Source organism: Urtica dioica, chromosome 11 (genome assembly GCF_054948205.1).
Source record: "Urtica dioica subsp. dioica isolate 48M chromosome 11, U.dioica_male_clone48M_v1_H2, whole genome shotgun sequence".
NCBI lineage: Eukaryota > Viridiplantae > Streptophyta > Magnoliopsida > Rosales > Urticaceae > Urtica > Urtica dioica.
Genome location: NC_142766.1, coordinates 3,529,997 through 3,602,085, shown reverse-complemented (window position 1 = coordinate 3,602,085; position 72,089 = coordinate 3,529,997). Strand labels below are relative to the sequence as shown.

Genomic DNA, 72,089 nt, shown 5'->3' with positions numbered 1-72,089 from the left:
ACACTACGACTTAAGAACGAGTCTTGAAGTCGCAGAGCTAAAGTCTAGGTCAAATGAGGACCTAGGTGCCAAAACAATAAAACGAAATTGACTAGAGAGAGAGAGGAGAGGGGCGGCCAAGTCTAGAGAGATAAGCTCTCAATCTCTAAAACTTTGGATGAATGAAAAGTGTGGAATGAGGCTCCTATTTATAGGAGAGGTCTCACCTTCAATAAGCCAATTCCCTTTTTCCTTCATGAGGTGCACGGCCAAGACATATCAAGTAAGTCCTTGGATTTGTTTCCTCTTTTGTTTGCTTCTCCCTTGACTCATTTGGGCGCCCACCTTGTTTCCTCTTAGGGGAAATTTGTTTCCTTTTTTTCTTTTGGCAAGTATCTTTATACATTCATACACAAAATATTATCTCTTTCTTTGGGTATGTTGGGCGCTTATTTCATCTAGAAAAGGCTTCTAGAAGCTTTTCCATTTATTCATGACAACATGAAAAAGGCCCATCAAGAATTTTCAATAAAATTATTATGAAATGAAATTAATCCACAAGGCCCAATAAGACTAATATTGGCCGAGTGAGACATGTCATTAAATGACATTGTCAAAAGATTTATTGACATTCATTTCATACTATGTCTCAAAAGACAAAAATACCCTTTTGACAATTTTCGTTCTTGTTTTGACTTAGCTTCCAGTTTAACTATTCCTACTCGATGTGATTCGTGACAGTGACCTCATGGATCCAAATGAACAAAGCTTGAGCTAAATACTTGGACTCAAAAGTTCACAAACCTTTTCCAAGTTTAGCTTAATGTAACCTGACTCCACTAAAGAGTTGACACTGAAAAACTCTCGGTTCAAATGAATTTATTTTTACTCAAGAATTCAACCTAATTGTAATGAGCGAATCCACAGAATATTATCAGTGTTTACCCTTCATGAATATCATCAGCTAGTCGGGATTTACAAAATTACCATTTTACCCTTATAGCTGTTATGTCCTCAACTCCTTTGTCGCTTGTGAATAAGTTAGAAACAATGTATTGACGAGGAGCTAACAAGTCACATTGTTTCATCCAAAAGAGTCAAGACTCAATTTGGACACTGGCTAGTTCATTTATTCACACTCCAAGGAACAAAGCATGAGGTGATATACATTGCATTTCAGCAATCTTGTACATGAATTCCATATGTATGAGAACTTCACAAAGTTACTCATGACATTCTCACAACTTAGTACTTCACCAATAGGCCTTGTTCGGAATCACATAGTGAGTCTGAACTCTGACTTTCTCAAATGAGAATACGTAAGGTGTGAAATGGCATGTCTCATTTCAGGATTAAGGTAAGCACGATGTAATTCATACGTAGTGACTTCGAGACATAAGAGGTTAAATGGTTTGTTCTCATCTTGTCTCTAGAAGTGCACTGGTCAATTCAGTACCTTCGGAAGATACCTAGAAGAACTATAGAGTCTCCAACTCTCAATGCCTCATAACCAGACATCATAGATTCTTCTAGAAATCATATTGAGGTCAATAGTCCTTTGACCCTTAGATTGCGAATATATTGTTTTAAGCAAACTACGAAGAGTTTGTTCATGCAAATCTACATTTGTCTCTTCGTAAGTTGTTTAGTTTGTTTATGGACTAAAGACTAATGTTTTATCATATAGCTTCAAACAGACAAGGAAGAATGAATGAATGTTTTCAACTTTTTTATTAATGAATAAGCAATTACAAGCAAGAGTCTTCATGAGACTTTATTACATCAAATGTACAATATAAGGATTACAACTCTTCTTGTGGGCACCATTGACTACAAACTCCCACTTGACTCAAAGAAGATGTGTGTAGTCCTTCATGCCTAATCCCTCTCGATGTTGGTCGAAGACCTTGTTCGCTAGGGCCTTTGTGAATGGATCTGCTAGGTTGTCCACCGTTGAGATCTTCTTCACTTCCACGTCTCCGCGCTGCACGATCTCTCGAATCAAATGGTATTTCCTCTCAATATGCTTAGAGCGCTTATGGCTTCGAGGTTCCTTTGAGTTAGCGACAGCCCCACTATTATCACAATAAAGGGTCATGGGCTCGTCGACGTTTGGAACAACTTCCAAATACTTAAGGAATTTTCTAAGCCATACAGCCTCTTTGGATGCTTCACAAGCAGCCACATATTCCGCTTCCATTGTGGAGTCAGCAATGCAAGATTGCTTAATACTCCTTCACACGACAGCTCCACCATTAAGGATGAACACAGATCCCGAAGTGGATTTCCTGGAATCCTTGTCCGCTTTAAAATCGGAGTCGGTATATCCCATCATAGTCAGGCCAGTACCTGAGTATGTAAGCATCAAGTTCCTAGTTCTTCGAAGATAATTAAGAACATGCTTAACAGCAATCCAGTGCTCGGGTCCAAGGTTGGATTGGAAACGGCTAACTACGCCAACGGCGAAACATATGTCAGGTCTAGTGCAAAGCATAGCATACATGAGGCTTCCAACGGCAGAGGCGTAAGGAATCTTCCTCATATCTTCAATCTCTTGTGCAGTCTTGGGAGACTGGTCCTTAGAGAGTGAGACTCCATGCCTAAAGGGTGTTTGGCCCTTCTTAGAGTCTTGCATCGAGAAGCGATCCATCACCTTATCAATATAAGATGCTTGAGAGAGTGACAGGGTCCGGTTTTTCCTATCTCCAAATATTTGGATTCCCAGAATGTATGCGGCTTCTCCTAGATCCTTCATATCGAATTGCTTTGCAAGCCAAACCTTAACCTCAGATAACTTACCCACGTCATTACCAATGAGTAGTATATCATCGACATATAGTACCAGAAACACAACCTTGCCTTCGTGTATTAACTTGTAAACACAAGACTCATCTATTGACTGTTCAAAGCCGAAGCTTTTAACAGTTTCATCGAATCTGATATTCCATGACCTAGATGCTTGCTTTAGTCCATAAATGGACTTAAGTAACTCACAAACCTTGGTCTCTTGACCTTCTTCCACGAAACCGTCTAGTTGAGCCATGTAAATACGCTCATCAAGATTGTCATTCAGGAAGGCTGTCTTGACATCCATTTGCCAGATCTCATAGTCGAGAGCTGCAACTATGGATAGGAGTATGCGGATGGATTTAAGCATCGCGACTGGCGAGAAGGTTTCTTCCTAGTCAATCCCTTCTTGTTGGGTATAACCCTTCGCCACAAGTCGTGCTTTGAACGTCTCGACGTTCCCATCAGGATCCATTTTCTTCTTGTATATCCACTTACACCCTACGGGTTTAATCCCTTCAGGAAGGTCCACAAGTTTCTAGACTTTGTTGACATACATCGAGTGCATTTCAACTTTCATGGCGTCAACCCAAAGGTTTGACTCAGAACAAGCCATCGCTTGGCTATAGAAAACAGGATCATCCATGTCGGAGACGGCTACGAGAGAGTCTCCATAAGACATGTACCTGTCAAGCTTTTGAGTAGCCCTCCCACTACGTCGAAGAACCACTTGACGAGATTCTGATGAGTTAGGTTGTGTTTCAGTTGGGGTAAGAACAGTTCTTATAGATGAGGTAGAAGCTTCCTCACCCAACTTTTCTTCAAGCATAATTTTGCTTCTAGGTTTTGCATCCTTCATAAAGTCCTCCTCAAGGAAACGAGCATTCATGCTAACGAAAGTCTTATCGTCCTCGGGACTATAGAAAGTAAAACCCTTGGTTTCCTTTGGATATCCAACGAACAGACACAATTCTGACCTACTAGCCAACTTGCTAGTCTTTTGCCTTAGCACGTGTGCGGGGCAACCCCAAATTTTGATGCGGCCAAGATTCACTTTACGGCCAGTCCATCGTTCATAAGGAGGACCAGGAACCGTTTTGGACGGAACTTGGTTCAGAATATAGGCGGTTGTTTCGAGGGCATATCCCCAAAAGGAAAGAGGGAGTGATGAGTAACTCATCATTGATCTAACCATCTCCATAAGAGTTCGGTTTCTTGTACATGACACTCCATTTTGTTGAGGTGTGCCAGGTGCGGTAAGCTGAGAAGCGATACCTTCTTCTTTAAGAAAGTCATTGAACTCTCCAGACATATACTCACCACCTCGATCAGATCGAAGGGTTTTGATCACTTTGCCAGTTTGCTTTTCCACTAAAGCCCTAAAGACCTTAAATACGTTAAAGGTCTCGGATTTGTGTTTGAGCAAATAGACAAAACCATATCGCGAGTAATCATCGGTGAAGGTAACAAAGTATTCGTATCCTCCACGTGCCAGTTGGCTGAGCGGACCACATACATCAGAATGTACTAGTTCCAGCAACTCAGTGGCTCTTCGACCCTTATCGAAGAAAGGTCGCTTAGTCATTTTTCCTTCTATGTAGGATTCACAAGTAGGTAGTGAACCTATTGCAGAGGCTTGGAGTGGACCGTCTCTCACAAGTCTCTTAATCCTATCTAGACTGATATGACCAAGTCTTAAGTGCCATAGGTGTGTTGATTTTGTTAGATCGGAGGATTCAGAAAGTTTGATCCTCTTTGGCTCCCTAATTAGATCATTATCTATTTCGGTGTCTAAAAGAGAAGGTTGAGTGGGATAGATGTAGAAAAGAGCATTCTTCATACATGCATCAGTGACAAAAGAATTATCAGGAAACGAAATACGAATTCCATTCTTAATGAACTTTAAACAATAATCTTGCTCAAGAAGACGAGCAACGGATATTAAGTTCTTCCCAAAGGTAGGAACAAAATAAACATTATTCAAGTTTAAAGTGCGGTCTTCAAAAGACAGCGTCACGGATCCCACAGCCTTCGCGGACACCAGGCTCCCATCACCCCATTTGAAACAGAACTCGCCTTCCTCTAAGCTTTTGGTTTTCTTGAAACCATTCAAGGAACAACAAATATGGTTAGTAGCAGCGGAGTCAAGAATCCACGTTGATACATTATCAGCTACTAAACATGCTTCGGTAACTAGTACAATACTATGTTCCTTTGCTTTGAGATAGGTAGGACAGTTCTTTTTATCGGCCTTGTGAGGTCTCTTCTTAGTTCCAGAGGCGGAGGCTTTTTGCTCAGTAGCATGTGCCTCTCCTTGATTCCTCTTTCTCTTAGTGAGACCTACAACAGTGTGAAGTTCCTTCATAAGCTTGGTAACAGTGTACTCTAGCTTGTTTATGGAGTAGTTCATCTTGGAGGTATCAAGAGATGCGGGGAGAGTTTCTAAGATCATATCTATGACATTCTTCCCATCAATCTCAGATCCGAGGATTTCCGTTTTATTTAGATAACTAATGATCAATATCATAAAGTCTCCAACAGGAGTCCTAGCCTTCATGTGACATTTCATAAATTGTCGGACTGCTTTTTGCCTTGCTTGACGCCTTTGCCCTCCAAACATCTCAAGGAGATTGTAGAGCATGTCGGTGGCAGTTTCGATGTCACAATGTTGCTCTTTCAGCATATTGTTCATAGATGCTAAGATATAGCACCTCACAACCTCATCGGATCGAAGCCATGCCGCTAAGGCGTCATTGTCCTCTTGAGTCGAATCATCATTCGTCAGAGGATGACAAGATGTGGTGAGTACCCATTTGTGCTTGTTAACGGTAAGGATGATATCGAGGTTACGTTTCGAATCTACGTAGTTTTTGTTTTCGAGTTTGTTAGAGGAAAGGATGCTTGAGAGATGGTTGAGAGACATGTTGCCTATATAAGTTGAAACAAGTTTATGATTAGTCTTTGGTTTAGGATTTAAGTTTTATTTAAGACTTGATAAAATCCAAAGGTGTTATAAACCAAACGATAATTTACTCCCTCAAGAGAAGGCCGCAAAAACTCTTCATTTACAAGTAAATGACACATCATTAATGCTTAGCCAAGATGTCAATACACCAATTTTGACTAGCCACCTTTTAAATTGGTTTGATCACTCACATCTTTTCGCAGAGCCTCAAGGGAGGATTACTAGGGATTGAGCCTAAGTGTGCAACCAACCACTTAGTCCAAAAGGTCAACTTTGAAAAACAATCCCCCAAGGGGAGGCCTTGTCATCATCGTCTCACTCTCGGACGTAGCTCATTGAGCAATGATCGAAGCAAAAACGCCTTGGAGTACTCCCATTTAAGAGAGGGTCGTAAGAGCGGCTCTTAGTCCAACGTTAATTGCTTATTTCATTAGTGTTGGGGATCGTGGGTTACAAACAACAAGTATAACCCTCCCACTTAGTTTTTGGAGTTGGTTCATCGACTCTTATAAGTTCGGAAACGGATTTCCTAGTTAGAGAGCGACAGAGCGGACAACTAGAAGAGAATCCTAGATCTTCATGTTCAGAGCAGTGTTAGTGCATAAAAGCACAAAGGACATACTCGGATCTTTTCCTATTTTCTATTTCGGGAAAGTGCATGAGGGAAGTGTGAACTTCAACTCACTCGAACACTTGAAAGTTTGAGATTACACATCTTTTTATTTTTCGGCTTTTCTACAAAGAGACCTCCCACTCAAAATTTCAAGAGCATATAGATTTTGAACATATGTGATATAGATATAGTTTTGAAAACATTTTGAAAACTTATTTGATTTGGATGACAAAATATTTTCAAGTTTGAAAACGAAAACGGTTTTTCAAAATTCAAACTAGTTTTGTAAAAATTCAATTTCAATTAAACTTTCAAAAATCAAAAGATTTTAATCTTTCAAATCATGTTTATAATCTTATGAAAAATATTTTTTCTCAAGAAATTTTTCTCATTAGAGTTCTATAACTCATGGTAGTGGGGCTGAAAATCCGGAATTCTAAAAAACTGGACTTTCGGAACAGCCGCGCACCTCGGAGTAAAATCACAATAACTGGCGGGTCCGATGTTCTTTTGACCTGAAACCGGTGGCATTGGACAGAGGACAGACAGAGATTTAATTTGATTCAAGAATCATTAAATTTTGATTTCTAAGCAGAGAGTTATGCCACTTTTACTGCAGGTTTTACTCCAGCTCAAAGAAAAAGAAATAATTAAAGCTTTGTCATTTTTAGGTGCGAAAAAGAATCGTGTGTAACGGAACGTTTTAGGAGGTTGTTAAAGATTTTATTTGTGTTTTATTAGCAAGGTAATAACATGGTATAAAAGAAATAACAACATGCATAAAACGATTCAAGTAAATAAAAGAAACTAGTAAGACAAGAAAACTAGTCACAAAATTTACTCGAAAATTCTCAAACCTTTAAAACACGTTTTTCAATATAAAAAATTAAAATATTTTAGAACGGATTCTAATATGTTTTAATATCATCCCAAACTCATAGAAAAACAACATGATTTTTAATTTAAAGGCAAGAGCAATAAATTAAAAAAAAATCTAAGAAAACAATTCTAACTTGTCACAAAATTAGTAAGCTTTCGAAAACGATTTTCAAGCTCATATTTTTAAATACATGTACATGCATATCTTGGACCATAGCTCTGATACCATTTGTTGGAATTGATCTAGGGTTTAAGAAAAAGTTTAACGCTTCGTTAAGCGGCGGAATTTTAAAAATTTTCTTTTTCAAGTAAAACAGTTTTTACTAACCTAGACAAAGTGCAAGCACATGTAAATAAAACTAATATGAGCATAATAAATTTACTAAGCTCTTTAGAAGTTTGAACGTTGATGAGCCTTCGGAAGGTTGAAAACGTTCGTCTCCCTCGCAGCACGTCTCTCTTTATTTCCTCGGCAACTCGAGCAACCACGAAAGTTTCTATCACTAAATCACTCGAGAGAAAAGGAATTAGTGAGTGGGCACTTTTAAACACTACGACTTAAGAACGAGTCTTGAAGTCGCAGAGCTAAACTCTAGGTCAAATGAGGACCTAGGTGCCAAAACAATAAAACGAAATTGACTAGAGAGAGAGAGGAGAGGGGCGGCCAAGTCTAGAGAGAGAAGCTCTCAATCTCTAAAACTTTGGATGAATGAAAACTGTGGAATGAGGCTCCTATTTATAGGAGAGGTCTCACCTTCAATAAGGTAGTTTCCTCTTCTGTAGAATATCACATATTCATGAGCCAATTTCCCTTTTTTCCTTCATGATGTCCACGGCCAAGACATATCAAGTAAGTCCTTGGATTTGTTTCCTCTTTTGCTTGCTTCTCCATTGACTCATTTGGGCGCCCACCTTGTTTCCTCTTAGGGGAAATTTGTTTCCTCTTTTTCTTTTGGCAAGTATCTTCATACATTCATGCACAAAATATTCTCTCTTTCTTTGGGTATGTTGGGTGCCTATTTCATCTAGAAAAGGCTTCTAGAAGCTTTTCCATTTGTTCATGACAACATGAAAATGCCCATTAAGAATTTTCAATAAAATTCTTATGAAATGAAATTAATCCACAAGGCCCAATAAGACTAATATTGGCCGAGTGAAACATATCATTAAATGACCTTGTCAAAAGATTTATTGACATTCATTTCATCCTATGTCTCAAAAGACAAAAATACCCTTTTGACAATTTTCGTTCTTGTTTTGACTTAGCTTCCAGTTTAACTATTCCTACTCGATGTGATTTGTGACAGTGACCTCATGGATCCAAATGAACAAAGCTTGAGCTAAATACTTGGACTCAAAAGTTCACAAACCTTTTCCAAGTTTAGCTTAATGTCAACTGACTCCACTAAAGAGTTGACACTGAAAAACTCTCGGTTCAAATGAATTTATTTTCTACTCAAGAATTCAACCTAATTGTAATGAGCGGATATCAGTGTTTACCCTTCATGAATATCATCAGCTAGTCGGGATTTACAAAATTACCATTTTACCCTTATAGCTGTTATTTCCTCAACTCCTTTGTCGCTTGTGAATAAGTTAGAAACAATGTATTGACGAGGAGCTAACAAGTCACATTGTTTCATCCAAAAGAGTCAAGACTCAATTTGGACACTGGCCAGTTCATTTATTCACACTCCAAGGAACAAAGCATGAGGTGATATACATTGCATTTCAGCAATCTTGTACATGAATTCCATATCTATGAGAACTTCACAAAGTTACTCATGACATTCTCACAACTTAGTACTTCACCAATAGGCCTTGTTCGGAATCACATAGTGAGTCCGAACTCTGACTTTCTCAAATGAGAATACGTAAGGTGTGAAATGGCATGTCTCATTTCAGGATTAAGGTAAGCACGATGCAATTCATACGTAGTGACTTCGAGACATAAGAGGTTAAATGGTTTGTTCTCATCTTGTCTCTAGAAGTGCACTGGTCAATTCAGTACCTTCGGAAGATACCTAGAAGAACTATAGAGTCTCCAACTCTCAATGCCTCATAACCAGACATCATAGATTCTTCTAACAATCATACTGAGGTCAATAGTCTTTTGACCCTTAGATTGCGAATATATCGTCTTAAGCAAACTACGAAGAGTTTGTTCATGCAAATCTACATTTGTCTCTTCGTAAGTTGTTGTGTTTGGTAGTTAACTCAAAAAGTTTTTGTTTTTTGTTTTCTAATTTTTGTAGTTGTATTGAAAAACTGTTTTGTAGTTGTTTTCAAAATGTTGTTTGGTACAGTTTTCATTTTTGTTTTTGAGAAAGTGAAAAAACTGAAAAAAGTGTTTGGTATAGTTTTCATTTTTTGTTTTTGAAAGAATGAAAAGAGAAGATGAGGAGAAAGAGGAGAGAAGAGAAGAAATTTTTTTTCAAAAACACCTTTTATTTGTTTTCAGTTTTCTTTACTTTTTTCCAAAACAACTTCAAAAATTTTTGAAAATTTTTTCCGAAAACACTTTACCAAACATGTTTTCAATTTTTGTTTTCAATTTTTTCAACTCAAAAACTAAAAAAAGTTTTTGAGTTGCTTACCAAACATGCCAGTTTGTTTATGGATTAAAGACTAATGTTTTATCATAAAGCTTCAAATAGACAAGGAAGAATGAATGAATGTTTTCAACTTTTTATTAATGAATAAGCAATTACAAGCAAGAGTCTTCATGAGACTTTATTACATCAAATGTACAATATAAGGATTAAAACTCTTCTTGTGGGCATCATTGACAACATATATGTCATTAAAACTCAACAAGTTTCGTTTGGATCTCGGTGAAAATAAAGCATTATTTATGTTGAATTCTATTCCATTTGGCAGTGTGAAATTTACCTTACCAATACCTTCAATCAGATCTACAAGACTTGATATTGTATTCACAAAATTTTTCGTTGGCTTTATCATTGAGAAAAACTTTTTATCATTCAAAATAGTATGCGTTGTTCTACTATCCAGTATGCAAATTTCTCCAGTACCAACCATTTGGTTCGCCTCACAACTTGCTTTTTCCATATGATAACTTCAGATTAAAACAAAAATATAGTTAATGAGAAAGACGTACTTATATTATATAATACTTTATATAGATTGCACAAATGTTGAGGAACACGACAAAGTCTAGACCAGTGCCCTTTTGTGCCACATCTATGACAAACATCTTCACTACCCTTCGAAGTACTTGGGTATTTTCCTTTTTTGTGGGGATAATCGTGATTCTTTTCATCTTGCTGCTTCTTATGATAATCTTTCGTGGTATTGTAAGAATGGTGATGATTATAACCACTTCAACCACGTCCGTATCCACGTCCGCGACCATGACCACGACCACGACCATGACCTCGACCTCGTCCTCGACCCGGAATATAGTTCCGTTGTTTAGGTTCTTCAGAGTTGACAACGTTTACTTCGGGTAATGCTTTTGAACCTGTCGGACGGGATTGGTGATTCTTTATCAGCAATTCATTATTCTTCTGTGCGATTAGAAGAAAAGTGATTAGTTCAGAATATTTCGTAAATCCTCGAACATGATATTGTTGTTGCAAGGTTACGTTCGATGCATGGAAAGTGGTGAATGTCTTTTCCAGCATGTCATGATCTGTCACTTGGTCTCCACAAAATCTCCGATGAGATACTATTCGGAACATCGCAGATTTTTATTCGCTGACTTTTTTGAAATCTTGGAATCGTAAAGCGTTCCATTGATCACGATATACTAGAAGCATGATCTCCTTTTGGTGAAAATATCTATCCCTCAACTCCTTCCAGAGTAAACTTGGATCTCTGGTGGTGAGGTATTCACTTTTAAGTCCCTCGTTAAGATGTCGACGAAGGAAAATTAAAGATTTTGCCTTGTCTATATTTGACGAGGTGTTTTCCTCAGAAATTGTTTCCAGTAAACCCAAAGATTCCATATCATTTCTACATCCACCTTCCAAGGCATGTAGTTTTGGCCTGTGATGTCTAGAGGACTGAAATCGAGCTTGACGAGATTTGTCATTATGATAACTATTATAAAATATAAATTTCTTAGATTAATAATTAAAGACATATAAGTCTACAAGAATTGTAAGGAATAAAAAGAAATACATGAATCCAAACATTACTACAACGAAATAAAATTCATTCGGTAGAATTTCTATGGTAAAAGTATAAGCATTAAACATAACAATAAATATGGTAATAAAGACTAGTAGTAAGCGAGACATTTTGAGCTTGTACCGAAAAATAGTAGGAGAAGAGAAAAATATGTATGAGGTAGAAAATTTGAGATTTTTGTGTGGTTAAAAATGAGTTGAATAGATATGTATTTATAAGATAAAATATAACCGTTTATAGCCGTTATATTACCGTTGGGTATTTATTAATTTTGTGAGAAAAATAATTGTATTTAAGTATAACATTGTGTATTAAACAATGTGTAGATGTACGAGTATTGAAATGGTATAGCTAATCAAAGTGAAAATATTAATTAGAGCAGTTAAAATAAATTTGCAATTAATAGCATTTTTCTATAAGGTGACAGAGCCTCCTGTATATAGAAAATTGATATTAATTACAAGTGAGATGTAGTTCACATCACTTTACTATAAGGAGGCAGAGCCTTCCATGTATATAGTATTATGTTGTTATACATTAACGAAGTTAAAATATTGTAAATCATATCATATTACCATAAGGTGGCAGAGCCTTCTGTGTATAGTAATCTGGTGTTATACAATAAATAATAGTTATACGAGTTTTAGTGTTTAGAGTATTATACCTCCGAATTGACCTTGACGAGAGTGATCGTGCTAATAATGTGTTGTAAAACCTAAGAAATAACTTGAATTGAATACTCTTTAAACACTAATAAGATGAGAATTTAGAGGAGAAGAGTATGGAGAGTAAAATGAAAGAGTAAATTGTGGGAACTTGGGGGATGGATTTTTCCTTCATCATCCTCATGTATTTATAGTGAAAATTTATGTACATTAGTAAAAAATTAGGTGTAGGGTAATTAATAATTTACCCCATATATTTTACTTTAAATTACCCCATATTTTTTACCTTTGAGCATACCAATTTATTTACAACAACCTCATCTATAATAGATTTTTTTTTTACTGCGTCTACCCTTTTTTTTTTAAACCGTCATTGTTTCTTTTTATTAGCAATTTTGACAAAAATATTAATAAATTTATATCACTTTATTAAATAAATCATAACTCAAAATTCTACAATTCTACTATAAAAATTAGGACAGAGAATTCATTTCTTACAGAAATACTCTTTTGTGATTGTTTTTTATTTTATAACCGATTTGTCACAAAATTTTCCGAAATATGATCTACCACGAAATGATGTATTTTGTGACCGATATGTTACAAAATTATGAATGGTATTATAGTCTATTATCCGTCCGTCCTGAGCCTCCTAAGAAACAAAACAGATGATTAAAAATAGACTTTGAACATGCCTGATGGGCTTACGCGATACGAAAGGACATTCAGCCACTAGGCTTCCAGCATGCTCGGTCGTCCGGCCACCCGGCCACTCGGTCACATGGCCACCAGACCGCTCAGTCGTCCGGCCACTTGACCACCAGACCACCCGGCCACTCGGCCAACAGGCCGCTCAGCCATCCGGATGTCCGGCTGCTCGGCCACTCGACCACCAAGACATCCGTGAGGGTTCCTTAAAGCCCTAAAAGCATGTCTATGGGTTCTATAAATAGGGACCTCGACCCATAACTCAGGTAATCTATTTTTGAGCTTTGAAACACTGCCAAACATCTGAGACGCTTGTTTAACTCTTCTTTGACCTCTAAACCCACAAACACCTCATCTTCCTCCTCAATCCTCTAAATGTTGAGAGTCGGAGAGGTAAAAAGAGGCAACTCCTCTGTTTTTTCTTTGTAGTTCACCTTTTTTTCTCTCATTCATGATATCTCGGAGGATGCGGAAGACCGTTGACAACTACGAAAGAACTCGGGATACTGAGTCTGGGACACTCAGGCTCGAATGTGATCACTTGGCCCGGCCTTTGGTCAAACCGCGCAAGTCTCTGTTGTCAATGATGCCCACAAGAAGAGTTGTAGTGTGTATTTATGTACATTTGATGTCATATAGTATTACGAAGACTCTTGCTTGTTACTGCTTATTTATTAATAAAAGTTGAAACGTTCATTCATTCCTCTTGTCTGTTTGAAGCTTTATGATAAAACACTAGTCTTTAGTCCATAAACAAACTAAACAACTTACGAAGAGACAAATGTAGATTTGCATGAACAAACTCTTCATAGTTTGCTTAAAACGATATATTCGCAATCTAAGGGTCAAAGGACTATTGACCTCAGTATGATTGTTAGGAGAATCTATGATGTCTGGTTATGAGGCATTGAGAGTTGGAGACTCTATAGTTCTTCTAGGTATCTTCCGAAGGTACTGAATTGACCAGTGCACTTCTAGAGACAAAATTAGAACAAACCATTTAACCTCTTATGTCTCGAAGTCACTACGTATGAATTGCATCGCGCTTACCTTAATCCTGAAATGAGACATGCCATTTCACAACTTACGTATTCTCATTTGAGAAAGTCATAGTTCGGACTCACTATGTGATTCCGAATAGGGCCTATTGGTGAAGTACTAAGTTGTGAGAATGTCATGAGTAACTTTGTGAAGTTCTCATAGATATGGAATTCATGTACAAGATTGCTGAAATGCAATGTATATCACCTCATGCTTTGTTCCTTGGAGTGTGAATAAATGAACTGGCCAGTGTCCAAATTGAGTCTTGACTCTTTTGGATGAAACAATGTGACTTGTTAGCTCCTCGTCAATACATTGTTTCTAACTTATTCACAAGCGACAAAGGAGTTGAGGAAATAACAGCTAGAAGGGTAAAATGGTAATTTAGTAAATCCCGACTAGCTGATGATATTCATGAAGGGTAAACATAAATAATATTCAGTGGATCCGCTCATCATAATTTGGTTGAATTCTTGAGTAGAAAATAAATTCATTTGAACCGAGAGGTTTTCAGTGTCAACTCTTTAGTGGAGTCAATTGACATTAAACTAAAATTGGAAAAGGTTTGTGAACTTTTGAATCCAAGTGTTTAGCTCAAGCTTTGTTCATTTGGAGCCATGAGGTCATTGTCACAAATCATATCGAGTAGGAATAGTTAAACTAGCAGGTAAGTCAAAACAAGAACGAGACAAGTTTTGTGAAAATTATCTAAAGGGTATTTTTGTCTTTTTAGACATATGACGAAATGAATGTCAATAAATTTTTTGTCATTGTCATATGATGACAAATGAAATTTAAATCACACGACCAACTTCAAGGATTTGGGCCTTGAGGATTAATTTCATTTCATAGAATTTTACTTGAAAATTCTTGATGGGTTTTTCTTATGTTGTCATGAACAAATGAAGAAACATCTAGAAGCTCATTCTAGAAGCTCAAATTTCGTCCAACCCAAGGAAAATAAAGCTGAATTTCGTTCATGCCATAGTGGGGAAGAGAGTTTATTTTGTGCATTAATGTATGAAGATACTTGCCAAAAGAAAAAGAGGAAACAAATTTCCTCTAGAAGGAAAGTGCATTTTCGGCCAACTAAGAGAGAACGAATGAGGAAACAAATCCAAGGACTTGCATGACATGTCATGAACGTCTAACATGGGTAGAAAAGAGGAAATAAGATTTGCTCATGCCTCCCCTATAAATAGAGACCTCATTCCTCTCATTCCACATATGTTAGAGATTGAGAGACTCTATCTCTAGACCTTGTGGCCGATTTCTCCTCTCTCTATCTCTCTAGTTATTTTTCGTTTTGTTTTGGCACCTAGGTCCTCATTTTACCTAGTGGTTTTAGCTCTTCGACTTTGAGACTTGTTCTCGAGTCGTCGTGTTTAAAAGTGCCCACTCACTAATTCCTTTTTTCTCGAGTGATTCTTGTGATAGAAACCATCGTGGTTGCTCGTGTTGCCGATGAAGGAAGAGAGACGTGCTGCGAGGGGAGATGAACGTTGCAACCTTTTCCAAAAGCTTCTCAACGTTCAAGCTTCTAAGAAGGTTAGTTAATCTTTAATGCTCATATTAGTTTTTATTTACATGTGCTTGCTCTTTGTCTAGGTTAGTAAAAACGTTTTACTTGAAAAAGAAAATTTTTAAAATTCCGCCGCTTACCGAAGCGTTAAACTTTTTCTTAAGCCCTAGATCAATTCCAACAGTCTCTACATCATTGTCCGAAAACGAGCAACAACATTTTGGCGCTAGAAAGAGGGGACTTCCTAACTTGGAAGCTCGATCGTTCCCTCTACCACACCTTCCACTACTTCTTTATTCGGCATTCATTGTCGAGAGATGAGTCAAATACCCGTAGCCTCCACGGCAGACCGAGAGACTAGCTCGAGGCACGACCAAGCCCCATAAGTGACTAGCTCGAGGTATGAACTCCCTTGCCAGGCCCACCGGGAAGGTGAACCGCTGCCTCGTGATAACAAGGATAAATCTGGTGAACAAGTCTGATTGGACCTCTCTGGCTTCATGGCCAAATGAATCTCAACCACATGACTCTCGATCTCTGCACCTCTTGGCCTCGCGGCCACCGGACCTCTCGGCCTCACGGCCACCAGACCTCTCGGCCTCCAGCCCGTCTAGCCTTTCGGCCTCCAGCCCGTCTAGCCTCTCGGCCTTGAGTTTGCGTATAGGAGTAGATTCCTCGAGCCAAATCTCAACTCCTCGATTCGAATCCCAAGACCACAAGTTGATTCTAGAGTCTTGGTGTCTGTTGGAATTGATCTAGGGTAAAGAAAAATTTAACGCTTCTAGTAAGCGGCGGAAAAATAAAATGTTTTCTTTAAACAAGTAAAAACGATTTTTACTAACCTAGACAAAGAGCAAGCACATGTTATTTTTAAATTAAAACTATCTACGAGCAATTACACGTTTACTAACATTTATGTAGCTTGATCGTTGAGAAGCATGTGGAGGTTGAATTGCTCGTTTCCCCACCCAGCTCGTCTTTCTTCGTTCTTCGGGAATTCAAGTAACCACGAAAGTTTCTATCGCATGAATCACTCGAGGTAAGAAGGATTTAGTGTGTGGGCACTTTTAAACACGTCGACTCAAGAACAAGTCTTGGAGTCGAAGAGCTAAAACAAAATGCTAGGTCAAATGTGGACCTAGGTGCCAAAACAAAAACGAAAAGAGTTAGAGAGAGAGAGAGGGGCGGCCACTATCTAGAGAGAGAAGCTCTCAATCTCTAAAATTGTGGGATGAGAAACAATGAGAATGAGGGCTCTATTTATAGGAGAATGATTACCTTCAAAATGTAGTTTCCTATTCTCTATAGAATATGACATATTCATGAGCAAATATTTGCTCTCCTTCCTCGTTCCACACGTCCAAGGCAAGCTTCTAGAAGCCCTTGGATTTGTTTCCTCTTTTGCTCTCTCTTTGGTTGGCCGTCCATGTTAATTCTTTGTAGAGGAATTTGTTTCCTCTTTTTCTTTTGGCAAGTATCTTCATACATCAATGCACAAAATAATTCCTCTTTCTCTCTATGGTATGGATGAAATAGGTCTTCTAGAAGGAGCTTCTAGAAGGTTCTTCATTTGTTCATCACAACATAAGAAAAACTCATTAAGAATTTTCAAGTAAAATTCCATGAAATGAAATTAATCCTCAAGGCTCAATCAAGACATTATGGCCGAGGGATCCAATCTCATTGTCATCATATGACAATGTCAAAAACTTATTTATTGACATTTATACCATCCCATGTCAAAAAGGAAAAAAAATACCATTTAGACAATTTTCGTAAAACTTGTCTAGTTCTTGTTTTGACTTAACTACTAGTTTAACTAATCTTACTCGAAATGACTTGTGACAATGACCTCATGGATCCAAATTAACAAAGCTTGAGCTAACATACTTGGACTCAAAAGTTCACAAACTTTTTTCAAGTTTAGCTTAATGTCAACTGACTTCACTAAAAGAGTTGACACTGAGAATCTCTCGGTTCAAATGAATTTATTTTCTACTCAAGAATTCAACTTAATTGTGATGAGCGGATCCACTGAATATTATTTATGTTTACCCTTCATGAATATCATCAGCTAGTCGGGATTTACAAAATTACCATTTTACCCTTCTAGCTGTTATTTCCTCAACTCCTTTGTCGCTTGTGAATAAGTTAGAAACAATGTATTGACGAGGAGCTAACAAGTCACATTGATTCATCCAAAAGAGTCATGATTCAATTTGGACACATGGCCAGTTTCATTTTATTAAAAAAAATAGCGCACCAGTCCACTATAAATTAAATGAACTAAATAGTTAATTTAATCAAGTATTTGTTGCAACTAGTCAATTTTTTTTTTTACCTTCTTTTAAGGATTTAGCCAAAGCTTTATTTTATTAGTTAAATTGCCCACCACGTCCAAATAAATCAATTAACCTAACTAGTTACTTAATTTACTTTGGGCTGGTGGTTTATTTTCTTAATAAAATGAAGTTTTGGCTATTTTTTTTCAAAAAAGATGAGTTATTGGAGTACTCGTCTAATTGTTCATAATTTAATTAAATTTTTAGTTAATTTAATTTACTGCGGGCCGATGAACTATTTCTTTTAATAAAATAAAACTTGGGCTAAAAATCTTAAAAGGAGCTAGTGAAATGGCTAGATGCAACAAATTCTTGTTATAGTAAGGATAATTTATTTCTTATTATTATTAAAATTTTTAATATTTTTTTATCAATAAAATAAACAAACAATTAATTATAAATTACAATTATGACAATATAGTTTAATTTAGAGTTTACGTAATTTTAGCACATTTATTTATTTTTAATGGAAAAATGGTACAAAATAAACATTTGAAACTTATCGATTAGCAAAATATCTAAAGTTTCAACTTTTCAACAAAGTAGCTAAATTTACGTTCTCAAAATTATTTTGACAACCAAGATTAAAATTTTTGACGATTATTATAAGCAATTTATCACTTAAAAAAAATTAATCTTAGGATCAATTTTTTTTTTAAAACCATATTACTGTACATTTTGGTTATTTCACTAATTTAAGACAAACCTTGGCTATTTTGCAAATTCATAACTTTAAATTGGCTATTTCACAAATTCATAACTTTAAATCGACTATTTAGCTACATCACTCTTTTTTTTTATTAATATGATTAAATACATAATCAAATAATTTATTTTAGAAAATTTAATGCATAATTTGATTAATATATAATAAATAATGTATCTGGACAATAGTTTAATTGTAGAAGTAAAATAACTAAAAAAAATATTGTAACTAGCCATTCTCTTAGCTGCTTTTATTATTATAGCCAAAATTTTGTTTTATTAAAATAATAGTCCACCCAACCCGTAATAAATTATAAATAATTTAATAGTAAATTTAATTTACCTATTTAAATGAGAGTGGTGGGCTATTAATGTAACCATTTAAATGAGAGTAAATTTAATTTAAGACTCTTTAGTTAATTATTTTACAACAGGTCTGGTGTGTTTTATTTTTTAATAAAATGAAACTTCAGCTATTATTTTAAAAGGAGAGTTAACTATTAGGCTACTGACTTAAAAAATTTCATTTTAAAATAATGATAAATTATTATTTAAATACTTATTTAAATGAGTTGAATGTTTTATAATTTTTTTTGCTAAAAACACATAAAATCAATTAATCTATTAATTTAAATGGTAATCGCACATGAAATGTTTTCTAATAATAAGTTGTATATAGAAGTATCACGTAGTTATTTTTAAAATTGATAAAAGGTCGACTATTTAGCAAATATGTTTTAGTTAGTTGTAAATTTGTAATTTTTAATAAAGTGGCATATTTTTGTGTCATAAAATCTCCGTTCTTGCTTTTGCAGGCAAACCCTTTAAACCCCTAAATAATTTAAAACTCTTTTAAATTGAAATAATTTGTTCAGTTCATACATATATTCATTCATCCTAGTAAATTTTGATAGTAATTCGGAGATTGCCAAGTTTTACCCTGTTTCTGTGGCGTATTGTCTGGTTCCGAACTTCCGAGTCGACCATGGCCGATTTTCAGACCTCCACTCACCGGGCTAAATGGATCTTCACTCCTCAGGAACTGGTATTTTTTCACACCTTCTGTTTCTTCCCTATTCAACGCATCCTTAAAGTTCCAGTGTTTAATTATTTGATATTTGAATAACGAATCTCCTATTTGAACAAACTCCATTAGATTTTTATATCTCGTTGAAGAGTTGATTCGAGCTCTGTGATTTTTGTTCTTTTGTGAAAGAGATCTATTAGCCATTTGAAGAAATGAATTTCTGATACCACTCGATTGCTATAAGCAGATAGTTCTGGAAATGTACCTATGAAACTATGATTCTTATTCATGCTCAACTCAACCCTTTCTACGTTGAAGTAGATGAATTTTAAATCATAACCATGTCGTTTGTCACATATGAAAGGGGTTGTGACAGAAAGAGGAGCGAAATAAATCTAAATCCTCATGGGGTTTTTTAATTTTTTTATTCTGAGATGCAGTCTATATGCCAAATTGCAAACTAGGCAAAAAAAAAAGAAAAAAGAAAAAAAGATTGCCTGGTATGAATGTAAAATCATTTCCCAACAAATTCTAGATGAATAATCAAGCTCAACCGAGAGAAATGCGGTTGACTGGTTCTGTATATCGTGGTGTAAAATCGTCTCTTAGTCATCTTGATTCATTATAGTTAATTTTTTCTGTTATGCATTTTTCATTCTCCATCTTAGGTCGATAAATACAAAGCTGCATCTCAGAAAGCGATTCAAACTCTAGAGAAGGTAACTTTACAGTCTTGACTTTTTATACAATCATGAGATACAATGGGTCGTTGGTACTCTTTTTTGTTTATTAACATTAACATTATCATTATTATTAGTATTAGTACTAGGGTAGCTAGTTTGATTTTTGTGTGCTTTTCTCTGGCATTATTCTCTGAAGTATGGAGCAGCGCTATTGGAAGTCGATGTAGATGGGACTTTGTCATACCCTGAGTCTCAGGCAAATGACAATGGTAGATTCTTCTCTGAGCATGACTTTTTATGCAATTTATTTTATTTTATTTTATTTTATTGTTGCTTGGATTTATTAATATTAATCCTATGCTGTCTAAAGTCTGTTCTTTGCGCACTTCCTGTCAGCTGAAAAGCATTCGCGTCCCAAATCCCTCAACATTGAAGAAGAGCAATTTATTCGTGTGTTTTATGAGAATAAACTTCAAGAAGTGTGTAATAATTTTCATTTCCCTCATAAAGTTCAGGTATGTAGTTAAACTTAAAAAAAAAAAAAAATCAAAGAAGAACTTCTAGTGATACTGGTCTGCTTCATAAAATTTGGTACCTCTGTCTTCAGGCAACTGCGCTCATTTATTTTAAAAGATTTTATCTGCAATGGTCGGTTATGCAACATCAGCCGAAAAACATAATGTAAGACTGGATCATATTTTTTTATCCTTGATCATTTTCCAATTTACCATACTGTATGGTAATTAAGTGTTTTCCATCTCTTTACTAAGTCGAATTCAACTTTTTCTTACGTGTGATCCATCTAAAGGCTTGCAGTGAATAACTGAAGTTTTATAGATATGTTGTAGTTGTGGTACCTAGGATAGCCTAGTGGTAATTCTCCTGTGTGGAGGTCGTGAGTTCAATCCCCACTGCAGCAAAGCTGCCCTAAAAAAAAAAAAAAAAAATACATATGTTGTAGTTTCTTGATTTTTTATTTTTATTTTTTTATTCTTTCAATTACGTGCATTGCAACAGGTTAACCTGCATATATGCAGCTTGTAAGATAGAAGAAAACCACGTGTCAGCCGAGGAGCTTGGTAAGGGGATATCACAGGATCATCAAATGATACTCAATAATGAGATGATAGTTTATCAGGCATGGATGTGCCTCAAATTTAATTTTCATATTTATAAAGTAGTCTACTGGTTTCCTTTCTTTGTTTCAACGCAGTAAATGATTTGTATCTTTTTTTTTTCTACAGAGTTTAGATTTCGATCTCATTGTTTATGCACCCTATCGGTCAATTGAAGGTTTCATTGACGATATGGAGGTGAGAAACGATACACTACCTGATTCGGTGTCTCTGTTCTAAAGCTATTGCTTCTTCTTCCAAATAGATATAGCTTTTCCGTTCCTTCTAAATGAGCTTAATCTCTAAGTATCGATATAAAACTGATTGAAAGTATCTAGTTATCTTGAAACACAAAATAAATAACGATACCCTGTGTTGATCCCATAGGAATTCTGCGAAGGAAAGGATGATCAAATTCTAGTGCTGAAGGTAGTTTTATTCTCATATTGTTGTTCATGTCACCGACAAGTTGATTGTGTAAGAGCAGAATATTTTGTTACGTCTTTAAAACGAATCTGTGAATGCTCTTTACCAGTAACCATGTCCTTATAGTATGTTTTGTTATAAAAAAATATAATATATTTTGGTAACGTACTAGTTTTGAGACATGCAAGTTTGTGGAAGACGCTGTTATGATTTAGTGCTTATATGTTGATGGTTAATATGTCTTTCAGCGAACTAGCATGAATTCTTACGAGATCAATCTGCACTTATATTTGTGGGCGAAAAGTGGTTAAAGCTTTTAGTCTCTATGATGTTTCAGAATTTACATGAAAATGCAAAACTGGAAGTTGATAAATATATGCTTACAGAAGCACCACTTTTATTCCCACCGGGGCAGGTAATGCCTCTATGCTAATATTATTTGCTATATATATATATGCATCTTACTTTTCAGAATGATCGCTATGTAAAGCAAGTTTCATTAGTTATTTCCACTCATGATCATATTGCAGCTGGCATTGGCAGCTTTGCGTAGCTCAAACGAGGTGTACCGAGTTCTTGACTTTGAGAGGTTTTGACATATCCTTACACAATTCTCTTGTTGCTTTGAGCTTCTTGTAGGAATAACCGTATGGGACAAAATTTATTCAGGCCATTTTCTTAGATGTCGTTTCTTTCTTTCTTGCCATTCTAATGTGCAGCTACTTGGATAGAATTCTCGCCCATCAGAAGTCGTCCCATACCATTCCAGAGCTTATCGAATCATTAAATGCAATAGATTCTTTGGTACACACCTTAATTACTGTCCCTGTATGTTCTTTTTGGAAATTTAATCTCTATGCCTCAACCTGTCTTCTCTTTTGGCTCTGTATACACAGGCAAAGAGGTATAAGTTCCCATCGGAGAAGGATTTGAAACACATCAATCGAAAACTAAAATCTTGTTGGGGTCTCAGTTCACATGACGAGTAATTCCTTTCCGTTCCTATGCTCCTAATCATGTAAATTGCTTTTAACAGATTTTAACTGAGGTGTTTTTTTTCTTTCTTTCTTTCAGAAGCAAGAAACGTGAGAAGAAATCGAAGCACAAGTCAAGAAGGAGTTCAAACGAGCCTAATTTGCCTTCTCTGAATGAATAGTATGTTCTTACCTGTGAAGTGAATTTTAAGCCAGTTGTCTTTAACATTTATTTATGTGCAAAACTATCGTTTATACAGGATTTTAACTGTTATTTTATTTGGATATAGGTTAATGTCAAACCCGTGCAGTTGTCCGAAGTCCATTGTTCGTCTTGAAAACTCAGAGGAAGAGAACATATAGTACCTATTAGTTGAGTTTAGAAATATGGAACTATATACTTTCTTTCTTCTGCATTAATTTATTTATAGTAATAGATAAATCTGAATTAAAATCTACTCATGCAAGTTAGAGCAATCTTGCTCCATGATAACGCGTCTTTGATAAAAGTAAAACATCTTTGGTTGTGAATGGACTGATATGTGATTGTGTAAACGAACATAATTAGATGAGTTTTTGTATTTATCAGGTTCAAGCTTAGCTTAGTAAAATCGAAGTATATTTAATGAAATATATTAATTTTATGATGTGTTAGATGAGTTGCTTTAAGAACCCGTTTTTACATTCTTATAATGAAATGTTACTAATTCATCTTGAGCATCCTTACCCTTTAAATTTTTTTATTGACCAGGCCATTCTAGTATTCCATTTTGCGAGTCACGACGACATACAAAATTTTGTGGCAGTTTCATCACGAAATTATGTATCTTGTGAACGATTTTAAAATTTTTGTGATAGATCGGTTACATTAAAAAAAAAACGATCACGAAATAATATTTTTGTAAGAAAATAATTCTCTTGATTTTAGTAATAGAATTGTCAAATTTAAGTGTTTTAGTTGATTTTGATAAAATGACACCGGTTTAATAATATTTGTGACAAGAACTCAAGAGCATATGTTTCATTTTCTCTAAAAAGTTTGGAAGAATTATGCAAAATTTTATCAAATTTTTTGCTGTGATTAAAATCGTACAAGTTGGTACTCTGATTTTGATTTCTTGATAAGTTTGTCCTTAGACATATAATTATAGTCAAATTATTTAAAAAATTAAAGAAAGTAGCCAAAATTAATACACGACGCATGCATCATATAATGGAGACATAAGAGCATCTCCAGCCGAACTTCAAAAGCTGGTAACAGCGTATGACTTTACTCCACTCGTACCCTTTATCTCACGCCATTATGGCGTGGGATACTTATTCACTTTGGTGTCACGCCAAATATGGCGTGACACTATTCATTACCCCAAAATATTATTTTAGTCCCTATAAAGTTTATAATTTATATATTTGTATTGATTTATAAAATTACATCATATTTATCCTTAAATTATTCATTAAATTTATTTTCAAATACAACATTAATATTTGGAGTTTGGAAAAAACTAAAACGACATTAATATTGAAAGAGAAATAAAATAACATTACAACGACATCGAAATGTAAAAAAAAAAGAACATTAAAATAAATAAAAAAAAAAACAAAATACAACAGAATAAAATTAAACATAAATTTACATTACATAAACTAGTAGTCGGGAAGATTAGCGCCGGATCCTCCAAGACCGGTGAAATATTGTGAATATGAATCAGAATTGGAAAATGGTGTTTGAGATTGTTGTTGTTCGGCTCTCTTTTGTAAAACTTTGGCTTGTTCAGCTTCCCAAAATGCACGAACCTGAGGATCTGATATTTTATTTAAATTCATTTTCATTATTTTATTTTCTTCTCTGATTGTTTTCAAATTATTAGCCTTATCTATACTTTCTAAGAGGCGTTCCCTCATATCACCCGACTTCTTCATCTGCTCAAGAAGTAGTTTATTTCCTTCATCAAGCTTGCTGATGGAGGAAGCTACTTTGTCATCCGTTTTCATTTTTAGTTTGGCTTTTTTCACTCCAATCAATCGCTCAGAAGGAGATGATTGTCTAACCGACTCAGGAGTTTGTTGTTCGGACTCCGAAAAAGAACACGAACCTCGAGATGTTTGTCTCGCACTTGAGGCTCCGTCTTGAAATTTTTCAAAATTCTTGATGATGTTCCACACATGATCAAACTTCCAACCTTTCTTGAATTTTTCATCATCTGAAAGCAACAATTTAGCTTGATCCATCTGCAAGTCGATATAACCAATTACAATAACATAATTTAAAAAAAAAGATAAAAATAGCTAAAATACTCACAATATCTTCAGCTGAAGCACCGCTCGGGTGTCTATTCTCAATTTACCGAATTCACATTCTCTAACACACTTCATCTTTCATCATTCATCTCTCAAAATGATTTTTAATTCATCATCTTCTTCCTCTGATAATGATTTTCAACTTCAAATGGCTCAAATTGATGAGTAGGAGGATGCTATATGTCATCAAATTATCCAAAATAATATCACGATCATGCAAATTCTCAACGAACATGCCGCCGACCAAACCGTTGAGCGCAACGTAGGAGGCTCGATTCCAGGACGTGCTTTCATCAATCGGGATCAAGAGAGTGCAGACCGGCGACTTTTCAATGATTACTTCTCAGAATCTCCGCTCTACAACGAGGCCATGTTTCGTCGGAGGTATCGAATGTCTCGCTCTTTATTCCTCCGAATAGTGGATGCTGTTAAAAGCCACGACAACTATTTTTTACAACGGTTGGATCGTGCTGGCAGACTAGGGTTGTCACCACTTCAAAAAATAACTGCTGTCTTTCGGATGCTGGCCTACGGTCTTCCGGCAGACGCCACAGACGAGTACTGCAAAATAGCAGAGTCCACGACAATTGAAAGCCTGAAGAGGTTTTGCCGAACAATGGTGGAGGTATTTTCTGAGCAATATTTAAGATCACCAACTCCTAATGAAGTTGCTAGACTTCTCCATATAGGTCAACAACGTGGCTTTCCGGGAATGTTGGGTAGTTTGGATTGTATGCATTGGAAATGGAAAAATTGTCCTACCGCGTGGGCCGGACAATATACGGGTCGTAGCGGAAAACCTATAATTATTCTAGAAGTTGTGGCTGATTATGATCTTTGGATATGTCACGCTTATTTTGGCATGCCGGGAAGCAACAATGACATCAACGTGTTAGAGTCTTCTCACCTATTTTCCAATCTCACTCAAGGTATTGCTCCTCCCGCTCATTATATCATACAGGGAAATGAGTATAATATGGGTTATTATTTGGCTGATAGTATATATCCAAAATGGTCTACTATTGTTCAAACTATTCGAGAACCCCGTGGCCGAAAAAAACAATATTTTGCAATGAAGCAAGAATCCTGTAGAAAAGACGTAGAACGTGCTTTTGGAGTTCTCCAAGAACGATTTGCAATTGTGGCGGGACCGTCAAGATTTTGGAGAAAAGATGTCTTAAAAGATATAATGACTACATGCATAATAATGCATAACATGATAATAGAAGATGAGCGTGATCTCAACGTGCCCATTGAAGTTAACATAGAAACGCCACCATTGGGGGTTGAATTAGCGGAGAATGATGATACACGATTTCATGAGTTTTTCAGTCGCTACAGACAAATAAGAGACAAAGATGCACACATCACGCTCCGAAATGCATTGATCGACCATTTGTGGGAGAGATATTCTAATTCAGATGTGTAATTGTACTTTATTTTATTTTATTTTATTTTATGTTATTTGTTTTGTATTGTATTTTGTGTTTAATAAATATTAAGTTTACTTTGTGTTAATTTGTATTTTCAATAATTTTATGGAGTAATACTTCATTATTAAATAATGAATAAGTGGTATAATTAAAATATATTAAATAAATATAAGGGTATAGAAATAAATAAGAGAAAGTTGAATATAAAATTAATATTTCAATTTGGTGTAAAAAATAGAGTTCGGTTGGAGATGAGGTAGTGTTTGATGTGACATGTACTGTAAAATAGAGTAGAAAATAGTGTTATCGGGTGGAGTTGGTCTAAGCATGGACTATTTCTTTAATTATTTAAATAATTTGGTTATAATTTTAATAGAGGGTAACTAGTTGGCTTGTTTTTTATTTTTATTTTTCGAAACATTGCCAAAGAATTCTATTAGAATTTGAGAAAAACCCAATCGAATACAGTTGTAGAACATCTCAGAACAAGGCGACATATTAGTTCTAATCGAACACTAAATACATGTGTTCGCACATCATGTGCACACTTCCAACGAAATGAAGAACATTGATCACACTACATTTCGAGCATTTATCTGGCACTTTCAAGATATCCACATTAGTTGATGGAGGATTCCAAGTAACCGCAGTCCGATGACCATGAAGAAGATTCTTTTTCAAGACTGTATAGACAAGAATCTAACAGAACGCCCACATCGGGGACGTGGATGATGGCTATTCCGTCTCCAATCAAAAGAAACTAAACAGTCCAAAATTGAAAAAAAAAATGCAGAACAAAACACCAAAAAGATACAAATGAAAATAAAGAAACCGTTCTTAAAACACCGCACGACTATCGAACGTCAATCTGCCGCCGTTGATAAACCCCGGCGCACCACCACTGTCGTCACCTTCGGCGAACACCTCACAATTGTCGAAAGGCCCCCACGGCTGCCGCCAAGACGAACATCGGCACATCATCCTCCACGACACCGCCTTTAACGTACGACTTCCGTTTGCCATGCTGCCATAGACGAACCCCGACGCAACACCGCCATACGCCGCTACCGTCGCAGAAGCCAAAAAATACTGGCGTACTTAGATTGTCGTCTCGATTGCCACATCTTCATACCGCACTTCTTGCCGTTGTATCTCCTTCACGGAGCCGGAGGAACAGCGGCAAGTGACTGAAGCCACTGCCTGCACCAATCCGGGGGAGTGGTGGCTCTGATTTTTTTTAAAAAAAAATCCTACTTGGTTTTTGGAGAGAGAATGAGAGAGGAAAGAGATTGTTACTTGGCTAGTTGATATAGCTTCCTCTAGTATTAAAATATAGTTAAATTAAATGGTAAAACATTTCATCAACATCTCTATTTTGAAATATTTATAAAACCATATCGCCAAGATACGATCAAAATTGACATTTAAAACATGGGTCAACACAAGTATATGTATATATAATATGTAATATTTCATGGTTATCTCTATAGATTTATTTAAGGCTAAACTAGCAACGTAGTCATTTTGAAACATGGTTTTTGGAATCTAGCCAACGTTTGGTAAATTTTGCAATCTAGCCATTTACTGAAATTTACGGATATAAAATACCTAATTTACCCTTTTTCTTATACTTACTTGATCAAAACACTAGCCCACGTTTGACCGGTTTGAATTGTATACAGCCAATTAATTTCAGATTTTTTCGCAATTTAATTGGATATTTAGCTAATTTAATAGGAGATTCGGTGATGTAATTAAAAGAGAAAATTTAATGCAATAAATGCACAAAAAATTTACCATAATTAACAGAAATTAACAAATCAGCGGAGATTAACAAAAATTTACAAACATTTACACTGTATTTGCTTACACGGCTATAATTTCAGCAATTTAATTTCAGCTTTTTGAATTCATAATATGAGATTCAGTGATGTAATTAAAAGAGAAAGGAAATATTTATTTGATTGAATAAGTCAAACAAAGATAATGAATACATGTAATTATGATAAAATCCCGTTCAAAATTAGAAAATAAATTTGGAAAACAAAAATACCGTATTAAATGCGTATTAAAGGAAAGGAAAGAAATCGGCTCTATCTGCACATATGTAAATTTACCATAATTAACAGAAATTAACAAAACAACGGAGATTAACAAAAATTTACGAACATTTACATTGTATTTGCTTACACTGTTATAATGTTCATTAAAGAAAAAAACGCTCAATAACCAACTTTGCCAAGTATAGAATTTTTTTAAAATTCGAAATATAAACCGAATATAACAAATTCGGCTACAAAACCAAGTTTCAAAACGTGGGCTAGTATTTTTGAAACAAACCAAGGCTAATATAGTAAATACCATCTTACATAAATATGACACGTCATCAAATTTGGCTAGATTCGAAAATTAAACGAAACGTTGGCTAAATTACAATTGCAACGTTTGATGTGGCTTAGATCGACTAATTTTTCTTTATTTAAACGTGATCTTGTAAAAACATTCTCATTTTGTTTTTCTTTTCTTTCTACTTGACCAGGAATCAAATAAATTTCACATATCCGCTAATTATATCAGATGGCAAGCACCGCAACCTATGCAGGTTCAAAGTTGTCTAAATCTTTTAATTTTTATCAAACGACGACGTAGCAGCGCTTTACTTACGAAACCTCACTTTTGTTTTTGCCCCACTTCCGAAATCTCACCAAAACCCTTTGAGAGTGAGACCTGTCTACGGCAAGATAGGCTTTACTCACTCGCGAGCAAATGCGAAAGCTTCTTAAAGAGAAAAGCTGCATCTTCAATGGCGTGTCTCGTGACCTTCTCTGCTTCACCACGAATTCTCTTCTTAAAGGTAAGAAACACCATTAGGCCTTTTGAGTTCTTCGATTGCCTACCCGTGGAAATGTTGCGCAAAGAAATAATGCTTGAATTTACAGCAAAGGGACTCATCGTTCTGGTTGTGATTTAGACCTTTATTTTTATGGCTTGCTGAGAAATGATGAACCTTGTGCATTTTCCTTTATAGAGAGCTTCAGTTTATCTCATTTTCCATGATTGTTTTTGAACTAGCTCTTGAGTCTCGTGGTTCCTATGGGATTGATTTCAGGAGAGAACTCCGTGGACAGCAGTTCTGAATAGGCCTTTAAGGCAATTGAGTTGCGCAACAGGTTTTTCTTTCACCAAGTTTCTCGATCAATGACCATGCTATAGTTTTTTATTTGGTTATCTGGTACCTGCTTTCTTGGTAATTCACTACTGTTCTAGTCTATGCTTTTTGGTGGATTTTGATTATCTTTCTCTTTATGATGTTAATTCTTCTTGAAGTTGTTATACAATCAAATGATATAGTTAAAAAGTCTGCAAATTCCTAAATATATTGTAATGAAAGAGTAAAGAATCTCAAGTGTAAAATAGGACCTTAATTTTACCGCAAGAAATGGCTGGATCTCCAAAACTAATTATGATTTTATGGTAACAGAAAATGGGTTTAAGATCCGCCTGAAAAGAGACACTGCTTGTTATCCAGAATTTATTTTCTGTTTCACTTTGTTTTTTTTACTGCATCTCTATTAAGTCCGCAGACACACAACCATAGAATTTAGTATCGTGTTAGTATTGTTTCTAACAATTCAGTTGCTGGGTCCCGATTCCAAAGTGGAAGCTAGAGCTCACCATAGTTTCAGAAAGTCGATATAAAAGAAAAATGTAAACTTCCATGAAAAATATGAATTATATAATGTGTATGACATATTCTCTCTCTTTTATTTTTGCTGGTTTTTTTTTTTTATCTTGGTTCATATTCCAAACATTAGTAGAGTCTGGCATATCGATACTTGTTAATTGATGGTAAGAAATGAGTTGTGGTGTTTGCAGCCACAAAGCTCTCTGCCTCTTGCAGCGTAGCAATACCAACACGGAATCAGATTTATTGGCAGTGTTATTTGGCTCTCTCAAGGCATCGATGTGAAGTAATTTCTCGTCCTGTGATGACAGCAGATTCTTGCACCAACACTATAATTTCTGGTTATTGGGTGGGACCTGACGTTGAAGATGGTTGGGGATATGTAGAAGCATTTGTTAATCGAATTATCTGATTTTTGTGAATATCTTTCTATTTTTTCGGCGCAGCATTCAAACTTGCCATTTTATTCAAACTGTCTCCATTTAAAATGACAACTGAATTGACCATTATAACTGGCATTTTTAATGAATGTTTGGGAATTTCATGAAAAAGGAAATTCAAAGGGAAATAAAATGGTTAACGTTCGGTAACACCATTTAAGAGGTATGAAATGTTTTCATATTCATAGTTCTTAAGCATTTTTTTAATATCATTATTTTCAACAAAAATATAAATATACCATTCATATGCCATAAAATAAATGATCTTACATCAAACTCAATTCATATGCCATAAAAATGGTAAAACCCTTTAAATATAATTTTTAGAGATCATATATATATATAATTCTTCCTTAATTTATTTTAAGTTTAGCTGTTATATTTACTTATTTATAATAATTAATACATTCTATTTGTAAAAGTTATAAAATCAATGTTTATTGATGATATTTTATTAAACTAGAAATCCTAACGTGTGGCTGCTTGATAATGCAAATACAACGAAGAGGTCATGCAAGGAGCAACAGCAATGCCAGGGACACCGTTCTTCATCCGCTGATTCTTTAACATCAGTTAGTTCGGACCTCCCTATGGTTTTACTTGTTTTTTTTGAGAAGTGGCACTATTGGCCAAGATTACATGATATATTAGCAGTGCAAAACACACGTGACACTATTGACCAAGATTACATAATTTAGAATAAATTCTAAGGGGCCATGCATTTTCTACAACCCATGGGGCTTGAACTCATGACCTCTCCGTCGAGGTATGTATGAGATTACCACTAGACCAAGCTAGCTACCACCTATGGTTTTACTTGTTGATAAAAGAGGATGATTTTTCTTTTATTTAGCTACTACGATTAATAATAATTTTATTAGAATTTATAGTTTTTCAGTTTAAATTAAAATTGAATATTTTCATATAATTCATTTATATTCATATAAACAAATATATAATAAACTAATATATTTGAAATTGTGGATATTACAAATGAGTTTAATTCACTTATCTACTAGAATTAAAAATAATGGTCCATATCTCATTTAAGCCCGCTTTTTCACGAGTCTAGTGTTGCATATATTTCTTTTGTTGACGTTCTCAGGAGTTTGACTTTGACACTTAATGAAAATCCATTTTACCATTTAGTTATTCCATCTGTTTGTAATATATATATATATATATATATATATATATATATATATATATATATATATATATATATATATATATATATATATATAGTTTACTCACCTCAATGGGTTGTCTATCTTTTTTGAGAAGGAAAACTAGTGAGGCACGTCTCTTTCGTATGAGCGTTGATTGCGAATCCGTGAAAGTTTTTGCCGAAAAATTGGGATTTCAATTTTATTTCCCTCCTTATTGCTCATTTGATCAAAGTTACGCTCCGTCAAAACCCTAACCATTCTCTCATCGTCAAATCTCTCCGAACTGCTCTTCTCTTTCTCCTTCCTTTAATGGTGACTACCCAAGCTAAGCGTTTGACTGTGGATGTTCAGGCTCCTGTTGAGCCCATTGCTGAGTCAGAATCGTCTCTGATGCCTCTAAGTATCATTGCTGAAGTTGTGTCTCAAGAGGTCTCCAGGTCTTCTTCCCCTTCAATTCACCTAACCCAAGGAGTAGGTTCCGATGAAGAAACGACATATGTTAGTCCTAGTACTACCTCTCATGTTGATGTTGAGAACAAAGAATCTGTAGTGGGTTCAGAGTCTGTTGCACTTGCTACTCAGGGTATGGAAACATAAATTTATAACCCTGAGAGAGATTTAGATCCCACAATGTCTACTGTGTTAATGGAGTTAAAGAAGAGGAAGAAAACATGGAAGACAAAGAAGAAGAAGGTTGTCCACATAGCTGAATAACCTAGAGAATCGACTGGTGATGTTAAGAGCATGGTTCTTGAGAGAGTGAAGAATCTCTTTGTCTCCGTCACTGAAGTAAGGGATGTTGATGAAGAGGGTCCGATCGCAATGACAGAAGAAGAGTTAGTGGGTGGTGCAGAGGAGCAAGAAGATGTTCGATCAGAGTTCAAGAAGAAGTCAAGCAAGAGGATAGAAAATGAGAGTGTTGAAGAAGCGACCAGTGTCCCCAAGAAGAATGAAGAAACCGAGTCAGATGTGTCTCAGAAGAAAAAAGAAGAAAGTTGGAGCAGGAAAAGAAAGAAAGAAAGCTGCCGCCTCGAAGCCTGGTTATGAAAAGACCATTATCAAGAAGATAAAAAATGCTATGTGGGGAGGAATGTGTTTTTCTGCCATGAATGGTGTTTGGAAGAAAGGTATCTGGTTCCGATTTATGGAGCATGCTGCCAAGTGGGATGATGTGTTGAAGAGATCAGTGGTACATGAAAAAAGGCTTGATGAGGATAAGTACTCTATTCCCTAGATTGTCTCTATGCTGAAAGAGGCTAGATTGTTCACCACTGTCACTTCGTCCAAAAAGTACACTGCTCTGCTTGTTAAAGAGGTCATTGTGAACCTTACCAGAGACTTTTGTAACTCGGATAGTCCAGGCTTTGGAGAGGTTCTTGTCAGAGGAAAGAGAACAATGATCACACTTGATGTTATCAACGAGTACTATGGTTTGTTGAATGTTCAACATTATGATGGAGAGGTGGATTTTGACAAGATCACTAAGTGTATCACTGCTGATGAGAAGACAAGTTGGGTTGAGAGCAAGATGTCTTCAACAGATCTTAGCACAAAGTACTCATTGCTCTATGTGATTGCTATTCGAAATTGGTATCCTAGCAAACACATGAGTTCTTTATCAAAGCCTATGGCTTAGCTTCTGTATGCCATTAGGAACAAATAGCCTGTGAACATTGGAGAGATCATTTCCTATCAGATTGCTAAGCATGGAGACTCTGATAAGGTAAACCATCCAATAAGTTTTCCTTCTTTGATTTATGATCTGGTGACGAAGCAGGATTCTTGGTTGATGGCAAACGAGAGTGACCTATCCATTGGTCCCAAGTTCATGCATGCTGAACACAAGCTGTTAACCGGGAAGCACAAGAACGATCTCTTACTGGAGAAACCTTCTTGTTGGATCCATGAAGATGTTCCTTCTTCCTCCCGTTCTGCCTATGCTTCTCTCTCTTCATCCATGAGAGTAAAGATCCTTTTCCAACTCGACACCGAGGTTAAGTTTTAGACAGCTACTATCACTCAGCTGATGAATCAAAGGAGGCTTCTCACGATCCTAATCAGAGACATCAGGTATCCAGTTGAAGACGGTGTAGAAGATCCTGACCACCAAGACGAAGAATAAGACGAAGAAGATGATTGAATAATAGGTTTCATTCTCTCCCATCGAATCCAAAGGAACAAGAAGAAGAAATTCAAGAAGACAGGACTCCATCCCCTTCATTCTACAAGTTTGTAATTTTTTACTTTATTTGTATCTTTTTAAGAACTTTCAGTTCCTTTTTCTGTCAACCTAGACTGTTTATTTCCTTGGATTGTCTTCTTACGGAAAATGATCAGAATTTTAGTTTCTGGGTTGTAATAGTTAGGCCTTAACATTGCTTACCATGCTCTTACTTCTGTTTTTTTTTTTTGCTTGAACATGGAGATATTTTTGATTTGCAGGAAACACTCTACGAAGTGATCAAGTTTGTTTTGCCGTAAAATGCCAAGTGGGAGATTGTTGTTATTTTGTATGGCATTGTTTATTCGGTAAAAACAAATTGTAACAGAGTTGTTCAAGCCGGCGCGTCTATAAGTTGTTCAAGCAACTTATGCAACATGCAGTTAGGGAACTTGCGTCTTTTTCCTTACGCTAAAATCTTGTAACTACCACGTTGGTTAGTTACCCGATTTACTTGGAGATGTAATCTCGAATCTTCAGAGATTCGTTGATATTATTTCCGCGTAGGAATTCAGAACCTGAACATATATAAATCCTCCTAGGGTTTGTATCTTTGGTCAACGAGGTTCTTCGACTGTTTGGCTATTCACGAAGCCGTAAAATATTTGGATGTCTTCTCATTGCAGAGAACTTCATTGACAATAGGCATTGATTAACTCAGAGCTTTTATATCATCATACTAAGCTTGATGTCGTGTGTCGCATAGGTGTGCTATTGATCTTGGGTGCAAGATCGAGGTAAAACAAGGAAATGAGTCTCTGGTTCAAGGTAGGCTGGAATCCATACCCACCAGAGATAACCATTGAAGAGAGGTGTTATCAAATAGGAGTTTATTCTAACTTAAAATTCATATAATCGTGGATGATTGAGATAGTATGTCAAAGAAGGCTTACCCGATGGATGTCGCTCTGGTCGCGCTTGAGAAGCTCTACGGCCCCTTCAGAAAGTCCTTAAAATTTCTCCAAGGCGAGTCTCGGATCCCTTGAGCACACTGCTCTTGTAGCTCAATTGCCTCTGTCATAAGCATCGACCCGAAAGGCTTGTCAGTTTCGGGCACGTCAAGCTCAAGCAATCGAGCCCGCTTCGAGTTGGATGAGGGGTCCCAAATCGTTGAGAAGGATGGCCGCTTTGACGAGGAGTGGACTTCGTTCGAAGATGATAGTGTTGGCATTGGTGCCCACAATAAGAGTAATAGTTGATGCTTATATGCATTTGATGTAATAAAGTCTCACGAAGACTCTTGCTTGTGACTGCTGAATAATTAATAAAGAGTTGAAACTTTCATTCATTCTTCCTTGTTTGTTTGAAGCTTTATGATAAACCTTAGTCTTTAGTCCTTAAACAAACCTAACAGCAAATGAGGAGTCCAATATAGATTTGCATGAACAAACTCTTCATGGTTTGCTTAAAACAACATATTCACAATCTAAGGATCAAAGGGCTATTTATCTCAGTATGATTGTTAGGAGAACCTATGATGTCTGGTTATGAGACATAGAGAGTTGGAGATTCTATAGTTCTTCCTAGGTACCTTCTGAAGATACTGAATTGACCAGTGCACTTCTAGAGACATTGTAAGAACAAACCATTAACCTCTTCTGTCTCAAAGTCACTATGTATGAATTGCATCATACTTACCTCAATCCTGAAATGAGACATGTCATTTCATAGCTTACATACTCTCATTTGAGAAAGTCAGAGTTCTAGATTCACTATGTGATATAGACAAGACCTATTGATGAAGTACTAAGTTATGAAGATGTCATGAACAACTTTGTGAAGATCTCATAGATATGGAATTCATGTACAAGATTGCTGAAATGCAATGTATATCACCTCATGCTTTGTTCCTTGGAATGTGAATAAATGAACTGGCCAGTGTCCAAATTGAGTCAAGACTCTTTTGGATGAATCAATGTGACTTGTTAGCTCCTCGTCAATACATTGTTTCTAACTTATTCACAAGTGACAAATGAGTTGAGGAAATAAAACTAGAAGAGTAAAATGGTAATTTTATAAATCCCATCTAGTTGATGATATTCATGAAGGATAAACATAGATAACATTCAATGGATCCCTTCGTCACAATTAATTAGAATTTTTGAGTAGAAAATATATTCATTTGAACCGAGAGATTTTCAGTGTCAACTTTTTAGTGGAGTCAGTTGACATCAAGCTGGAACTTGGAAAATGTTTGTGAAATTTTGTGTCCAAGCATGCTAGCTCAAGCTTTGTTCACTTGGATCCATGAGGTCACTACCAGAAGTCATTAGAGTAGGATTTGTTAAACTAGTAGCGAAGTCAAAACAAGTTCAAGTGTTGAACTAGACGAATTTTACGAAAATTTTCTAAAGGGTAATTTTGTCCATAAGGACATAAGATGTTATAAATGTCAAAATAAGATTTTGGACATTGTCATATGATGACAATGTATATTGATCCACACGGCTAACATTGACATTTGGGCCTTGAGGATTGAATTTCATTTTATGTGAAAATTCTACATGGACTTTTCTTGTATTGTCTTGAATAAATAAAGAAACATCTAGAAGCATGTTCTAGATGACTATTTTCGTGGCCTCCATCAAAAGAAAGATGGAATTTATTTTGTGCATTGATGTATGAAGATTCTTGCCAAAAAGGAAAAGAGGAAACCAATTTATAGCATGAGCTATAAGGTGTTGGACGGCCAAACAAGAGAGAAGAAAAGGGAAACAAATTTCCAACCTTGGTATCATTATGTTAGGAATGAGAAATAAAGATTGTGCTCATGAATATGTGATATTCAATAGAAAAGAGGAAACTACATCTTCAAGGCAATCCCTCATCCTATAAATACCACACCTTATTCACAATGTTGAATACACAAGTTTTTGAGATTGAGAGCTTCTCTCTCTCTCTCTCTCTCTCTCTCTCTCTTCTTGCTCTTTTGTTTTGGAACCTAGGTCCTCATTAGACCTAGCTTTTGTATTAGCTCTTTGGCTCTAAGACTAGTTCTTGAGTCATCGTGTTTAATAATGCCTACACACTAAATCCTTTCTAAACTCGTAGACTCTAGTGGTAGAAACTATCGTGGTTACTCGGATTCAAAAAGACAGAATGAGACAAGCTAAGTGGGGAGACGAGCGATTCAACCTTTCCAAAGGCTTCTCAACGCTCAAGCTTCTAGCGAGGTTGGTACCGAGTGAAAACTCTTTATAGTTTTTAATTTTAAATTACATGTTCATGCACTTTGTCTAGGTAGTAAAATTGTTTTACATGTTTTAAAGAATTTTTAATATTCTGCCTCTTGCTAAAAGCAATAAATTATTATTAATCCTAGATCTATTCCAAAAAATGGTATCAGAGCTATGATCAAAGTTTAAGCATGTGCATGTAATTTAAACTATCAGTATGAAAATTGTTTTCTTAATTTTACTCGGGTAATGAATTTGCTAGAATTTATTTTATAGATTTTTTTAATTTATTGCTCGGGCCTTTAAATTAAAATGCATGTTGATTTTCTACACTATTGGGATGATATTAAAACACATTAAAATCAGTTCTAAAAGTTTTTAATTTTTTCATAATCAAAATCGTGTTATTGTCTTTCTAGCTTTATTTATTTACTCGCTTGTTTTATGTTTGGTGTTATTTTCTTTTGCGCTATATTATTACCTTGTTAATAAAACACATCAATAAGACTTAACAACTCAATAAAACATTCAGTTACACTTAATTTTTTTGCATTTTTGTCCTCGACCGATTTTCTGTCCAAAATTCCTTGAGCTTAAGAACGCCTTTCGGTAAAACGGGTGCATCTCTCTGCTCGGAACTCGGATTTGAATGGTTCTTAAACCAAATTGAAGGCCTGCGAGTCTACTTTCCAAATCATTTGGAATTAGCTCAATTGGACATTGGAACCGCCATTTAAGACGATTTTTCTCCGAGGTGCTTGCAGTCCGGGATTCAAGGATTTCTAAAAATTTTGGATTCCGGATCCCGAATCCCATTCCGAGAGTTCTAGAACTCAAATGGAAAAATCTCCTTGAGCAAAAATATTTTTCCAAGTATAATAAACATAAGGTGTAAGATTGAAAAGTTTTGATTTTTTGAATATTTACTTGAAATTGAGCATTTATAAAAACTAGTTTGAATTTTGAAAAATTGTTTTCACTTTCAAACTTGAAAATTTTTGTCATCCAAATCAAATATGTTTTCAAAATATTTTCAAAACTATATCTATATCACCTATGTTCAAAATTTATTTCTCTTGAAAATTTAAGTGAGAGGTCTCCTCGAATACTAGTTGGCAAGAAGATGCAAGAGGATGTGTAATATCAAACTTCAAGTGTTCAAGTGAGTTGAAAGTTCACACTTTTCTCACACACTTTCCCTGGTAGAAAATAGGAAATGTCTGAGTATGTACCTTTTGCCTTTATGCACTAACACTGCTCTTCCCTGAAACATGTCGATCTAGGGATCAATTTCTAGAATTCCGCTCTATCTCTCTATGTTGTCAATGGTGCCCACAAGAAGAGTTGTAGTCTTTATTTTGCACATTTGATGTAATAAAGTCTCACGAAGACTCTTGCTTGTAATTGCTTATTTATTAATAAAAGTTGAAACGTTCATTCAATCTTCTTTGTCTGAAGCTTTATGATAAAACATTAGTCTTTAGTCCATAAACAAACTTAACAACTTACGAAGAGACAAATGTAGATTTTCATGAACAAACTCTTCGTAGTTTGCTTAAAACGGTATATTCGCAATCTAAGGGTCAAATGACTATTGACCTCAGTACGATTGTTAGGAGAATCTATGATGTCTGGTTATGGGGCATTGAGAGTTGGAGACTCTATAGTTCTTCTAGGTATCTTCCAAAGGTACTGAATTGACCAGTGCACTTCTAGAGTCAAAATAAGAACTAACCATTTAACCTCTTATGTCTCGAAGTCGCTACGTATGAATTGCATCGTGCTTACCTTAATCCTGAAATGAGACATGTCATTTCACAGCTTACGTATTCTCATTTGAGAAAGTCAGAGTTCGGACTCACTATGTGATTCTGAACAGGACCTATTGGTGAAGTACTAAGTTGTGAAGATGTCATGAGTAACTTTGTGAAGTTCTCATAGATAAGGAATTCATGTACAAGATTGCCGAAATGCAAAGTATATCACCTCATGCTTTGTTCCTCGGAATGTGAATAAATGAACTGGCCAGTGTCCAAATTGAGTCCTGACTCTTTTGGATGAAACAATGTGACTTGTTAGCTCCTCGTCAATACATTGTTCCTAACTTATTCACAAGCGACAAAGGAGTTGAGGAAATAACAGCTAGAAGGGTAAAATGGTAATTTTGTAAATCCCGACTAGCTGATGATATTCATGAAGGGTAAACATAGATAATATTCAGTGGATCCACTCATCATAATTTGGTTGAATTCTTGAGTAGAAAATAAATTCATTTGAACCGAGAGATTTTCAGTGTCAACTCTTTAGTGGAGTCAGTTGACATTAAACTAAACTTGGAAAAGGTTTGTGAACTTTTGAGTCCGAGTATTTAGCTCAAGCTTTGTTCATTTGGATCCATGAGGTCACTGTCACAAATCATATCGAGTAGGAATAGTTAAACTAGAAGCTAAGTCAAAACAAGAACGAGACAAGTTTTACGAAAATTGTCAAAAAGGGTAATTTTGTCTTTTTGGACATGGCATGAAATGAATGTCATTAATTTTTTTTTGACATGGTCATATGATGACATTAGATCACTCGGCCATGATGTGTTCATTGGGCCTTGTGAATTAATTTCATTTCATAGAATTTTACTTGAAAATTCTTAATGAGCTTTTCTTATGTTGTCATGAACAATTAAAGAAAAACCTAGAAAGCCTTTCTAGAAGGCTTTTGGCCGTCCAACCCAAGTGAATGGGAGACCAAATTTCGTCCAGCCCTAATGTGAAAGAGAGATTATTTTGTGCATAAATGTATGAAGATACTTGTTGTCGGTCGTTTTCGGAAAACCCGAGACACCAAGAAGGCACGTCGCTCAAGGGGCCGATGGTCAGGCCGGAGGTCCTGAAGAGCAGCAAGCCTCTTAACCCTCATCCAAACTCTTGACTCCTTGAGTCGAGCTTAGCCCCTCGAGTTGAGACTTGAGTCGGTTCCTTGAGTCGAGCCTCGCTCTTCGAGTTGAGCCTTGAGTCGGTCCCCTCGGGTCGAGCTTCGCTCTTCGAGTTGAGCCTTGAGTCGGTCTCCTCGAGTCGAGCTTCGCTCTTCGAGTTGAGCCTCGAGTCGGTCTCCTCGAGTCGAGGATCTCTCCTCGAGTCGAGCATCAACTCGAGTCCTATCCGTCAAAACAAACATTTTTGTCATAAACCCAAAATACCATGCCCACAATAGCTCAACGGGCCCGGAAGCGAGACGATCGCGAAAAGCTCGCAGAAACGAAGCCCAGCGCACGCCGCGCCCGGACAAGGCCGCGCCGCGCGTTGAGCGGCGCAGATCATGCGCCGCGGGTCGCGCGCCGCGCCTTGTGCGCCGCGGGTTGTGCGCCTCCTCTTGTAAAGGGGCGCGTTCCTAGTCCCACATGGACGCCAAAGGACCCCCTTAGGGTCCTCAAACACCTATATAAACCCCCTCTCATTGAGGGAAAGTTCATCTCTTCATCTCCTATCGACACGCTCGATTTCTTACTCTTCTTTGCTTCTCTTGATGCCATTTTTGGCCTGAAGCAGTTTCTCTACTCTCTCTCCCTCGTTCTCATAGGTTCCGAAGCACTCACGGGGACTTCCCGGACGTCGCTCCCTCTGACCGAACGTTCTCCGGTGCTCAAGCACGCCCCTAGGGTTCTCGACTAGAGTTCCCCTCGCGCGTCTAACACGCTAGACGCGTACGCGATCTCCGAGGTTCTGAGACGCTGCCGAGGACTCCTTGCGCCCCGTCTCCTTCGTCGAGCACGCTTCTCCACCAAGGTTCCACGCCTCATACTGCGTCACATACGCTTGAACTACGTTCTGACCTGATCCCACACACGGGTACGTAGGCAGTCGACAGCCAAGGCACGGTCACTCCTCCTCCTCACCCCCTACCTCTACCGGGAGGTGGGTTGATCGGAGAAAACCCTAGCTCGAGACTATCGAGTTCACACTCTTGGCCCGGGTGCGATCACTTGGTCTGGCCTTGGATCGAACCGCCCGAGGTTTTCAATAGTTGTTCATTTTCGTGCGACAACAATACTTGCCAAAAGAAAAAGAGGAAACAAATTTCCCCTAAGAGGAAATTATAGTGGGCGGCCAAATGGGTCCAGGGAGAAGCAAACAAAAGAGGAAACAAATACAAGGATATGCTTGGATCCTCTTGGCCGTGTGAAATAAGGGGAAGAAGAGGAAATTGGCTCATGAATATGTGATATTCTATAGAAGAGGAAACTACTTTATTAACGATGAGACCTCTCCTATAAATAGAGTCCTCATTCTTCACATTTCATTCATTCCAAGTTTTATAGATTTGAGAGCTTCTCTCTCTAGCTTGGCCGTCCATCCTCTCTCTCTCTAAGTTCTTTTCGTTTTTGTTTTGGCACCTAGGTCCTCATTTGACCTAGAGTTTTTAGCTCTTTGACTTTGAGACTTGTTCTCGAGTCGTCGTGTTTAAAAGTGCCCACTCACTAATTCCTTTTCTCTCTAGTGATTCTTGTGATAGAAACTATCGTGGTTGCTCGTGTTGCCGAGGAAAGAAGAGAGACGTGCTGCGAGGGGAGACGAACGTTTTCAACCTTTCGAAGGCTCATCAACGTTCAAGCTTCCAAAAAGGTTAGTAAATTTATTATGCTCATAATAGTTTTTATTTACGTGTACTTGCTCTTTGTCTAGGTTAGTAAAATCGTTTTACTTGTCAAAAGAAAATTTTTAAAATTCCGCCGCTTACCGGAAGCGTTAAACTTTTTCTTAAGCCCTAGATCAATTCCAACACTCTATACACTAGGAAATGTGTTTCAGAACATATAAGAGACTATGTGCCAACTCTAAAAACTAAGTGGGAGGGTTATACTTGTTGTTTGCAACTCACGATCCCCAACCCTAATGAAAAATGCATTTTTCGCCAGACTAAGAGTCACTCTCGTGGCTCTCTCTTAAATGAGAGTACTCAACGTTGCTTTGCTCTGATCATTGCTAAAAGAGCTACGTCCGAGAGTGAAACAATGAGACAAGGCCTTCCCTTGGTGGATTGTTTTTTCAAAGTTGATCTCATGGACTAAGTGGTTGGTTACACACTAAGACTCAATCCCTAGTAATCCCCCCTCGAGGTCCTGCGAAAGGATATGAGTGATCAAACTTTTTTACACGGTGGCTAGTCAAAATTGATGTATTGACATCTTGACAATGCATTAATGATGAGTCATTTACTTATGAAAGGAGATTCTTTTCGGCCTTCATTCGTAGGAGTAAAGTCTCATTTCGTTCATAATACCATTGGAGTTTTCCTGTCTTGTTCATCCTAAAAACTTAAACAAACTTTAATCCTAAACCAAAAGACTAATCATAAACTTGTTTCAACTTAATTTCAGCAAAATATCTCTCAACCCACTCTCAACCATCATTTCCTCAAACAAACTCGAAGGCGAAAACTACGATGATTGGAAACATAATATCGACATCGTCTTTACCGTTGACAAGCACAAGTGGGTACTCACCACCCCGTGTCCTCCTCAGACAAATGATGATTTGACTCAAGAGGACAAGGACACCTTGACGGCCTGGTTCCGCTCCGATGAGATTGCGAGGTGCTATATCTTAGCATCTATGAAAAATGTGCTCCAACAGTAGCATCGTGACTTTGAGACAGCCGCTGACATGCTCTATAATTTCCATGAGATGTTTGGAGGGCAACGGCGTCAGGCCAGACAGCAAGCAGTTCGACAGTTTATGAACTGTCGCATGAAGGCCGGGACTCCTACCAGAGACCATATGATGGTGATCATTAGTTATCTGAATGAAATGGAAATCTTAGGATCGGAGATTGATGGAGAGACTAAAATAGATATGATCTTGGAAACTCTCCCCAAATCTTTTGATACCTTCAAGTTGAACTACTCCATGAACAAGCTAGAGTACGCTGTTACCGAGCTAATGAAGGAGCTTTACACCGCTGAAGGTCTCACTAAGAGAAAGAGGAACCAAGGAGAGGCACATGCTATTGAGCATAAAGCCTCTACCTCTGGATCTAAGAAGAGACCTCACAAGGCCGAGAAGAAGAACCAAGGCATAGTTCAGAAGAAGAAGAAGCCCCAGGTAATCAAGGTGGACAAGTCTAACGAAAAATGCCACCACTGCAATGAACCCGGACACTGGCGCATGAATTGTCCTGCCTACCTCAAAGCTAGGGAAAAATGTATTGTAATTATTACTAAAGCATGCTTAGTAGCTGATAATGTATCAACGTGGATTCTTGACTCCATTGCTACTAACCATATTTTTTGTTCCCTGACTGGTTTCAGGAAAAGCAAAAGCTTAGAGGAAGGTGACTTCTCCTTCAGATAGGGTGATGGGAGCTCCGTATCAACAAAGGCCGTGGGATCAGTGACGCTAGCTTTTGAAGATCGAACTTTAAATTTGAATAATGTTTATTTTGTTCCTTTCTTCGGGAAAAATTTGATATCTGTTGCTCGTCTTTGTGAGCAAGATTATTGTTTAAAGTTTATTAAAAATGGAATTCAAATTTCTCTTTCCAATAATTCTTTTCGTCACTGATGCATGTATGAAGAATGCTCTCTTTTACATTTATCCCACACAACCTTCGCTTTTAGACACTGAAATAGATAACTATATAGTTAGGGAGCCAAAGAGGATCAAACTGTCGGGAAAGCGAGCGTCCGGAATAGTTTCTTTGCTGTCTTGCCTCTCCTTGACCTTCGTAAGCGAGGGCCGTTGTTAGCCATGAGCATCTTCTCAGTGGGGTCATCGACGTGGTAGTATTCATCCTTACCTTCGAAGTCATTGGATGATCGAACGATGGTCGCTGGGTTATTCCCAATCGGACGGTTTTGCCGACCGGGTGGCTCCGGACCCGACGGTCTTGGTTGGCCGTGAGGCTCCCGGCCAGACGACTCAGATCGACCGAATGGTCCAGGACGAGGTCAACTGAACAGATGGGATCGACCAGACGGTCCCCGACCAAACGGATGGGATCGATCGGATCGTCCCCGGTTGAACGGGCGGGATTAACCGACGAACGCGCGGCCACACAGACATCACCAACCGGATGGAAAAACAGCTCGAGTGGATGTCATCCGTCCAATTTTCCGTGTTATGAGGTTCAAGGGGCTCACCTTGGATTTAGAAGCCATCCCCGGCCTGGAGCGTGCTTGACGCCGCCGCCTCCGGTGCTCCGGCTCTGCCAGCTAGCGCTTGGGGCCGGACGTCAGGCTCGGCCGTCCTCGATCCCATACGCATTCTCACGGTTGGGATCTCCTCGAGGACGCCGCTCGCCTCATCCTGCGCCACCATCGCCGCCATTTCTTCCCCACCTCCGCCAATCCACCTGTCAACAGTGGTTAGATCATCGTTTCTAAGTTTCGGCCGACTGAACCCAAAACCAAGGGTGGGTAGAGAGAATTTTGAGGAGAAATGAATGGAGAGGTTGAAAAATTCAACGAAAAATCCTACATTTGTACTCCAGGGAGAGGAAAAAATCAAAAGCTTGTCTTTGGGGTATCCCCCAAAGGACTTGCCAGGTGGAACATTTTGGGTGGGATCCACTATGACGTGGTGGACGCGTGGGAAGGAAGAGATGCACGTGGAAAAACTTAACAAATCATTAATAAAAAAAGAGAGCGGCGTGTTACCTAGTGGGTTCAGGCTCGCTCGAGAGGCGGGTTTCTGCTAAGACAAAAGCGATTTGAGTTTATCGACGTCTTTCTCGTGCCGAAAAACTCGGGGGATGATGTTATTCGTCCGTTTCAAGCCCTTGAGACGGACACAATAACGCTAATGACAACGCCATGGTCGGGCCCACATGAGACCCGAAGCCTTGCCTCTGACACGCTCAAGGTTCTCCTCGGATCAACCGGTCGGGTGTGACATGGCCACATGATTTTCCTCAGTATCGATCGATCCCCTGGGAAGACGTCCAGATTCCCGTGGACGGCAGAGAACTGGACATCTGGCTCCAGCTCGGTCGTTCCCGATGCCCGATTGGCTACTCGGGTAGACGTCCGACCTTCCGTGGATTGCACGGAACCAGACGACTGGCTCTAGCTTGGTCGTCCCTAGCGTCCGATCGTCCCCAGCTCCCAGTCAGTCACCCGGGTAAACGTCCGGCCTCCCGTCACGTGGACGGCAGGGGACCGGATGATTCCTTTGGCACGTCTATTGGGTCATCCCCGATGCCCGGTCGGTCACCCGGGTAGATGTCCAAACCTCCCGTGGACGGCACGAGACTGGATGGCTGCCTCTGCACGTCTACTCGGTCATCTTCGGCACCCGGTCAGCTCCCTCGGGTCTTTGGGTGGCCATCTGTGCACGACCATGACCCACACTGCCAAGAGGGGAAAGACTTGGCCTGGAAGCATCCTCAACGTCTATAAATAAGAAACCTCGAGCCAAATCAAAAGTAATCCATTTTTGAGTCTTGAAACGCTGCCGAACCTTTAGGACGCTCGTTTCACTCATATTTGGCCTCAAACACCCAAACACTTCGGCAGTTCCGGTCCAGTCAGCATCACAATAACCCATTAAGGAGTAGGTGTTATCAAAAGAATACAAGAGACCATAATCAATGGTATTGGCTATGTATTTTATGATGCACTTGAAATGGGTAAAATGACTAACCCTAGGGTTTTCTTGATAGCTAGCACAAACACCGATAGAGTAGGTTATATCCGGACGACTTGCAATAAGGTAGAGCAAGCTTCCAATCATGCTTCTTTACAAGCTTTAATTAACCGCTTCTCCCTGATCATCTCTGGTCAACTTGATATGAGTGGCAGCAGGAGTACGTTTTTTAGAAGCATTCTCAAGGCCAAACTTGTTCACAATGTATTGAATCTTTAAGGCATAGTTTATTTGGCAACATACATTGTAACTGAGTTAATCAAGTCAGAGCGTCAACAAGTTGTTCAAGCAACTTCAAGTCAGGGCAGTTGCATCTTTTTCCTCACGCGAAATCAAGTAACTGATTGTTTTGGTTACTTACTCGATTTTCTTGGAATTATAACTTCGGATTTGGTGGATCCGATTGATTTGACTTTCCACTTAGGATTCACAACAAAACCATATATATATATATATATATATATATCCCACGTGGGAATTGTATTGAAGGTTGGCTTTTGGTTCTTCAATTGTTTGGCATATACACGGCACCATAGTTCTTTGCTTGTCTCTCTAATTGTTTAGAGATTTTCATCAATAACAAGCTTAGAACAACTCATAGCTTTAGTACCGTCATGCCAAGTGTAAGATCGTGCATTGCATTGACGTGCTATTGATCTTCAGGAGAAGATCGGGTAAAGCTTAGAGTGGGAGTCTCTATATCCGAGGGGAGCTTGGATCCATAGCCGTTGGAGATAACTAAAGGAGACAGGTGTTTGCGAATTGGAGCTTTGTCAAACGTAATATTGCGAAGAACGGAGAGCTCTTGCACTTGAACTTCATCAACTACTTTCTTATCTTCAAGATACCTTGCAATGAACGTTAGAGCTTCTTCTACAACATAAGCTTCTGCAATAGAGCCTTCTGGTCTAGCTCTATTTTTGACAAAATGTTTTAACGTCCCAAGGTATCTCTCAAAAGGGTACATCCACCGCATATGCACCGGGCCGCCGTGCAACGCTTCCTCTGGTAGATGCATCGCCACGTGAACCATGATCGTGAAAAAAACAGGTGGAAATATCATCTCAAGCTTACATAAGATCTCGACGATAGACTCTTGCGCTCTTTCAAGATCTTCGGCTCTTAATGTTCTCGAACTTATCAACTTGAAAAAGTTGCAAAGCTCAGTGATCGTATCATGTATTGGTTGTGGCACAAAATGGCGAATACCAACAGCCAACAATCTTTGCAAGATCACGTGGCAATCATGCGACTTCAAACCTGTGAGCTTCCCATCAGTTGTCACATTTTTTTTTAAATTCCCAGCGAGACCATCGGGAAATTTGGCAAATTTTAAGAACTCTGTAAATAGCTGTCTTTGCTCAAGGGTCAAAACGTACGACGCTCACGGTTTATAGTAGACGATCCTGTTTCTGACTTTTAGGGACGGCGTGTCAAAGTTGCACGTAGGGCAAGCGAGATACCTATGGCCGCTCCTGTTGGAATCGATCTAGGGTTTAAGAAAATAATTAACGCTTCGGTAAGCGGCGGAATTTTAAAAATTTTCTTTTCAAGTAAAACCAGTTTTTTACTAACCTAGACAAAGAGCAAGCACATGTAAATAAAAACTATTATGAGCATAGAAGTTTACTAACCTTTCTTGAAGCTTGAACTTTGAGAAGCTTTTGGAAAGTTGCAACGCTCGTCTCCCTCGCAGCACGTCTCTCTTTCTTTCCTCCCCAACTCGAGCAACCACGAAAGTTTCTATCACATGAATCACTCGAGAAAAAAGGAATTAGTGAGTGGGCACTTTTAAACAAGACGACTCGAGAACAAGTCTCAAAGTCGAAGAGCTAAAACCACTAGGTCAAATGAGGACCTAGGTGCCAAAACAAAAACAAAAATAACTAGAGAGAGAGAGAGAGAGAGGAGAAATCGGCCACAAGGTCTAGAGAGAGAGTCTCTCAATCTCTAACTTATGTGGAATGAATCAAATGAGAGGAATGAGGTGGGGTATTTATAGGAGGAGGATTACATTCAAAAGGTAGTTTCCTCATACCCCTTGCACGTCTAAATGAGCTTCTAGAAGCCTTTGGATTTGTTTCCTCATTTGCTTTCTCTCTTAGTTGGCCGAAAATGCACTTTCCTTCTAAAGGAAATTTGTTTCCTCTTTTTTCTTTTGGCAAGTATCTTCATACATCAATGCACAAAATAAACTCTCTTTTTCTCTATGGGGCTGCACGAAATTAGTCTCCCATTCTCTTGGGTTGGACGGCCAAAGGGCTTCCAGAAAGCCTTTCTAGATTTTTCTTTACTTGTTCATGACAACATAAGAAAAGCCCATTGAGAATTTTCAAGTAAAATTCTATGAAATGAAATTAATCCACAAGGCCCAATGAACACATCATGGCCAAGTGATCTAGGCCATCATATGACCATGTCAAAAAAATTTATTGACATTCATTTCATGCTATGTCCAAAAAGACAAATTTACCCTTTTGACAATTTTCGTAAAACTTGTCTCGTTCTTGTTTTGACTTAGCTTCTAGTTTAACTATTCCTACTCGATATGATTTGTGACAGTGACCTCATGGATCCAAATGAACAAAGCTTGAGCTAAACACTTGGACTCAAAAGTTCACAAACCTTTTCCAAGTTTAGCTTAATGCCAACTGACTCCACTAAAGAGTTGACACTGAAAATCTCTCGGTTCAAATGAATTTATTTTCTACTCAAGAATTCAACCAAATTATGATGAGTGGATCCACTGAATATTATCTATGTTTACCCTTCATGAATGTCATCAGCTAGTCGGGATTTACTAAATTACCATTTTACCCTTCTAGCTGTTATTTCCTCAACTCCTTTGTCGCTTGTGAATAAGTTAGAAACAATGTATTGACGAGGAGCTAACAAGTCACATTGTTTCATCCAAAAAGAGTCAGGACTCAATTTGGACACTGGCCAGTTCATTTATTCACACTCCAAGGAACAAAGCATGAGGTGACATACATTGCATTTCAGCAATCTTGTACATGAATTCCATATCTATGAGAACTTCACAAAGTTACTCATGACATTCTCACAACTTAGTATTTCACCAATAGGCCCTGTTCGGAATCACATAGTGAGTCCGAACTCTGACTTTCTCTAATGAGAATACGTAAGCTGTGAAATGGCATGTCTCATTTCAGGATTAAGGTAAGCACGATGCAATTCATACGTAGTGACTTCGAGACATAAGAGGTTAAATGGTTTGTTCTTATCTTGTCTCTAGAAGTGCACTGGTCAATTCAGTACCTTCGGAAGATACCTAGAAGAACTATAGAGTCTCCAACTCTCAATGCCTCATAACCAGACATCATAGATTCTCCTAACAATCATACTGAGGTCAATAGTCCTTTGACCCTTAGATTGCAAATATACCGTTTTAAGCAAACTACGAAGAGTTTGTTCATGCAAATCTACATTTGTCTCTTCGTAAGTTGTTAAGTTTGTTTATGGACTAAAAGACTAAGGTTTTATCATAAAGCTTGAAACAAGGAAGATTGAATGAACGTTTCAACTTTTTATTAATGAATAAGCAATTACAAGCAAGAGTCTTCATGAGACTTTATTACATCAAATGTACACGAATAGACACTACTACTCTTCTTGTGGGCACCATTGACAACAAACTCCCACTTGACTCAAAGAAGATGTGTGTAGTCTTTCATGCCTAATCCCTCACGATGTTGGTCGAAGACCTTGTTCGCTAGGGCCTTGGTGAATGGATCTGCGAGGTTGTCCACCGTTGAGATCTTCTTCACTTCCACGTCTCCGCGCTGCACGATCTCTCGAATCAAATGGTATTTCCTCTCAATATGCTTAGAGCGCTTATGGCTTCTAGGTTCCTTTGAGTTAGCGACAGCCCCACTATTATCACAATAAAGGGTCATGGGCTCGTCGACCTTTGGAACAACTTCCAAATACTTAAGGAATTTTCTAAGCCATACAGCCTCTTTGGATGCTTCACAAGCAGCCATATATTCTGCTTCCATTGTGGAGTCAGCAATGCAAGATTGCTTAATACTTCTCCACACAACAGCTCCACCATTAAGGATGAACACAGATCCCGAAGTGGATTTCCTGGAATCCTTATCCGCTTGAAAATCGGAGTCGGTATATCCCGTCATAGTCAGGTCAGTACCTGAGTATGTAAGCATCAAGTTCCTAGTTCTTCGAAGATACTTAAGAACATGCTTAACAGCAATCCAGTGCTCGGGTCCAGGGTTGGATTGGAAACAGCTAACTATGCCAACGGCGAAACAGATGTCAGGCCTAGTGCAAAGCATAGCATACATGAGGCTTCCTACGGCAGAGGCGTAAGGAATTTTCCTCATGTCTTCAATCTCTTGTGCAGTCTTGGGAGACTGGTCCTTAGAGAGTGAAACTCCATGCCTAAAGGGTGTTTGACCCTTCTTGGAGTCTTGCATCGAGAAGCGATCCATCACCTTATCAATATAAGATACTTGAGAGAGCGACAGGGTCCGGTTTTTCCTATCTCGAAAGATTTGGATCCCGAGAATGTACGCGGCTTCTCCTAGATCCTTCATATCGAATTGCTTTGCTAGCCAAACCTTAACCTCAGATAACTTACCCACGTCATTACCAATGAGTAGTATATCATCGACATATCGCACCAGAAACACAACTTTGCCTTCGTGTAATAACTTGTAAACACAAGGCTCATCTATTGACTGTTCAAAGCCAAAGCTCTTTACAGTTTCATCGAATCTAATATTCCATGACCTAGATGCTTGCTTTAATCCATAAATGGACGTAAGCAACTCACAAACCTTGGTCTCTTGACCTTCTTCCACGAAACCGTCTGGTTGAGCCATGTAAATGCGCTCGTCAAGATTGCCATTCAGAAAGGCTGTCTTGACATCCATTTGCCAGATCTCTTAGTCGAGAGCTGCAGCTATGGATAGGAGTATGCGGATGGATTTAAGCATCGTGACTGGCGAGAAGATTTCTTCATAGTCAATCCTTTCTTGTTGGGTATAACCCTTCGCCACAAGTCGTGCTTTGAACGTCTCGACGTTCCCATCAGGACCCCTTTTCTTCTTGTATATCCACTTACACCCTACGGGTTTAATCCCTTCAGGAAGGTCTACAAGTTTCCAGACTTTGTTGACATACATCGAGTGCATTTCAACTTTCATGGCGTCAACCCAAAGGTTTGATTCAGAACAAGCCATCGCTTGGCTATAGGAAACAGGGTCATCCATGTCGGAGACGGCTACAAGAGAGTCTCCATAAGACATGTACCTGTCAGGCTTTTGAGTAGCCCTCCCACTACGTCTAAGTACTAGTTGACGAGATTCTGATGAGTTAGGTTGTGTTTCAGTTGGGGTAAGAACAGTTCTTACAGATGAGGTAGAAGCTTCCTCACCCAACTTTTCTTCAAGCACAATTTTGCTTCTAGGTTTTGCATCCTTCATAAAGTCCTCCTCAAGGAAACGAGCATTCGTGCTAACGAAAGTCTTATCGTTCTCGGGACTATAGAAAGTAAAACCTTTGGTTTCCTTTGGATATCCCAAAAACAGGCATAATTCTGACCTACTAGCCAACTTGCTAGCCTTTTGCCTCAGCACGTGTGCAGGGCAACCCCAAATTCGGATGCGGCCAAGATTCACTTTACGGCCAGTCCATCGTTCATAAGGAGTACCAGGAACCGTTTTGGACGGAACTTGGTTCAGAATATAGGCGGCTGTTTCAAGGGCATATCCCCAAAAGGAAAGAGGGAGTGATGAGTAACTCATCATTGATCTAACCATCTCCATAAGAGTTCGGTTTCTTCTCTCTGACACTCCGTTTTGTTGAGGTGTGCCAGGTGCGGTAAGCTGAGAAGCGATACATTCTTCTTTAAGAAAGTCATCGAACTCTCCAGACATATACTCACCACCTCGATCAGATCGAAGGGTTTTGATCACTTTGCCAGTTTGCTATTCCACTAAAGCCCTAAAGACCTTAAATACGTTAAAGGTCTCGGATTTGTGTTTGAGCAAATAGACAAAACCATATCGCGAGTAATCATCGGTGAATGTAACGAAGTATTCATATCCTCCACGTGCCTGTTGGCTGAGCGGACCACATACATCAGAATGTAGTAGTTCCAGCAACTCAGTGGCTCTTCGACCCTTATCGGAGAAAGGTCGCTTAGTCATTTTTCCTTCTATGCAGGATTCACAAGTAGGTAGTGAACCTATTGCAGAGGCTTGGAGTGGACCGTCCCTCACAAGTCTCTTGATCCTATCTAGACTGATATGACCAAGTCTCAAGTGCCAGAGGTATGTTGATTTTGTTAGATCGGAGGATTCAGAAAGTTTGATCCTCTTTGGCTCCCTAATTAGATCGTTATCTATTTCGGTGTCTAAAAGAGAAGGTTGAGTGGGATAGATGTAGAAAAGAGCATTCTTCATACATGCATCAGTGACAAAAGAATTATCAGGAAACGAAATACGAATTCCATTCTTAATGAACTTTAAACAATAATCTTGCTCTAGAAGACGAGCAACGGATATTAAGTTCTTCCCAAAGATAGGAACAAAATAAACATTATTCAAGTTTAAAGTGCGGTCTTCAAAAGACAGCGTCACGGATCCCACAGCCTTCGTAGACACCAGGCTCCCATCACCCCATTTGAAACAGAACTCGCCTTCATCTAAGCTTTTGGTTTTCTTGAAACCATTCAAGGAACAACAAATATGGTTAGTAGCAGCGGAGTCAAGAATCCACGTTGATACATTATCAGCTACTAAGCATGCTTCAGTAACTAGTACAATACTATGTTCCTTTGCTTTGAGATAGGCAGGACAGTTCTTTTTATCGGCCTTGTAAGGTCTCTTTACAGTTTCAGAGGCGGAGGCTATTTGCTCAGTAGCATGTGCCTCTCCTTGATTCCTCTTTCTCTTAGTGAGACCTACAGCAGTGTGAAGTTCCTCCATAAGCTTGGTAACAGTGTACTCTAGCTTGTTAATGGAGTAGTTCATCTTGGAGGTATCAAGAGATGCGGGGAGAGTTTCTAAGATCACATCTATGACATTCTTCCCATCAATCTCAGATCCTAGGATTTCCATTTTACTCAGATGACTAATGATCAATATCATAAAGTCTCCAACAGGAGTCCTAGCCTTCATGCGACAGTTCATAAATTGTCGGACTGCTTTTTGCCTTGCTTGACGCATTTGCCCTCCAAACATCTCATGGAGATTGTAGAGCATTTCGGCGGCAGTCTCGATGTCACGATGTTGCTCTTTCAGCATATTGTTCATAGATGCCAAGATATAGCACCTCACAATCTCATCAGATCGAAGCCAGGCCGCTAAGGCGTCATTGTCCTCTTGAGTCGAATCATCATTCGTCAGAGGAGGACATGGGGTGGTGAGTACCCATTTGTGCTTGTTAATGATGTCGAGGTTATGTTTCGAGTCTATGTAGTCTTTGTTTTCGAGTTTGTTCGAGGAAAAGATGTTTGAGAGATGTTTGCGAGACATGTAGCTTATTTAAGTTGAAACAAGTTTATGATTAGTCTTTGGTTTAGGATTTAAGTTTTATTAAGACTTTTATAAAATCCAAAGGTGTTATAAACCAAACGATAATTTACTCCCTCAAGAGAAGGCCGCAAAAAATCTCCTTTTATAAGTAAATGACACATCATTAATGCTAAGCCAAGATGTCAATACATCAATTTTGACTAGCCACCTTGTAAATTGGTTTGATCACTCACATCCTTTCGCAGGGCCTCGAGGGAGGATTACTAGGGATTGAGTCTAAGTGTGTAACCAACCACTTAGTCCAAAAGATCAACTTTGAAAAACAATCCCCCAAGGGGAGGCCTTGTCATCATCGTCTTACTCTCGGACGTAGCTCATTGAGCAATGATCAGAGCAAAGCACCCTTGAGTACTCTCATTTAAGAGAGGGCCACGAGGGTGACTCTTAGTCCGGCGACACTTGCACTTTTCATTAGTGTTGGGGATCGTGGGTTACAAACAACAAGTATAACCCTCCCACTTAGTTTTTGGAGTTGGTTCATCGACTCTTATAAGTTCGGAAACAGATTTCCTAGTTAAAGAGCGACAGAGCGGACAACTAGAAGAGAATCCTAGATCGACATGTTCAGAGCAGTATTAGTGCATAAAGGCACAAGGTACATACTCGATCTTTTCCTATTTTCTATTTCGGGAAAGTGCGTGAGGGAAGTGTGAACTTCAACTCACTCGAACACTTGAAAGTTTGAGAATACACATCTTTTTATTTTTCGGCTTGTCTACAAGGAGACCTCCCACTCAAATTTTCAAGAGCATATAGATTTTGAACATATGTGATATAGATATAGTTTTGAAAACATTTTGAAAATTTATTTGATTTTGATGACAAAATATTTTCAAGTTTGAAAGTGAAAACAGTTTTTCAAAATTCAAACTAGTTTTGTAAAAATTCAATTTCAATTAAACTTAAAAAAAAAACATTTTAATCTTACACATCATGTTTATAATCATATGAAAAACATTTTTGCTCAAGAAAATTTTCTCATTAGAGTTCTATAACTCATGGTAGTGGGGTTTGAAAATCTCTAAAAAACTGGAGTTTCAGCACAGCCGCGCACCTCGGAGTAAAATCGCCATATCTGGCGGCTCCGATGTACTTTTGAGCCGAAACCGGTGGCATTAGAGAGAGGACAGATAGATCTTTAATTTGATTCAAGAATCATAAAATTTAGATTTCTTAGCAGAGAGTTATGCCACTTTTAATGCGGGTTTACTCCAGCTCGAAGAAAAAGAAATAATTAAAGCTTAGTCCTTTTTAGGTGCGAAAAAGAATCGAGTGTAACGGAACGTTTTATGAAGGTTGTTAAAGCTTTTATTTGTGTTTTATTAGCAAGGTAATAACAAGGCATAAAAGAAATAATAACAAGCATAAAACGATGCAAGTAAAAAGCAAGAAACTAGTAAGACAAGAAAACTAGTCACAAAATTTTACTCGAAATTTCTCAAACCTTTAAAACACGTTTTTCAATATAAAAAATTAAAAACTTTTAGAACTGATTCTAATGTGTTTTAAAAACATCCAAAACTCATAGAAAATCAACATGATTTTTAATTTAAAGGCAAGAGCAATAAATTAAAAAAAATCTAAGATAACAATTCTAACTTGTCACAAAATTAGTAAACTTTCGAAAACGATTTTCAAGCTCATAATTTTAAATACATGTACATGCATATCTTTGACCATAGCTCTGATACCATTTGTTGGAATCGATCTAGGGTTTAAGAAAATAATTAACGCTTCGGTAAGCGGCGGAATTTTAAAAATTTTCTTTTCAAGTAAAACCAGTTTTTTACTAACCTTGACAAAGAGCAAGCACATGTAAATAAAAACTATTATGAGCATAGAAGTTTACTAACCTTTCTTGAAGCTTGAACTTTGAGAAGCTTTTGGAAAGTTGCAACGCTCGTCTCCCTCGCAGCACGTCTCTCTTTCTTTCCTCGCCAACTCGAGCAACCACGAAAGTTTCTATCACATGAATCACTCGAGAAAAAAGGAATTAGTGAGTGGGCACTTTTAAACACGAAGACTCGAGAACAAGTCTCAAAGTCGAAGAGCTAAAACCACTAGGTCAAATGAGGACCTAGGTGCCAAAACAAAAACAAAAATAACTAGAGAGAGAGAGAGGAGAAATCGGCCACAAGGTCTAGAGAGAGAGTCTCTCAATCTCTAACTTATGTGGAATGAATCAAATGAGAGGAATGAGGAGGGGTATTTATAGGAGGATGATTACCTTCAAAAGGTAGTTTCCTCATACCCCTTGCACGTCTAAATGAGCTTCTAGAAGCCTTTGGATTTGTTTCCTCATTTGCTTTCTCTCTTAGTTGGCCGAAAATGCACTTTCCTTCTAAAGGAAATTTGTTTCCTCTTTTTTCTTTTGGCAAGTATCTTCATACATCAATGCACAAAATAAACTCTCTTTTTCTCTATGGGGCTGCACGAAATTAGTCTCCCATTCTCTTGGGTTGGACGGCCAAAGGGCTTCCAGAAAGCCTTTCTAGATTTTTCTTTACTTGTTCATGACAACATAAGAAAAGCCCATTGAGAATTTTCAAGTAAAATTCTATGAAATGAAATTAATCCACAAGGCCCAATGAACACATCATGGCCAAGTGATCTAGGCCATCATATGACCATGTCAAAAAAATTTATTGACATTCATTTCATGCTATGTCCAAAAAGACAAATTTACCCTTTTGACAATTTTCGTAAAACTTGTCTCGTTCTTGTTTTGACTTAGCTTCTAGTTTAACTATTCCTACTCGATATGATTTGTGACAGTGACCTCATGGATCCAAATGAACAAAGCTTGAGCTAAACACTTGGACTCAAAAGTTCACAAACCTTTTCCAAGTTTAGCTTAATGCCAACTGACTCCACTAAAGAGTTGACACTGAAAATCTCTCGGTTCAAATGAATTTATTTTCTACTCAAGAATTCAACCAAATTATGATGAGTGGATCCACTGAATGTTATCTATGTTTACCCTTCATGAATGTCATCAGCTAGTCGGGATTTACTAAATTACCATTTTACCCTTCTAGCTGTTATTTCCTCAACTCCTTTGTCGCTTGTGAATAAGTTAGAAACAATGTATTGACGAGGAGCTAACAAGTCACATTGTTTCATCCAAAAAGAGTCAGGACTCAATTTGGACACTGGCCAGTTCATTTATTCACACTCCAAGGAACAAAGCATGAGGTGACATACATTGCATTTCAGCAATCTTGTACATGAATTCCATATCTATGAGAACTTCACAAAGTTACTCATGACATTCTCACAACTTAGTATTTCACCAATAGGCCCTGTTCGGAATCACATAGTGAGTCCGAACTCTGACTTTCTCAAATGAGAATACGTAAGCTGTGAAATGGCATGTCTCATTTCAGGATTAAGGTAAGCACGATGCAATTCATACGTAGTGACTTCGAGACATAAGAGGTTAAATGGTTTGTTCTTATCTTGTCTCTAGAAGTGCACTGGTCAATTCAGTACCTTCGGAAGATACCTAGAAGAACTATAGAGTCTCCAACTCTCAATGCCTCATAACCAGACATCATAGATTCTTCTAACAATCATACTGAGGTCAATAGTCCTTTGACCCTTAGATTGCGAATATATCGTTTTGAGCAAACTACGAAGAGTTTGTTAATGCAAATCTACATTTGTCTCTTCGTAAGTTGTTAAGTTTGTTTATGGACTAAAAGACTAAGGTTTTATCATAAAGCTTCAAACAAGGAAGATTGAATGAACGTTTCAACTTTTTATTAATGAATAAGCAATTACAAGCAAGAGTCTTCATGAGACTTTATTACATCAAATGTACACAAATAGACACTACTACTCTTCTTGTGGGCACCATTGACAACAGCTCCATCCCGATAAATACGATCTAGCCGGAAAATCGTTTATCGTCCAAAGTAACGCGGCACGCAACCGAAACACTTCATCTTTGGCTCCATCACGAACGCGGACTCCATTCTCCCACAGTTCTTTCAGCTCTTCAACCACAGGCTGCAAAATAACGTCCATATCTTTTCCTGGTGAATGAGGCCCCGGGATCAGAAGCGTGAGCATCAGGTACTCTTTCTTCATGCACAACCAAGGCGGCAAGTTGTACGCCGTAAATACTACAGGCCACATGCTGTATGATAGGTTCATATCCCCAAACGGGTTGAATCCATCCGCAGCTAGCCCAAGCCGCACGTTCCGAGGCTCTGCAGCAAAACCTGGGTATCTCTCGTCCAAATTCTTCCACGCTGTACCATCCGCAGGATGTCGTAGAATGCCAGCTTCCCTGACGCGATCTCTTTCGTGCCACTGCATATGAAGCGCCGTGTGTCGAGATGCGTACAGTCGCTTCAATCGATCTTTCAAGGGAAAATATCGCAATATCTTTTGCGGTATCTTTCGTACCAGTTGGCTTCCATCTACTCTCGTTACATATCGGGCACACGTCGACGTTCACGAGATGTTTTCGGAATATGACACAGTCATTAATGCACGCGTCGATCATCTCGTATCCCATTCCGCAACGCTTCAGCTTTGCTTTTGCCTTGTAGTGCTTCTCCGGTATTCGATTACCGGCTGGATGAGACTTCCTCAAAAGCTGCAGCAGTTCTGTGAACGACGAAAACTCCTTGCATCCAGGGTACAATTCCGCTTCCAATTCGGTGACCAAGTCTTCCACTTAATCCTCCGTACGCACCTCGCTTGGAGCCGGCTCCGTAACACCATCGAAATCCTCGTGATCTCTTATATCCTCCGCAGCAGCATGTATTCCTCATACTCCTCTCTGGGCTGTTTCTCCGATGGGGACTTCTTCAAGATGACCGACGGAACGCACGACCTCGCCATGATGATACCATTCTGTGTAGCCCAGGGTAAACCCTTTGTTTAGCAGATGATGCCTTACAACCCCAATGTCGTGCCATCTCATGTTGTTGCAAGGCTTGCAAGGACATCGATATTCGTAATTATCGTTCGGAAATCTTCTTGCAGCGCGGATAAATTTATTAACTCCGATTTTATACTGCAAGGACAACCGATTGTTCTCGGTGATCCAATCTCTACTTGGATTGGACATTGATTTCGCTAAACGAAAGGGAAAAAGAACAATTATTAAGAGTTGTTGCTAAGTGACGAAGACGAATGAAGTCGATTACTTATTGCTACGGGACGAAGATCAATGAATGAAGATGAGATTATGAATTTTATGTTATTTGAAGTCGAATTGAAAAAATTAGGGTTTTGAGAATAATAGGCTAGAAACTCAATCTAAATTTCGGCAGAGTTTCCCCTATAATACTAACAAACCAAAAACCTACAAACTCATTTAAAAGCATATACAAATCATCCAAAACTATCCTAATAATCAACTAAACCCTAAACAGAACCTCCGTGGCTCGTTTACAACAAAAATACAATATTCTCAACTCATTTATACAATAACTTAACTAATTTTAATTTCATGATTAACAATTTAACGCATATTATTAAACTAATTACAATTTCAATTTGACAATTTCAATTAACCTAAACTAATCAGAACTAAACAACCTAAACATATTATCAAATTAATTACAATTTCAATTTGACAATTTCAATTAACCTAAACTAATCAAAACTAAACAACTTAAACATTTTATTAAACTAACTACAATTTCAATTAATTAACCTAATCTAATCAAAACTAAACAACCTAAACATATTATTAAACTAATTACAATTTCAATTAACCTAAACAAATTAAAACTAAACAACTTAAACATATTATTAAACTAATTACAATTTCAATTTGACAATTTCAATTAACCTAAACTAATCAAAACTAAACAACCTAAACATGTAAGTATTAAACTAAAAAACCTAAAACTAATTAGAACAAATTTCATTTTATAAATTAATTACAAACTAATTAACTAATTCATTACAAATCAATTACAAACTAACTAACTAATTATAAACTAAACTACTAATCAAACTAAACTACTAATCAAAATACTAATCAAATTATGAAAAATACCTAATGAAGCGGAGGGGCTGGTCGGAGGCTCGGGACAGGTCGGAGGAGCTGGTCGGAGAGGCAGCAGCAGAGGGGCTAGTCGGACGGGCTGCAGCGGAGTCTCGGTGCTGGTCACAGAAGGGCTGGTCACGCAGAAATCAAAAGCCCCAAAATTCGAATCTTCAAACCCTAGTTCATCAAATTTCGGCCAAATCACTACCAAACCAAGGAAATCCGAACTCAGTCCACAAATTCAAGCTATAACCATCACTAATCGAGTTTAATGAGCAATCAAAACCAATCAATTTCACAAAAAATCATCTTTGAAATCCGAAACCCCCAAATTTGAATTTCGGAGCTCAAAAATCCAAAATCAACTCGAGGTCAAGAATCCTCACCTTGTTTTTGTGGAATTAGATTCTCCGGCGCTCTCTCACTCCTTCCTCGGTGGTCGCTCCTGGTCCGGCGTCCTCGTGACTCACGGCAACTTTTTTTCCTCGGCTGGAGCGCGCGCGGTGGATAGGGTCACGACGGACAGCGCGCGAGGGAGAAGAAAGGAAGAAGAAGAGGAAAAGAGTTATGGTGGCGACGGAGTTCAGAGTGAGAGGGAGCTGACGAAGCTCGGAGTGGCGGCGGCGACGGAGCTCGGAGTGTGGTGGTGGTCGGAGAATTTTTAGGAGAGAAATCGGAGAGAGAGAAGTTAAGGTTTTGGCTCGGGTAGAATGAAAACCGAGCAGCACTTTAATTTATATAACCCTTTGAATTTGGGTGCGACTTTATCGCACCCAATGACACTTTAGGGTGCGATAAAGTCACACCCAATGATCCTTTTGGGTGCGACAAAGTCGAACCCAATGATGTTTGTAAAAGAGGGGGAAAATGTGGCCGCTAAAAAATTTAGGACGTTTGGGTGCGAATTTCTCGCACCCAATGACTCTTTTGGGTGCGACTTAGTCTCACCCAATAACCTGTGTCAGTATTTTTGGGTGCGAAAACTCGCACCCAATGATATTTTTACCAAAAGCGGGGGAAGTTGGCCGCTAAAAATATTTTCAGCCAATGGGTGCGACATAGTCGCACCCAATAGTTCTGAGAGACTTTTGGGTGCGAAAAGTCGCACCCAAAGTAAAAAAAATCAGCGAAAATTTTCGGCGAGTTGTTTGAGTTATGGGTACGACAAGTCGCACCTGAAGGCTTATTTGGTGCGACTTTTGGGTGCGAAAAGTCGCACCCGAATGTCTGCCGCACTTGAAAACAGTATTTGTAGTAGTGCATCTCTCTTCTATCAAGAGAATAATCAAGTATGTGTGCAGAATAATTGATTATGGCATTTGGTATACCAATGAAACTAGTTCTTGTATTGTAGGTTATTGCGACGCTGATTGGGCGGGCAGTGCTGAAGATAGGAAGAGCACATTTGGAGCTTGTTTCTTTTTGGGGAACAATTTGGTGTCATGGTACAACAAGAAACAAAACAAAATCCCATTATCTACAGTTTAGGCACTTTACATAGCTGCAGAGAGTAGTTGAGCTCAAATGATCTGGATGAAACAGATGTTGTGCGGGTATGGTTTTCAACAAGCTGTTATGCCTTTATACTGCGACAACATGAGCGCCATCAGCAATTGGAAGAATCCTACGCAACACTCGAGGACGAAGCACATGGATATCAGTCACCTTTTCATCAAAGAGTTGATTGAGAAGAATGTGATTCAGCTGAAGCACGTGCCTACTAATAAATAGCTTGCAGACATCTTCACCAAACCTCTTGATTCTTCACCGTTTGAGACACTAAGATCCTCGTTGGGTCTTTGTGTAATTGAGAATCAAGTTTCTCTTGCTGGTGTGCGTCAATCAATAGTTTATTATGACTAATTCTTTGATGGTTGACGTGGAATTGACGGGGAGTAACAGCGTGGATTTCTGATTATAGCTTCTAGTTACTAATATTGTATGAGTTAATGGGTACTCGCGTTGGTGTTTTGAAATGGGTATGTTAGTGGGACACATGGGGATCATGGGGAATATGGTGTGTAACCGTTCCATTTCTCAACGAAGTATTTGAATAAATACCATTTTTATTTATTTCCCATTTTACTTTGCCCACTTGTTCAAGAATTTTCTCTTTCAAAACCCTAACCCTTTTTCGCTCCGACGAGAATTTTTCGAGGTCCTTTTTCTTTGACTCTTGCAAAAATGGTGACCATTCGTGCCAACTTCTTGAGACTCATACCCCCACTCCTGTAGAGTTTCACGCTCTACCTGATTTGTCCCCAACTCCTCTGAATCTCTTTGCCAATGTTGCTACTCAGGAGATTCCCATTTCTTCGCCGCATGTCGATCACCCAGCCCAAGGAGTGGGTTCCGGTGAAGAAGCTGTCTAGGTTAGATCCAGTCCTTCTCATACTGTTGTTGGTGAGATCTTGGAACATGTAGTAGGTTCTGAGACGGTTCTAGAGATACCGATCTAGGTACATGCAACCCAGGAGGAGGTTAAGTACTGAAATCCCTAACCCCGAGGAAGCCATTGAACCAACATTGACTAATGTATTGAAGATCTTGAAGAAGAAAAAGAGTGGGAACACGAAGAAGAAAAGGGTTGAACAAGCTCCTAAACAACCAGATGAGACCATTGTTGCTGAGAGAGATAAGGCTCTTATTGAATCTGTTGCTAAAGGACATAATGTTGAAGAAGATGGTCCTTTCAAAAGGACTCCTAAAGATGGTTAACAGATGGTTCCTACCGAGGAGCTTAAGTTTACTCATCATGTACCGAAGAAGAACAAGAGAGGAAGGCCAATGAGGTTATTGAAGAGACGACTAGAGTCTCTTAGGATGATGAGGCAACTGTGTCAAAAGAGCGTTATAAGAAGATGAAGGACTACCCACAAAAGAAGAAGAAGAAAGCTGCTGCCAATAAAGAGAAGAAGAAGAGCAGAGTTTAAGCCTCTACGTTTATTGTGTGGTTTAGGTCCCAAGGCATGCAGGCAAATGGAATGTTGTGATGAAGCGTTATGTTATTCCCGAGAAGAGGATTGATGAAGCAAAGTACACAGTCCCTTAGATCATCTCTCTGCTAAAAGAAGTACATTTGTTCACCATTATAGCTTGGTCTATAAAGTACAGTGCTTAGCTCATGAGAGAGTTTATAGCAAACCTCACTAAGGACTTTGGAAACTCTACAAGTCCTTTCTTTGGATAGGTCATGTTAAGGGGTAAGAAGGTGCGGATCACTCCTCGTGTTATAAAAGAGTACTATAACTCGTTGGATTCCATGTAAGATTCAGAACCAAACCATATATGTATATATATATATATATATATATGTGTGTGTATGTATATATATATATATATATCATATCTAGGGTTTGTATTGAAGGTTGGTTTTTAGTTCTTCGATTGTTTGGCATATACACGGCGCCATAGTTCTTTGCTTGTCTCTCTAATTGTTTAGACATCTTCATCGACAACAAGCTTAGAACAAGTCACAACTTTTGTACCATTGTACCAAGTGTGAGATCATGTGTTGCATTAACGTGTTATTGATCTTTAAGGAAAGATCGGGTAAAGCGTAGAGAGTGAGTCTCTAGATCCGATGAGAGTTTTGTCAAACTTAATATCCCTATAACCTTGGTTTATTGATTAGAGTGGATTGCTTTTACCTAGATGTACAGTCCCCCTGAGTAGGTTGTTTATACCAAACAGGGTTACCAATTGTCTTCTGTTCTTTATAGCTTTCTGTTTGATTGTTTGCATGTTTATTACCTTGATTAATCTTCTTAAAATAATAAGTTATTCAATAAGTTGGTCAAACAACCATGTTAACCACGTTAGGTAATTTCACAATGTTTTTAGCATACTTTTTCTGAGATATGAAAATACCATCCTCCATTTGTTTGATTTGAAACCTAAGAAAGAAGATGAGCTCACCTGCCATGCTCATTTCTAACTCTACTTGCATTTGTTGAAAAAATGGTCCACCATCTTGGTATACATCCCTCCAAAAACATTATGTCATCGACGTATATATGCGCTATCATGAAACTTCCTTCTTCTTTCGTTACAAACAGAGTCATATCAACTCGTCCACGAACATAAAAATTATGAACAAGAACGTCAGTGAGGCTCTCATACCAAGCGCGGAGGGCTTGCTTAAGACCATAGAGAGCCTTTTTGAGTTTGTACACATTTATAGGAAAGTTTGGACCAAAAAATTCCTTTGCGTTCTCAACATAAACTTCTTCATTCAAGTACACATTAAGAAAGACATTTTTCATATCCATCTGATACAATTTGAAGTGAAGATGGGACGAAATACCAAGTAATAATCTGATGGCTTCAAGACGCGAAATAGGAGCAAAAGTTTCGTCAAAGTGTACTCCTTCCACGTGAGTATAGCATTGTGCAATAAGTCTTCCTTTATTACGAGTAACATACCCATGCTCATCGGACTTATTTTTAAAGATCTACTTAGTTTTGATGATATTGACATACTCGGGTCTTGGGACAAGATTCCATACTTCATTTAACTCAAACTGCACAAGTTCTTCTTGCATGGAATTTACCCAAAACTTATCAATTAACATTCTTAGGCTCAATCTTAGAAGTAAATCACACATTTTTTTATCATCACCCTGTAATTGACTCGAATATTTCGATTGGTCTTAAGATTGCCAATAATTTGATCAACATGATGATTTTTCTGAACTCTTGTCGAAGGACCTCTGATTTTTGTGACATCTTCTCCTTCTTTTATCATAATTATGATGATCACAGGAAGATTCTGTTGTCAATGGTGCCCACAAGAAGAGTTGTAGTCTTTATATTGTACATTTGATGTAATACAGTCTCATGAAGACTCTTGCTTGTAATTGCTTATTCATTAATAGAAAGTTGAAACGTTCATTCATTCCTCCTTGTCTGTTTGAAGCTTTATGATAAAACCTTAGTCTTTAGTCCATAAATAAACTAAACAACTTACGAAGAGACAAATGTAGATTTGCATGAACAAACTCTTCGTAGTTTGCTTAAAACGATATATTCGCAATCTAAGGGTCAAAGGACTATTGACCTCAGTATGATTGTTAGGAGAATCTATGATGTCTGGTTATGGGGCATTGAGAGTTGGAGACTCTATAGTTCCTCTAGGTATCTTCCGAAGGTACTGAATTGACCAGTGCACTTCTAGAGAAAAAATAAGAACAAACCATTTAACCTCTTATGTCTCGAAGTCACTACGTATGAATTGCATCGTGCTTACCTTAATCCTGAAATGAGACATGCCATTTCACAGCTTACGTATTCTCATTTGAGAAAGTCAGAGTTCGGACTCACTATGTGATTCCGAACAGGGCCTATTGGTGAAGTACTAAGTTGTGAGAATGTCATGAGTAACTTTGTGAAGCTCTCATAGATATGGAATTCATGTACAAGATTGCTGAAATGCAATGTATATCACCTCATGCTTTGTTCCTTGGAATGTGAATAAATGAACTGGCCAGTGTCCAAATTGAGTCCTGACTCTTTTGGATGAAACAGTGTGACTTGTTAGCTCCTCGTCAATACATTGTTTCTAACTTATTCACAAGCTACACATGAGTTGAGGAAATAACAGCTAGAAGGGTAAAATGGTAATTTCGTAAATCCCGACTAGCTGATGATATTCATGAAGGGTAAACATAGATAATATTCTGTGGATCCACTCATTACAATTAGATTGAATTCTTGAGTAGAAAATAAATTCATTTGAAACGAGAGATTTTCAGTGTCAACTCTTTAGTGGAGTCAGTTGACATTAAGCTAAACTTGGAAAAGGTTTGTGAACTTTTGAGTCCAAGTGTTTAGCTCAAGCTTTGTTCATTTGGATCCATGAGGTCACTGTCACGAATCACATCGAGTAGGAATAGTTAAACTAGAAGCTAAGTCAAAACAAGAACGAAAATTGTCAAAAGGGTATTTTTGTCTTTTGAGACATAGGATGAAATGAATGTCAATAAATTTTTTTGACATGGTCATTTGATGACATGCATCACTCGGCCAAAATTAGATTTATTGGGCCTTGTGGATTAATTTCATTTCATAAGAATTTTATTGAAAATTCTTAATGGGCCTTTCTCATGTTGTCATGAACAAATGAAGAAGCTTCTAGAAGCTCCTTCTAGAGATATGTTGGGCGCCTACTAACCAAGAGAAAGAGAGAATATTTTGTGCATAAATGTATCAAGATACTTGCCAAAAGAAAAAGAGGAAACAAATTTCCTATGCATGGCAATAGGAATTTCGGCCAAGTGAGTCAAAGGCAAGGCAAGGAACAAAAAAGGAAACAAATCCAAGCCTTCTGGAAGGCTGCCTTGGCCGTGTGACATATGTGGGAATGAGGCAATATTTGCTCATGAATATGTGATATGAGGAAACTACCTTATTGAAGGTGAGACCTCTCCTATAAATAGGAGCCTCATTCTTCACATTTCATTCATCCAAAGTTTTAGAGATTGAGAGCTTCTCTCTCTAGACTTGGCCGCCCCTCTCCTCTCTCTCTCTATTCAATTTCGTTTTTATTGTTTTGGCACCTAGGTCCTCATTTGACCTAATGTTTAGCTCTGTGACTTCAAGACTCGTTCTTAAGTCGTAGTGTTTAAAAGTGCCCACACACTAATTCCTTTTTATTTTGAGTGATTTAGTGATAGAAACTTTCGTGGTTGCTCGAGTTAACGAGGAAAGGAAGAGACACTACAAGAAATACCACATTTAGCGACGAAACTATTAGCGACGACTTAATCGTCGCTAATAAATCGTCGCTAATCACCCTTTTAGCGACGATTTTATCGTCGCTACTTTTTTGGTGCCAAAAATATTAAAGTTTGGCAGCAAAGATAATTAGCGACGAATTTATCGTCGCTAATTCTTTTTTGTCGTCGCTAAGTTCCCGGGAAAATAATTAGCGACGATAATATCGTCGCTAAATGTTTTTTTGTCGTCGCTATACAATTAGCGACGATTTTATCGTCGCTAAATGTTTTTGAATTTTGACGAATTTTAAAGAGGGAAAAATCCCTCACATTTAATTACAACGAAATGATTTAGCGACGGATTTATCGTCGCTAAATGAAATATCGATTTAAGTTCTTTTAGCGACGAAATGAAATCATTTAGCGACGACTAAATCGTCGCTAAATGTCTTTAAATACCAGATCGCGACCCAGCTTCCCCATTTCTCTTTCTCAAACCTAAATCGATTTCTCTCTCTTTTTCTCTCTCCCGCCGTCGCCGTGCCCTCCTCCGCCGTGTGCCGCCGACGCCGACCTCGTCGTACCCGGTAACTCTCTCTCTCTCCTCACTTCTCTCTCTCTCCTCACATCTCTCTCCTTACTGGCCTCTCTCTCTCCCATTGCAGCTCCTCCGCCGCGCTCCGCCGCCGACGCCATAGCCACTTCCCCGCCGACGCCGTCCTTGGCCGCTTCCTCTTCTTTGGCCGCGCGCGCTCTCCCTCGCCGTACGTGATCGGTAAGTTTTTTTTTTAACTTTATATATATATATATAGGATTAATATATTAATTAGTTATATATATTAGTTATTTATATATATATAACTTTAGTTATATATTAGTTATAAATTTATTTTGATTAGTTATATTTACATAATTTATATTTTTAGAATTATATATTTGTTATAAATTTTATAAATTATAAATGAAGTAATTAGTTATAAATGAATTATATATTTGTTATAAATTTTATAAATATTGAAATTAGTTTTATAAATATTTGTTAATTTTTGGGGCTTTTTGATTTCTTAAGGCTTGTTTGTGATCATGAGACGTTTATGAGAGTGTTTAATGGTTGGGTGATGATTGTAGGGCATGTTTTAATTTTTGTTGAATTTTTTTTGACGAATTTTGGTTTGGAATTGTGTTGGACATGTGAATTTTGAGGTTTTGTTTGGAATGCTATTTAAAATTCTGTTGATTATGAGGTTGTGATGATTGTTGTGAATTTCGAATTATTGAGACTTGTTTGTTGTCTTGGCCGAGTGCTCGTTTTTGCCATGTGTTATCTTGGCCGAGGATTTGAGTTAGCCGTGTTGTTATTTTTGGCCAAGGACTTGTCTTGACCGATTGCGTTTTGTGATTCTGAGCCGCGGGTTATTTATTTTGGTGATTTTGATGAGGATTCACTTGTTTGTGATTTTGATGAGATTGATGAAATGTGATTATTCCGTTTCGCGTTCGATTTTTGAAGTTGTGATTGGATTAGGAATTAATTTGAAAATGGATTTGACAGTTGAGTTTTGAAATCAATGAATAATGATTTGAGATTGATGTTTTTTTGTTCGGGCTCGGCTTTTTGCTAGTTAATCTTGAAGTTGAAATTTAAATTTTATGACGAGTTAGAAAATTTTAATGACAAGTCTAGAAATTTTTATGACAAGTCTAAGGATTTTGTGACAAGTTATAGTTTGATTCGTGTTTGGTTGTGTGACTTGTCTTGACAAGGATTTTGTGCCGCACCATGCAGAGTTTCAGCCCCAGCAGAAGAGCGTTTCACGTCGAGGCGGGGGAAAACGAGTGGCGGGACGACGAAGCAAAGGTCGCGACTAGTGTTTTATTACATATTTTGTATATAGTAGATTTTTATTTGCATATTTGTCGATAATCGAAATCGTAATCGTATTTTATATATAAGTTCATTTCGATAATATAATTTGATTTTTATTTGATTTTTAATGTTAGAATTTCATAAACGAAAAACAAAATAAAAAATAAATAATTAACGACGATAAAAATTAATAATTTTAGAAATTGAAAAAAAAAAGTTTGTAATTAGCGACGACAAAGTCGTCGCTAATTATTAAAAAATTAACGTATTAGCGACGACTTAATCGTCGCTAATTTGCGCGCGAAATTCACCCGCGGGAATTAGCGACGATTAAATCGTCGCTAAATAATTAAAAAAAACTCCTAGTTTAAACATTTAGGGACGATTTAATCGTCGGTAATATCGTCGGTAAATATTTAGCGACGATTAATTCGTCGCTAAATATATTTAGGCACGGGCATTTAGCGACGATAAAAATCGTCGCTAAAATCGTCGCTAAAGAGATTTAGCGACGATTATGGGGTCATTTGCGACGAAAAAAATCGTCGGTAATGGTGAGATTTGTTGTAGTGAGAGACGTGCTGCGAGGGGAGACGAACGTTGCAACCTTTTCCAAAAGCTTCTCAACGTTCAAGCTTTTAAAAAGGTTAGTAATCTTTTATGCTCATATTAGTTTTTATTTACATGTGCTTGCTCTTTGTCTAGGTTAGTAAAAACTGTTTTACTTGAAATTTTTTTTTAAAAATTCCGCCGCTTACCGAAGCGTTAAACTTTTTCTTAAACCCTAGATCAATTCCAACAGATTCTTCTTCACTATCAATGTTGCCTGAATTGTCTGAAATATCATTCCTGATACCTATACTACCAAGACGACTATCATCCTCATCAATAAAACTCAAAGAGACATAAGGACTATCATTGACCACTACATTTATGGACTCCATCATAGATTTAGTCCACTTATTATAAACACGATAAGCATGACTATTTCAAGAATAATCATGAAAAATACCTTCGTCGCTCTTAGGATTAAGCCTTTTTCTCTGATCATGATCGACAAGAATGTAGCGAACCAATCCCAAAATGTGAAAATAGCGAACGTTGGGCTTTCTCCCCCTCCAAATTTCATAAGGAGTGATGGTAGTACGTGGACGAATGGTCACTGGATCATGAATACCCCAAAAGTAAAGTGGAAGTTGTTTAGCAAGCATCATAACTCTTAGCAGCTCTTACAATGTGCGATTATTTCTTTCCACTATTCTATTCTGCTAAGGAGTAATAGGAGCAGAGAACTCATGAGAGATGCCTTTAGAAATGCAAAATTTATGAAAAAATGGAGTTTTCAAACTCCCTTCCATGATCACTACGAATTATGACCACCTTCCAATACTTTCACCTTTTTCATGTTGAACCCTATTACACAGAGCTTCAAAGACATTTACTCTCGAATCAATTCAACATATACATAGAGTAGTCATCAACACTGATGAGCACATATTTTTTCCTTCCAAGACTCTCCACCTGCATATTTCTAGTGAGATCCATGTGCAGAAGCTCCAGAACACGACATTTAGTAAGATGTTGCACCATCTTAGGTCACGTCTTTACTTGTTTTCCAACTTGAAAGTCACCATAGATTCTTCCTTCCTCTACCTTGTTCTCAAGAATGCCAACAATAGTCTTATCACTGATGATCTTCTTCATACTTCTCATATAAAGATGGCCAAGTTTCTGATGCCACAATTTAGCTTCTTCAACCCTAGAAATGAGACATGGTTGAACTTGGGAATTTTTGTTGGGAGACAACATGTAGTAATTATCAGGAGACCAAGTTGCTGTCATAAGCTTGACCCATTGCTTGTTAGAGACAGTACATTCCTCACGAGTAAGTTAAGAAACAAGTTTTGATCACAAAGCTGACTTACACTGATGATATTAGCAATAAGACCATCAACTAATAAAGCATCTATCAAGCAAAGAAGACCATGCTAATTAAGCTGACCTTTACTCATAATCATATGGTTTTAACACCATCGCCGAAAGTAGCATGTCCATTTGAGTAAGACATTATGTTAGTCAAGTAGCTTTTGACATTTGACATGTGGTGAGAACAACCACTATAAAAGTACCAATCTTCATTGGTTGAGGCCCGAAGAGAGGTGTAGGCAGTATTAGCACGATAATCAGTTTTAACTCTCTAGACTTTGTGATTGTTTGAAGCTTGCACGCTATCAGGTCTATGGGAAGATTGACACTACCAGAAATATGGGATACAACTACAGTTTTTTTTTAACTCCAGTTTAGCCTTTTAATGGAGTCTTTCAATACAGACTACGGTCACCTTTTTTTAGGCCTATATTAGACTCCAGTCGAATATAAAGCTGTAGAGAATGGTCTATTTTTCTCTACAGCTAATATAGAAAAGTAGTGGTAATACTCAAAAAATTAAAAATGATCAAAATTTCACCATTTTTAAATGGAGGGAAATTTCCCACAAAATTTTGGCACATTTACACTACAGTCAAAGATAAAGAAGGAGTTGTAATACTTAAATATAAAAAATTAACAAAATTTTAGTATTTGAGTGTGAGTGGGAAATTTCCTGTAACAAAATTGGTTTCCCACCAATATGAAAATTAAGAAGAAATGACCAAGTATACTTTCCCTCTCTTTCATCTTCGTATATCTCTCTCTCTCCTACTCTAAAAAAATGTTTTTCTCTCTCCATCTCTTCGTATACACTCACCTCCGATCTACAGAACTACAATCCTCACCTCCGAACTCCCCTCTCAAATACCTCATTCAGTCCTCCAAATCATAACCAAGAAATATGAATCACAAACATAACATTCAGATGCTCTCTCTCATCTCGTATCTCTCTTTCACCCAGAGTCGCTGGCAACCATCGCCTCCTCTTCGCCGCGCCTTCGCCATCTTGTCGCTTGACCGGAGAAGGTGATGAAGATGATAATATTATTTCCTCTGATTTTTTGATTTTCTCCTAGAAAATCTAGGTTTTGATTCTCTGTTTCTCTTTTACTTTCGATTTCAAAGTTCCAGCGAGTGTTTCCGCCGAGAAGAAAGGGTGATTCACGTGGTCAGGTGAGGATTCAAATATTTTTTTCCTAATTCTCTATGAAATTAGGGTTTTAAAACTCTGGAATTGGGGCTTTTGTTCCTCTGTTGTACTCCGTGGATTTCATGTTAATTTGAGACTCGAATTGGCTTGTTTTTGGTACTAATTCTGTTATTTCCAATAATCTTTATAAAATTTTGTTATTCAGTTGCTGTGATATTTATGGAAAGTCCTTTACGATGATGTGTACACTGAAGAGTCCAGTTTTGCTGAAGGTTCGGGAGGAGATCAGGTACATAATTGTAATTTTTCTTCTACTTTAAACTTTACTGTAATAATCTTCTGTTTTGATTATGGCTTTTTTTTATTAGTATATAGTCGATGTGTTGTTATTTCATAGCTTAAAACTTAAAACTTTAAAACCATTCTTCTTTTTTGAATATGCAGGTATAGCCGTCTTCATTGTAGATGTATGAAACATGAAATAATTGTTATAGGGGTATCAGACCTTCGATGTTTGAAGGAGAAGCGTTGGGATTGAACGCCATGTACGAAACCAAATCCATTCGCGTCCCGAGACCATTCAAGGTATGAAGATAAACAATTTTTCGAGAACCTCAATTACTTGTGCTCTTAATCCTAAGCGTCACAGGTCGGATCATTACCTACTGGCGGTTCTTACATAATTATGGAGTTCATCGAATTTGATGGGTCTAGAGGTGATCAGGTCAGAATTAACATTCGCAATTCATGTCTTGTATGGAAAAAAAATTAAATTAAAACCGACCTCTTTGTGTTAGTCTGTTCTTGGGAGGAGACTAGCTGAAATGCATAGAGCTGGGAGAACCAAAAAAGGCTTTGGCTTTTACGTTGACAATACTATTGGCAGGTGAGAAGAAAAATCGCGGACTGGTTTCTGATTTCGCAGTGATTTTGATTGGAGTTATTGTTTCCATTGGAGTTATCTTTCTTGATTTATGAGATGTGTATCTTTCAATTCTTTGTTCTGGATTGTTATGATTTTAATGTTCTACTTTTAACTCTCATGTGGATTTTCTTCTAGGTCAACAGGTGCCTGGTCTAGTTCAGAACAGAGAAATCGGTAATCTATTTATCCACATTTTATTTCAATTCCAATTTTTGGTTTCTAGGGTGATTAGAGTTTTTACTTGAATCAGAATACAGAGAAG

General features: G+C 37.8%; 3 protein-coding genes across 4 annotated transcripts; all 3 read left to right on the top strand.

Moving 5' to 3' along the window:
- Positions 1-19,221: 19,221 nt before the first annotated feature.
- On the top strand, positions 19,222-23,197 carry CYCH;1 (cyclin H;1). Of its 2 annotated transcripts, XM_089600953.1 has the most exons (14): positions 19,222-19,406; positions 20,057-20,107; positions 20,268-20,340; positions 20,468-20,586; positions 20,679-20,752; positions 21,089-21,209; positions 21,316-21,384; positions 21,574-21,615; positions 21,950-22,027; positions 22,143-22,201; positions 22,332-22,416; positions 22,509-22,597; positions 22,687-22,767; positions 22,877-23,197. In XM_089600953.1, coding segments are annotated over exons 1-14 (1,002 nt in total). In that variant the 5' UTR covers positions 19,222-19,346; the 3' UTR covers positions 22,878-23,197. The 2 variants fall into 2 exon arrangements, with proteins under 2 accessions (XP_089457079.1, XP_089457080.1); XM_089600954.1 differs by lacking the exon at positions 22,877-23,197 and having other exon boundaries at positions 22,687-22,768.
- A 1,904-nt stretch (positions 23,198-25,101) lies between these two features.
- LOC149380718 (uncharacterized) lies at positions 25,102-26,316 on the top strand. The gene has a single exon (XM_089601184.1). It carries the CDS (start codon positions 25,102-25,104, stop codon positions 26,314-26,316), a length of 1,215 nt encoding a protein of 404 aa, XP_089457310.1.
- Positions 26,317-29,010: 2,694 nt separating this feature from the next.
- Positions 29,011-30,616, top strand: LOC149380717 (uncharacterized). Its single transcript, XM_089600956.1, has 3 exons — positions 29,011-29,174; positions 29,430-29,490; positions 30,197-30,616. The coding sequence occupies exons 1-3, from the start codon at positions 29,124-29,126 to the stop codon at positions 30,415-30,417; spliced, it is 333 nt and encodes a 110-aa protein (XP_089457082.1). The 5' UTR covers positions 29,011-29,123; the 3' UTR covers positions 30,418-30,616.
- The last annotated feature ends 41,473 nt before the right edge of the window (positions 30,617-72,089 follow it).

Excerpts from the sequence above, each read along its gene's own strand:
- LOC149380718 (XM_089601184.1), top strand. The coding sequence starts at position 25,102 with ATGCAAATTCTCAACGAACATGCCGCCGACCAAACCGTTGAGCGCAAC.
- LOC149380717 (XM_089600956.1), top strand. The coding sequence starts at position 29,124 with ATGGCGTGTCTCGTGACCTTCTCTGCTTCACCACGAATTCTCTTCTTA. Across the intron at positions 29,175-29,429 it reads CACGAATTCTCTTCTTAAAG|GAGAGAACTCCGTGGACAGC; the intron begins GTAAGAAACACC and ends GATTGATTTCAG. Across the intron at positions 29,491-30,196 it reads GCAATTGAGTTGCGCAACAG|CCACAAAGCTCTCTGCCTCT; the intron begins GTTTTTCTTTCA and ends TGGTGTTTGCAG.